At 37.5% G+C, this 72,089-nt stretch overlaps 6 protein-coding genes across 6 annotated transcripts in view; 1 reads left to right on the forward strand and 5 right to left on the reverse strand.

Annotated features, from left to right (window-relative positions):
* The window catches only part of si:ch211-199g17.2 (uncharacterized), a 14,444-nt gene extending 7,503 nt beyond the window's left edge, over window positions 1-6,941 (reverse strand). Inside the window, exons 1-7 of the mRNA XM_067412255.1 lie at window positions 6,912-6,941; window positions 6,255-6,298; window positions 6,094-6,165; window positions 5,865-5,998; window positions 2,529-2,642; window positions 2,391-2,448; window positions 47-127 (exon numbers count right to left, since the gene is read on the reverse strand). Coding sequence (XP_067268356.1) covers window positions 47-127; window positions 2,391-2,448; window positions 2,529-2,642; window positions 5,865-5,998; window positions 6,094-6,165; window positions 6,255-6,279 — 484 coding nt within the window. The 5' untranslated portion in view covers window positions 6,280-6,298; window positions 6,912-6,941. The remainder of the gene's footprint in view (window positions 1-46; window positions 128-2,390; window positions 2,449-2,528; window positions 2,643-5,864; window positions 5,999-6,093; window positions 6,166-6,254; window positions 6,299-6,911) is intronic.
* Window positions 6,942-15,223: 8,282 nt separating this feature from the next.
* Window positions 15,224-20,992, reverse strand: cd164l2 (CD164 sialomucin-like 2). The gene is made up of 6 exons (XM_067361345.1): window positions 20,905-20,992; window positions 20,134-20,241; window positions 16,238-16,315; window positions 16,110-16,139; window positions 15,872-16,013; window positions 15,224-15,745 (listed from the first exon to the last, which is right to left on the reverse strand). Exons 1-6 carry the CDS (start codon window positions 20,990-20,992, stop codon window positions 15,730-15,732), a joined length of 462 nt encoding a protein of 153 aa, XP_067217446.1. The 3' UTR covers window positions 15,224-15,729.
* A 5,219-nt stretch (window positions 20,993-26,211) lies between these two features.
* On the forward strand, window positions 26,212-29,026 carry gpr3 (G protein-coupled receptor 3). The gene is made up of 2 exons (XM_067412266.1): window positions 26,212-26,390; window positions 27,685-29,026. Exon 2 carries the CDS (start codon window positions 27,687-27,689, stop codon window positions 28,665-28,667), a length of 981 nt encoding a protein of 326 aa, XP_067268367.1. The 5' UTR covers window positions 26,212-26,390; window positions 27,685-27,686; the 3' UTR covers window positions 28,668-29,026.
* Window positions 29,027-34,143: 5,117 nt separating this feature from the next.
* wasf2 (WASP family member 2) lies at window positions 34,144-44,160 on the reverse strand. Its single transcript, XM_067411996.1, has 9 exons — window positions 43,989-44,160; window positions 42,008-42,164; window positions 41,794-41,928; window positions 39,941-40,094; window positions 39,325-39,442; window positions 39,100-39,224; window positions 37,365-37,532; window positions 36,819-37,273; window positions 34,144-34,664 (listed from the first exon to the last, which is right to left on the reverse strand). The coding sequence occupies exons 2-9, from the start codon at window positions 42,138-42,140 to the stop codon at window positions 34,507-34,509; spliced, it is 1,446 nt and encodes a 481-aa protein (XP_067268097.1). The 5' UTR covers window positions 42,141-42,164; window positions 43,989-44,160; the 3' UTR covers window positions 34,144-34,506.
* Window positions 44,161-44,458: 298 nt separating this feature from the next.
* On the reverse strand, window positions 44,459-51,952 carry LOC137037503 (probable methyltransferase-like protein 24). The gene is made up of 5 exons (XM_067411530.1): window positions 51,390-51,952; window positions 50,767-50,865; window positions 48,959-49,080; window positions 46,446-46,668; window positions 44,459-45,098 (listed from the first exon to the last, which is right to left on the reverse strand). Exons 1-5 carry the CDS (start codon window positions 51,675-51,677, stop codon window positions 44,784-44,786), a joined length of 1,047 nt encoding a protein of 348 aa, XP_067267631.1. The 5' UTR covers window positions 51,678-51,952; the 3' UTR covers window positions 44,459-44,783.
* A 3,329-nt stretch (window positions 51,953-55,281) lies between these two features.
* The window catches only part of ahdc1 (AT hook, DNA binding motif, containing 1), a 33,233-nt gene continuing 16,425 nt past the window's right edge, over window positions 55,282-72,089 (reverse strand). Inside the window, exons 4-6 of the mRNA XM_067411529.1 lie at window positions 61,406-61,440; window positions 56,854-61,306; window positions 55,282-56,718 (exon numbers count right to left, since the gene is read on the reverse strand). Of these exons, the coding sequence (XP_067267630.1) occupies window positions 56,882-61,105 (4,224 nt within the window). The 5' untranslated portion in view covers window positions 61,106-61,306; window positions 61,406-61,440 and the 3' untranslated portion in view covers window positions 55,282-56,718; window positions 56,854-56,881. The remainder of the gene's footprint in view (window positions 56,719-56,853; window positions 61,307-61,405; window positions 61,441-72,089) is intronic.

Genomic DNA, 72,089 nt, shown 5'->3' on the forward strand with positions numbered 1-72,089 from the left:
TCCTACAATATATCGGGACATATTAAACGTATTGCAGTCTGCATACCTTCAGATGGGCTGTTATGAACAAGCAAATGAAGCGCATTAGAGTTTCGCTGATTCTTAATCTTCTTCATCTGAGCAAAAGCTAAGACATTTGAGGAAAGAGGGTGTGATGAGGGTTAATATAGTTAGACTTGTCACAAATATCTGTTTAGAGTCCACTAAGCAGTTCTATTTTCTTAAACTTATTTAAAGTGACATAAAAATGTGAAAATGGTTCTGATGTGAACTACTGTAAACTGCAATGCTGAACCAAACTGGATTCAGTGATTTCTGTCTGTATCATTCTCAGTTGTTAGTCACTCTGTATAGAAGCGTCTGATAAATGAATAAATGTAAACTTCATTAAAAGGGTCATGACATGGATTTTTTTTTCAACTTAGCAAGAAAGTGTAACACCTCTTGCAGTTCAAAACGCTTACACTACATTCTACGCCTTTCCGTATACAACTTACGGAAGTTGAATACGAAAGGTGGTCTGGCGGAAGCTTGTCATTTTACTTTATAACGTGCTAAATATGAATATTTTTCTTACACAAACACAGCGCTTCGCTTCAGAAGGCCTTTATTAACCTTCTGAAGTGAATTATATAATATTATATATATATATATATAAATCCTCATGTTTGGCTTGTCAGTAAATGGCTACTGTTATGATTGGCTAACGTCACTGCATAGGAAACAGTATCAACGCCTACTCACTATTGCACACGAGTAAGTGTTTCGAAAACGTAATTTACGGACAAAGCATTATGAAATCGTTTACTTGTGGTGTGTGATACAGCTGCTGTCAGATTCAATACAGTCGCTGCTTTATCTGTTAACAAAAGTTTCTTTGCGAACTCTCCATTTCACTGTGCCTCATTTACAAAACAATCTGCAGTCAAATGCTCCGAACAAACATATAATCCTCCGACACGATCCATGACGCTATTAAAAAACCATCCACTTGTTCCTGACACTGGTATCTTTCTGAAGTCTCTACAGAAATGAGCAAATTAACTGTTTAATGTTCCTTTACACTTCCATTTACTTTCCATTTGTCATGTTGTCGACAGACTCAAGCGCATGGAGTATGTCAGAACATTAACGGCAATGGTATACTGTATCATGTGTAGACAGCGTCAGTGATCATAATGGGTTTTATTTGCTTTTGACGTGGCGGGACATTCGCATTAAAGTGTCAGCCATTAAGCGACTGAATGCCAGTTGGCGGGGCATATGATGCAAGGATGTATAACTATTTGTTGATAGGTGTGTTCGACATCGGCTGCAGCTGGATGTAACCGATCGGCGAGATTAGCCGCGTGCAGGCGGGGAGGAGCTGAAAACACTTTCTGCTTCCCGTAGTGACGCTTGCGCTGCGTTTGCATCGGTTTGCATACTTTATCACAGCTGAAGTGAAATAAATGCAATATTTGACTAATACACTGATGTTTCAGAGACCTTTTCATTTAAAACTTTATGTACTGCTTACAGCGTGTTTTTACAAGAATAAAGTTCAACATAAGCATATGTTATTTAAATAATGTAGTGGGATCTACGTTTTTCATCCGTTTTATTTTGATAAACATGACACAATACAACATCACGACTACATGAAAAGAGCTTTAACTGTCATAAAAACATAGATTTTTGAGTATTAGTGGAGCTGAAGGCGTGACAATAAACAAGAAACACACGTGATCGTTGTCATGCGGTGAATCCGGCCAATCATGAAACAGCTATGTCGTCATCAGCGCTCGTGCAGCTCCTCTTGAGAAACTGCGCTGGCTAACTCAGGCAGCTGATCTCGAATCGCTCTCGCGGTACTTTAAAGCCATATGTCACAGTCACATGACGTCAGCGCTGTCTCAAGTCGGACAACATTTCTTACCGGCATGCACTGCTTCAAGTCAGCCGCCTATCGGTCTTTGCGGCGCTGCATCAAGTCGAACAAGCCTAATGTCTTGCTCTGGAGGCAATCATAAGCAAAAGTATTTGCCTGTGTGACATCACAAATTCCACATTATCCAAACGAGCCATCTTTGGAGCCTGATTAAATGCTTTGTTTATAATGAAACTTGCGGGATGATTTAATAATAAAAAAATCGCTTATTGTCATGACCCCTTTAAACTGCTGTATCAACACACTTCAAACAACATAATCCAACATAAACAGATAAATATTACACAGTAAAAGGTGATCGCTCCTATTTTACTTTAAGGGCTTTGTTTGAAAATATAATATAGCTATTATATACAGTTATATGTACTATATTATATATAGTTTTTTTTTTTAAATTGCAGGTATTTCCCACAAGTTTTGAAAGAAGGAGAGTTGACGCAATAAGACATAAAAGACAGACCATCAGGGACAGGCAATGATGTCATCTTGTTGTAGATGATTTCCTCCACACACAGAACCTTATGAGAGAAAATGGAAGGTTAGTGGGGAAGGTATATGTAACTATATAACAATTTTAATACTCTAGTTTTTTTTGTACCTGTACATCACCTGTTCCCTCCCTCTTTTCAACTATTTTTGCGATATCCATGAGAGGCCGAGCCAGAAGAGTCAGGTCTGTATAAGATCTCCACCCACAAGCATGATGAGATTTCTGTTAAGGAAAGTTCCCAAAAAATACTTACATAATAAAACTGATGAAAGTAGAATCAGCAGACAGACGGATAAAACGTGAATCAATAAATACTTGAAGCAAATACAAAAATCAAGCAGGCCTATCGTGATTATTGATTAATAATCTAATCGTGACTATTTGATCTAAATCGCAAATATTTTAAATAACTGCAATAATTGTGCAGTTTAAATTTCAATCACATTTTGCCAAAGAATATATTAAACAAAACAAAACAAAACAAAACAAAACAAAAACACTGTTGTAAAGAGTCAAATGTCTTCCTTCATACGAAAAGAATGTTTGTGGGTTTGATCAAACTATATTATATTAATTTTCACAGCATTAATGTAAATCATATGAGCCTATTTTATTATAAATTTTATTACGTACAATTCCAAAAAAATATCATTTTAGGCTTACACTTTAAGTAGCATGAACAAGACAGAATGAAATCGCAATTATTTTTATGACAATTAATCATGATCGTGACAGGCCTAAAATCAAGTAAATATCAAAAAAAGTATCTATCTTAAGTCAATAAACACAAAGACATCTGAGGCAAGCAGCACAAGAGAAGAAAAGAAGCAGTTTTAAAGCTACAAGATATAATATTGATAAAATGAATGATAATATGCCGTAAGTGATGGAGAATCTAGATGTTCTAACAACAATAAAAAAAAACTTAAAAACAAAAGTTAGATTTGCTTAAAGGTGTTACAGCTTCTGTTGTAGAAAGTCTTCTCTTTCAAAAGACATCTCAGTCCGGGAAGTTTCCAGATGCCAAAACTCAAGACTTTATTGGTCAAGATAACAAAGCCGAGATGCCTGCAGAACAGCTAAACAATCCCAATCGCAGCTTCTGTTTTAAGCAGTTCATAACCAATTGCCTCATTCACAGGTGTTTGCCTCCTTTTCTTTTTTGGCTCATCCCGACAATTATTTCATTATCTTCTTGCTTTCTTTTTAACGGTGGCGCAAGTACAATTGCTTTCTTTTTTTGGATATATTTTTATATCTCTTTACAAGATTACACTTCAAAAGTTTTCAATATTGATAGAAAATACAATTTAAAGAAGAATATATGCAGATGTTCTCGTACAAAGGATTCTCGTTCAATGATTCACCAAATGATGAGTTTCTTGATTCTGCTCATTACGCTCCCAATCCATACAACAAAAAATACTGTATTTCTAATAAAAATATGCTAAACTTCTGCATGTACTATGCAAGCACGAGAGAATTGTGTATATACAGTTTTAAAGAGCGTCATAAAAGAGAGTAAATTAATTAAGAGTGCATTGAGGAAAATCTAAACAAAAGCATGCACATATGAAAATTAAACAATAAAACATAATAATTGTAAATATACTTAATAAACATTCTAAACTATGGAGCCCCAAAAGGGACATAAAAAATAAGCTGGGAGAAAAAATTATTTGGCAATGCTTTAGTTATCTCACAAATGTTTTGCGTTCCTCCGAGAAACGTTTTGTTCGCTCGCGAAGAGCACAAAACAACGCAAACAACTTATTATTTTTCCTCCCATTTCATATTTTTTTTACACCACCATGTCCCTTAGGGGCTCCGTACTAAACAAATCAAAGCATACCTAATAATGAAACTTAATTTAAGAAAAGTAAAAACATGAAAGAAAAGTAAATCATACATTTTCATATTTTGTTATATATAAAATATAGAGGAAAAATGAAAGAAACTACAGAGCCCCTAAGGGGACATGGTTGTGGGAAAAAAAAATGCGATGGGAGGAAAAATAATAAGTTGATGCTTTTGTGTTCTCTCACAAAAACTTTTGCATTCCCCAAAGAAACTTTGCAAAACTTTTATGTTCTTTGAGAGTGAACGCAAAAGAATTGGCATATAATTTTTCTTCAAGATTCAAAAATATGTGCAGGAAAATTTAGACAGGTGCTCGATCAGGTAAAGCACTTTACTAAAAATAAACAAGAACTGCCACACTGCTCCCAATTATCAATTTATTAAAATGAACAACGTTTCTACCAGAAGGTCTACGTCAAGCAAACAACAAGCACAGAAAGATACAATTTAGTATGATCAGTATAATCAGTATGATCCATCACACCTGACCTAATTTTTCAACTAATTACCCAATAATCCAATAAATGAGAAAAAAAAAATCATTTATACAAAAGTAAACTACAAAATTGTGACAAATGTATATAGAAAAATATCAATTAACAGAAAAGTAACCAATGGGTTATACAAAATAATCATATATACAGTAAAGTATCAGTTAAAGGGTTAGTTCACCCAAAAATGAAAATAATGTAATTACTCACCCTCATGTCGTTCTACACCTGTAAGACCTTTGTTCATCTTCTAAACACAAATTAAGATATTGTTGATGAAATTCAATGGCCTCTATAAGGTCCATAAAGCTACTAAAAGTGTTCAGTGGTTCTATCTTAATATTATAAAGCGATAAGAATACTTTTTGTGCACCAAAAAAACAAAATAACGACTTTAACAATATCTATATGGGCCGATTTTAAAACACTGCTTCATGAAGCTACTGAGCTTTATGAAACTTTTGTTTCAAATTAGTGATTCGGATCTCCTATCAAACTGCTGAAATCACGTGATTCACAAAAAGTATTCTTGTCACTTTATAATATTAAGATAGAACCACTGTACTCACATGAACTGTTTCAAATATATTTTTAGTACATTAATGGACCTTTGAATGGCTTTGCTCTCAATAGAGGCCTCGTTGAACCATCGGATTTCATCAACAATATCTATATTTGTGTTTAGAACATGAACGAAGGTCTTACGGGTGTAGAATGACATGAGGGAGAGTAATAAATGTTAACAATAATAAATAATAATAAATGTTACAATTAACAAAATAAATTACAAAAATTAACCAATATATGCAAAACATAAATCACAAAAAAGGTTTCAAATCAAACTCCAATTTCAGACCTATTTAATGTGTATATATAAAATGCTTACCTTTCTAGTAAGATTTTACTAGAGAAAGGTACTGACAAAGACTTTTGGGTCGAAACGTTGTTCATTTTAATAAATTGATCTTTGGAAGCAGCAGTGCCAATTCTTGTTTATTTTTATATAATTTTTCCTCCCATCTCATATTTTTTTCTTCATCATGTCCCTTTAGGGTCTCCGTAAGAATCCATAATCACAAGACCAATAACTTACAATGTAATTGTATCTGTGAATGCTCCCCATGATGTGGTTTCTGATGTCAGGCTTGGTTATTCTCAAAAAGCAGACATCACAAAAATACAGCGCAGGCCGACTGTATGTCAACACCTCAGTGATGGAGTTCAGACCTGAAACAGGTTCAAATGAACACATATAAAGCAGATTTTAGATGTTTTCGTAACACCATACACTAAATCATTTTAGATGTTGGAATCTCCCTCACCAATGATGGGCTGTGCTCTGTTCTGATTGTGCAGATATGAACATATGGAGTTATACAGTTGACTGTGGCACCCTGAAACACAATTCACAACAATTTATTACCCAGAGCATAATATAATATATCAGGAGAGTGAGTGTGCTAGAAAAAGTGACAGAACAAACCTGCCGAGCTGCTGGAAGACAACATAACTGAGCTGTCGAGAAAACTACAAACAAAAAAACAACTTTAAGAAATAACAAAACAGAGTAAACTTCCAAGCTATCCACAGGTACTTTCAGAATAGCATACTAACATCCTAGTCACACTATGTGTTAAGTTTGTATACTGTGTCGAGTGTCTTGAAATATGTTTATCTTTGATCATATATGCTGTTTAATATACTGTTTTAACTGTAGTATGCAGTACTAGCATTCTATTGCGAACAGAATCCATGACAAGTTTACTCACAACTTTTCCAAGTATACTAAGATCAACCGTCGTTTAAAAAATCACAAATTTAAACACGATAATACAATTTGTTGGCGAATATGTCGGTTAATTTCAACATATCGTTGGTTGTTTTTACTCTAATCATAACTTTTAAAGTTTTAGTTGATTAATAATAGAGTAAAAAACCCAACAATTTTCATCGTTAGTAAAATAGATGCATCACGTAACGTACTTTAAAAGTGTGCCCGCGTCTGCCAATGTAAGTTTGATCGAACAGTTAACGTATAAAACGTGCGATTAGTGTGTCGATTACAAAACTCTGAACCCTGCAAACAAAAACAGTTAAGAAGTGATTTATCAAAGAGTTAAATGATAGTCTGCTCGCCTACCTGTACTTACTCTTCTGTGAGGTAAATGCGTGCGCGTGTACTGCGTGGTTTGGAGGTGTGCGTAGAGTCATGAATATTCATGAGCACGTCATCGCAGGTTCATGTTCGCAAATCTTGTGATGAAACTAAGAATGAAACAAAACTTTTTTAGACTACTAAAAATAGCGGGGAATTAAAATGTGAAGCAAGCACAATTTGCATATGTTGTTTTGTTTTTTTAATAATCAATGCACATGCACTTTGTATATGGGCCATTCTACAGAATTGGTGCAAAGTGCTGTGCCACAAACAAAAAACACTTTTAAAAACAATTTAAGTATTCAAATTTTATATTTTGACTAAGATTCTTCTAACAGCTTCTAAGAACCCTAAATTTCCCCCTTAATTTCAACTTGTGAAAATGATATTGAAATATTTTTTGCATATTTAAAAAAAAAAAAAAAATTATACATATATATATATATATATATATATATATATATATATATATATATATATATATATATATATATATATATATATATATATATATATATATATATATATATATTTTTTTTTTTTTTTTTTTTTTTTAAATCATGAATCTTTATGTTAAAAAATGTGTCCTGCATTTTCACATCACTACCGAAACAGTGTATGTTTTAGTCATTGTCTGAGACTGATTTTAACCACACTAATACATTTTTTGTTTATGAAATACTCCTGTGTCCCTCCCTCTCATAGCCTCTCTTTCACAGTAGATAGATCCATCATTTTGAGTTAAATGTGTTCAAAAGTCTGAAAACCTGTGTGTAACTTTAAGGAACGTCACTACCAAACACCTTTTTCTAGAATTAAGCAAACTTTTTGGGGTGTTATTTCATTAAATTTAGTTTATATGCGTGTACAACTGTTCAGAAGTGTGCTAGCTAACCATGTGCTGATTAGCATCTTTGAGCTACTCAGAAATATCGAAGATTGTCACTACCGAAACAATCATGACCGAAGCGCGGTGAAGTTTCGGTAGTGACATCATTGTTTTTTGTGTGTTAGTTGATAAAATTTTGTTTGTTTTCTGTGTACAACTATTCAGAACCATGTGCTCATTAGCATCTTTGAGCTAAGCTCAAAAATATCTAAAATTGTCACTACCGAAACAGTCACAACCGAAACATCATCATTGTTTTGGTAGTGACAAAAGGGAAATAAACAAAATTTTAGTACAGTTATACACATCATTAGTATTTTAATATGCTTTAGTAGTGTTTTAATATGTGAGTTAAAATTCTGCTAACAACACATTACTGTCACAGATGGAAATTAGCTAATAGCTAAATCTGGTGCAGAGCATCTTCTCTCTTCTTGAGATTAATATTTTTCTGTGCATTGTCCTTGATAAATAAATAAACAAATAAATAAATACAAATAAATAAACTACCGAAAATGTGCAGTCATGACCGAAACATGCATGTTTTGTCAAAAATAAAGTATATTGAATTATCAACTAAGATGTTATTATAGTGTTTGATTCAATGTTTATTCAAACTAATGAATCCTTCACTTTGAAATCAGAATGATAAACTGATATATGCCTTTTACAAAGAAAATTGGATCCAAAATACAACAAATATCATAAATTACACCTGAAATGTTGTTAAAATTGTAATTGTTATTGATTTACCTGTGAAAACTTTTTAAATAAAATAGCAAAAAATATATTTACAAGGTAGATGCACAAAATCTTAATAAGCCTTCTTATTAAATTAGTTATTATTGTGTTTCAGTAGTGACAAATTTGGGGAGAGGAAAAATATTCCAAAACTTTCTGAAAATACAATATGAGAATTAACTGCACAATTACTAGAAATATGTACCTTGGATATTATGCAATTAGCATACATACACATATACATTTTTTTAAGACGTTTCCAACTCTGACTTTAAACCAATTCTGTAGAATGGCCCATATAATTATATATGCAAGGTAGAATATCAGTTTTATTTCTAATTCTTATGCATTGTATATAGATTTCAGATTTTATAAGAATAAATATTTTACTTGTAACATGATCTCCTGCCCCTTTAAGGCTGAGAAGTGATAAACTATCCCAAATTTCTGGGTTGTCTCTCTGAAGGCCGGCGTGAACTTCTCAGCCTTGGCAGAGCAGATTAAAGAAATGAATTACTGCTACTGTAATAACCACTGTTTGGCTTAAGTACAAGAATCTCATAAATTAGCATTTCTTTCGTCTGTCTCGAAGGCCCGTATACCACTTCCCTCTTTTTCTATTCTTAACACAGATGTTTCACCAGGCGGAAATGGAAAACAGGTCGCTGAGACACAGATGTGGAAACAAACAGATGATGCAACTCACTTGTTGTGGAGGGGGTGAGCTAGCAAGTTATGTTTATATAGTGAATCACAATCAGCTTAACAAGTGCATTTCATTTATTCATGCCATGTGTAATCTGAGAGGTGACCTGAGGGTGAATCAAGGAAGGGAGGAATGGGAGGGAAAAAAATCAATTTTTGTAGCTACTCTCTCAAGTTTATCAGCTTGATTCATTGCTTCATGCTACATTAATGAGGAGAATGTTTCTGAAGTCTGTGAAGGTTGTTCTCTGTCTTATCTCTATATTTTGATTCACTCCTTTCCAGCTGGTGGAGGTCTGTCCTGATGACAGCCAACCCTGAACGGGAAAGATACTATGTTTGTTCTTGTTTTGGCCTATGAGAGGAGAAACAGAGACTGATTGCAAGATATTTTATATGTGACAAACAACTGAGCACTTTAACTGCAGACCAGATATGAGCATGATTTTGAGGATGGTGATGTTGGTGAACACTGAAACTGCTTTTACTCCATCTCATGTGTGGTGTAAGTCATGAATTTGATTGGATGCTTTTGATTTGGGTGGTAACTTTTATTGAGTGATTGGCCTCACATGAACTTTGTGGTGAATCATCAGGAAGTGGTGTGGTCTACAAAGAATGCAGTATAACTTGTTGACTTCAAAGGAAATTTGGCTGAAGTTATCAAGCATGTTTTCCTCCATCCTCTCCCATTTCACCAAAACCAGAATTTACAGAACAAGTTTAGCATATTAATGGCTAAACACTTTCCATAAGTCAAAAGTAAAGCCTCATCACGCCACAGATTATTGTCCAAAAATGCCTTAATTAATGTGTAAAACAGCACCTTTAAAGAAATTGCCTGATAGTTTGTGTTTTTATTCTCTGATTATATATTTTTGGTGTTACTAGTTTAATATATGGCCTCCTGTTTCTTTAAGAACAGACACAGATGCCCTGTGTGTCCTTGAATGTTATCTGAGTGAGATAATAAACAGAGTAACTCCTCCCTTTTGTAAGTCGCTTTGGGTAAGAGTGTCTTCTCAGTGCCTGGTGTATCTTTATTTAATTTAATTTATTTTTTATTTATTTATTTTTATAATCTTTCTCATTATATTCATTGTATATCACATATTCGCTTCTCCATACATAGCACACTGATATGGTTATGTTGTATGTACATATGTATCGTATATCAAGAGTTTTTATGAATATTTATCCTGTTTACTTGAGAATACAGTCTGGTTCACCAACCTAGAAATTATGTTTTATTAAAGGGATAGTTCACCCAAAAGTGAAAATTCTGTCAATTACTCACTTTCAGGTTGTTCCAAACCTGTATGAATTTCTTTCTTCTGCTGAACACACACAGATATTTTGAAGAATTGTGGTAATCAAACAGTTGACGGGCCCTATTGACTTTGCATAATATTTTCCCCCCTCATTCAAGGTTGCACAGCCTTTAAAATGTTTGTTTTTTTCATGCATTTTATAAGACTTCTTACATTCTGCAGATCTTTTGCTTGTACTATTTTATGCTTATTTTTTCCATACTTATCACACATATTATCAGACATATAACCACTACTTTAATTACAAACCCCAGTCCAAAAAAGATGGGACACTGTACAAATTATGAATAAAAAAGGAATACAATAATTTACAAATCTCATAAACTTATATTTTATTCACAAAAGAATATAGATAACATATCAAATGTTGAAAGTGAGACATTTTGAAATGTCATGCCAAATATTAGCTCATTTTGGATTTCATGAGAGCTACACATTCCAAAAAAGTTGGGACAGGTAGCAATAAGAGGCCGGAAAAGTTAAATGTACATATAAAGAACAGCTGAAGGACCAATTTGCAACTTATTAGGTCATTTGGCAACATGAGTGGGTATAAAAAGAGCCTCTCAGAGTGGCAGTGTCTCTCAGAAGTCAAGATGGGCAGAAGATCACCAATTCCCCCAATGCTGCGGCGAAAAATAGTGGAGCAATACCAGAAAGGAGTTTCTCAGAGAAAAATTGCAAAGAGTTTGAAGTTATCATCATCTACAGTGCATAATATCGTCTGAAGATTCAGAGAATCTGGAACAATCTCTGTGCGTAAGGGTCAAAGCCGGAAAACCATACTGGATGCCCGTGATCTTCGGGCCCTTAGACGGCACTGCATCACATACAGGAATGCTACTGTAATGGAAATCACAACATGGGCTCAGGAATACTTCCAGAAAACATTGTCGGTGAACACAATCCACCGTGCCATTCGCCGTTGCCGGCTAAAACTCTATATGTCAAAAAAGAAGCCATATCTAAACATGATCCAGAAGCGCAGGCGTTTTCTCTGGGCCAAGACTCATTTAAAATGGACCGTGGCAAAGTGGAAAACTGTTCTATGGTCAGATGAATCAAAATTTGAAGTTCTTTTTGGAAAACTGGGACGTCATGTCATCCGGACTAAAGAGGACAAGGACAACCCAAGTTGTTATCAGCGCTCAGTTCAGAAGCCTGCATCTCTGATGGTATGGGGTTGCATGAGTGCGTGTGGCATGGGCAGCTTACACATCTGGAAAGGCACCATCAATGCTGAAAGGTATATCCAAGTTCTAGAACAACATATGCTCCCATCCAGACGTCATCACTTTCAGGGAAGACCTTGCATTTTCCAACATGACAATGCCAGACCACATACTGCATCAATTACAACATCGTGGCTGCGTAGAAGGAGGATCCGGGTACTGAAATGGCCAGCCTGCAGTCCAGATCTTTCATCCATAGAAAACATTTGGCGCATCATAAAGAGGAAGATGCGACAAAGAAGACCTAAGACAGTTGAGCAACTAGAAGCCTGTATTAGACAAGAATGGGACAACATTCCTATTCCTAAACTTGAGCAACTCGTCTCCTCAGTCATCAGACGTTTGCAGACTGTTATAAAAAGAAGAGAGGATGCCACACAGTGGTAAACATGGCCTTGTCCCAACTTTTTTGAGATGTGTTGATGCCATGAAATTTAAAATCAACTTATTTTTCCCTTAAAATTATAAATTTTCTCAGTTTAAACATTTGATATGTCATCTATGTTGTATTCTGAATAAAATATTGAAATTTGAAACTTCCACATCATTGCATTCAGTTTTTATTCACAATTTGTACAGTGTCCCAACTTTTTTGGAATCGGGTTTGTAACTAACTATTACATTTATGCATTCAGCAGACGCTTCTATCCAAAGCAACTTATTTTAAACATTGTTGGATTTTGGCATGATTCACAGAGTTGATGTAGAATCATTGCAAAGGACATCAGTCAGAAAGAATGTGTTTGCCAATTAATAGCAGTAGTACAGAGCAGATGTCTGCATCCCCCTCGTCTCTCGTCTAGACACACACCAGTTCTCACACCTCCACCCCCTCACTGAGCGAGCAAAAACAAGACACATCGGCATATCTGAAAGATAAATGATGCAGTGAGAGATGAAAAATTGTTTTTTTCTTAATAAAGAATAAATTAATAACAAATGGAGAATAACTTTGAGCATGTAAGTAAATAATAATCAAACTTTAATAATTGAGTACAATGTTGAAATGAAATAAAATTTAGGTCTAAAAATTCAGAGTCTGAGGTCTGAGTATAATCTTTGTGAAGAGAACAGGAGAGAGAAAGAAGACAGCAGAAGTGAATAACGGAACAAGAGCAACGTACATCCTCCCAAACTTGTGTTTATGTCAGACAAGAAAAGGTCAAATAGTCTTATCCATGATGTCATACACTGGTGTAACAGCTAGGTCGGTGTGACCGGTCAAATGCTGCAGCTGCAAAGACAGACAAAAATAGATGTGAGACGACGTGTGGTTTTGACGCCTTCAGAACAAAGACAGCAAAGCGAGCGCTTTCAAATATCATATCTTGCATCTTATCACGGTTTCTGAAAAATATCTTAAACTACCGATTCTAAAAAACATCAGTCGCTGGAATGCGTCCAAAATTTAACAAAAACACCAAGATATATCTCTTAACATATGTGAACATGTGAGTATAAATGAGTAACTAAATACTTGAATATGATGGCTGATAAATGAATATATGATTATATAAACTAATAAAAAGGAAAAATCATAGATGAATAATATGGATACATTTACTGTTTGGATAAACCGATAAGAGACAGTAAAAGAGAAGCTAATACAAATTGGGTTGAAAATGAACAAAGAAGCTGTATTCTTGTTAACCCCCCTTTTCTTACCAAAAGGGCCATTTTGAATTTCTAAAGCCACTGAAGTGCTGATAATGATCTAGACCGAGACATCGGGGGTTTACTGCTGTCACACCTTTAGTATGGTAATGGGCAGCTGTGATCTGCTGATTAGCCAGTTTGAATGTCTCACAGTCTCAGATTTGTTTTTAGTCACATGGTCAAGAAAAGGATAAGAGAAGATTGTAACTGATTTTTTTTCTTGGGCTCTGCTTTTAGATTTCTACCTGAGCTCCCTGGACAATGGGTTAATATCCCTGACTCGTCAAGTCCTCAATGGCATCTTACTTTCTTTCTATTTCTCTCCTACTTTACCTCTAAGGCTGGAAATGAAATGAACTGTTCACCTACCTCTATTTTCAAGTATAACCATGAGTGTTGGGGGTAATGCATTACGTAATCAGATTTCTTTTTCAAGTACCTAGTAAAGTAACACATTACTTTTTCAATTTACAACAAAATATCCAAGTTACATTTTCAAATAAGTAATGCAAATTACTTTTTAACATTTATTGACTGACAGCTCTCCTGTCCCCATGCTGAGAGAAATAAAGGTCAGAGGTGTTGTGTGCGCTGTATAAATATGATGGTTATTGTAGTTCTAGGCTAAATGTTAACATGCATTTACTCATCTAACTTGCACGAAAACATTCAGTATTCCACAAAATGAATAAAAACAGTCACGTTTTTAATGCAGAATGGCAAAAAGGTTTGTTTGAGCTGCTGTTTAACAGGCGTAAATATGCATTTCCTTCAGCCTGAGGCTTATTCGTTTAACTTTCGGTGTGAAAGGGCCTTAACATTTGGCAAAATAAAAAATAATTAAAAAATAAACAAGCAAGCCCAGCCCAGGTGAGAAAAAGTAAAGCAAAAGTAATATAACGCATTACTTTTCATAAAAAGTTACTAATTAACGCAATCAGTTAGGGAGTAACACAATATTGTAATGTAAATGTAAAAGTAACTTTCCCCAACACTGTGGGTCATTACTTTTATTAAACCCTTATGATCACAAATTATGTGCAAACCAGTTATTTTATTTTTGTTTATATTCTGAAGTAGCTTTTATTAGTTTTTGTGTTAGTAATTTCGTTATGTGCTTGTGTCATATTTTTATTAAATATTGCTATTTCATTTTATTTTTTCAGTTTCTGTTTCAGTTTGTTTTATTTCCGGTTAATAACTTATTTTAGTTTATTTATAGGCAACATTTCTTAAGTATTTCAACTAATATTTATATTTTATTTCAGCTTAATTTCAATGAACAGAAATGTTTTAGTTTTAGTTAACGATAATAACCCTGGTGCAAACTAGTCTTGATGCAATATTAATTGCAATAGCAATGCTTTCTCCCACATATTTTGGACTGAATGTGTGTATATGGTGAGTGTGTGAAATCTGAAAACTGCTGTGATTTCTGGAAATTCACTATAATATACAGATATAACACATTATACTTTAAGAATATTTCAGGCATTACAGAAAGAAAAAAAACTAACATTTTATTAGTATACTATGCTTGAGGGGGTTGTAAAATCGAGGTAGGCTGGTGAAATTTATGGTGAAAGTGTATTAAAGAGAAAATAGCTGATACTGTCAAAAGCACAACATATGTTCTTACTGTAAGTGTTTTATTAATAATGCATCCTGGCTCATTATTATCCTTAATGATATTGAATTCTACTGACACCTACAGGATTAATGCTATATAACACCCCAGGGTCTAATTACTTTATTGCTTCATTATTCATAAAGGAATAACAAACTCAGTGCTACATGAGTCCAGGTGACTACCTACAAAACATAACATTTAATAAAAAGAAAATACAAGGGCATGCAATTAATCAAAATATGAAACAGAATAGTTCTTTCAGAGCAATATAACAAACCAGAGAGATTTAAATCAACTTAAACAGATAGGAACACACACCACCAGAGACCATCACATTCAAATGTGAATAATCCTCTAATATATTTCTCATATCACTTCTATATTGTTTTCTTTTCACATATCTCTCTTATACACACACAAATATAGTTTTTGTCATTCAAGAACTGGTGACAATTTAACCAAAGCAGTTTAAAGGCAAATAATAACATTTTAGGACCCTCAAAAAGAGAAAACAGTGTCTATAGACTTCTCGCCCATGCAACATCTATTCCTTTGAATATCCGCTTCTCTTTATGTTTTGTTTTGTAATTTTCTCTCCCATTCACGACCTCTTTTCTCACTGAGGTTGATCACTGTAGGAGAAGGGAGAAAAAACAGTTACTGATCTACAGAATGAATCATTCTGCATGTACATGCCCATGTTGAAGGACAAAATTAATCAAGAAAAAGCTCATATTTGGTTAATGAATATTGCTCACATAGTTTCATAGGTGCTGTCTTTTGTTTTGAGGAAGCGCATGGCAAAAAAAGCCCCAGCTTGCAACACCAACACCAGGATGATTCCCCCAATGAAGCTGGACAGGTCAAATGATGCTTGAGAGAACTCGGGGCTCGTGTTATCTGTGTGTGAGAGAGTGTTATGGCAGAGAATGAAAAAGAGAATCCAGTAAACATCAGAGACGTGAGGATTTATACAGTGAAAATGAAACGCCTCACCTTTGCCACCACCATCAGCAGATCCGCCATCTGCTATAATATACAAAACATACAACATTTCAAACACACTCCTTATATAAAGCTTCCATTTGCAAATGTTTGATGTTGATTAACAGTTTTTTGCTCACTTTGGCACATGCCGGTCACATTGTAGACAGAGCAGTCTCCAGAGTCTTCAATGTCAGACATGCATCTCGTGTCATTTCCTGAAAATTAAATACATAATACCAAAACTGCTTTAAGGCAAGCTTTCAAGGTCAGAAATAGAAGTACACAGAGAAGGATGCCAGAGGATGTTTTTTTTTTTTTTTTTTTTTTTTAATGGATGTCAATGGAGGAGAGTCTGAATAAACATTTACAGCATTTCTCATTCATTTTTATGGTACCTGCAAACAGTGGTTGACTGTCGCACAACTTCAGTGATGCAAGGCGATTAGTTATTAAGGCAAACGTGATTCAAGTTGGTCGGTATGTGGACCCTTGTATCTCTTAATAATAAGGCTATTTGTGATAATAGCCGCTTTTCCACTGTTCATTTTCCTCTGGGGCCAGCAGCTCCGCAGTGCTACCCTAAAACACACCCTTAAAGGGATAGTTCACCCAGAAATTAAAATTCTGTCATTATTTACTCACCCTTAAGTTTTTCCAAACCTGTATGAAGTTCTTTCTTCTGCTGGGGCCAGTTGCACCAGCTGTGCGCAAGTTACAACGTAGACTAGTTTTCACGTAAATGGGCACTAAGTTACAACTTACGCACTACTAAATATTTTTGTGTTGCACCATTAAACTTAGTTGAAGCGTAACTCTACGTACACACTAAATATTTACGGAAGCCTCCTATCAGGAGTAACGGTTGGAATAAAATAGCAGACTGACTGAACTGCATCAATAAGCTCTTGTTTTACCTGACAGACTTCATTCTTTACACATATATGATGCTGCTGACATTTACACTCTCTTAAATTTTAAGAGAGAGAACATCATGTGAAAAGATTACTTTGTTAGACACTCTTCTTCAACACGAACCCGTTAAACAGCGCACCGCTGTGTGCATCAGTCTTATCACTCCGTGTTGTGCATGTCAAATAAAATCAGTCATAATCAATAAATGTAATTTCTTATGTTTTTGTTGTTGTTTCAGTATTTATTTATTGATCCTTATTAATTTCGTTTCAAATACAGTTTCTGAATGTTATTTACATATAAAAACATTTATGATTAAGTAGTAGGCTATTATATTTAATGGAAACTTATTTTTACTGTTAGCTACGTGAGGCAAAATAAGTCAGAATGAAGGATAAACTGAAATTCACGGAATTTCAACAACTTCTGCTCCTGTATTTGAAGGATAACTGAAGGTAAACGTCATATTATGCGACTACGCATTACTTTACGGAGACCTTACGAGCTACTAGCTACGTTCTGCCTTAAGAACAAATGGTGCAACCGAATAAAGTACAGAGTTAGTTACAAACTAGCTAGTAGTTACTAAGCCACTAGTGAGGACTTTACGTTCCAATTTAAGAAAGAACTTACGAACGGCTGGTGCAACCCTACCCTGAACCCAAAAGAAGATATCGTGAAGAATATGTGTAACAAAACAGTTGATGGACCCCATCGACTTCCATAGTATGGAAAAAAATGTGGCCCTTCAATTGTTTGGTGACTGACATTATTCATAATATCTTCTTTTGTGTTTATCATAATAAAGAAATTCATACAGGATTGGAAAAACTTAAAGGATTAGTTCAATTTCAAATTAAACATTTCCTGATAATTTACTCACCCCCATGTCATCCAAGATGTTCATGTCTTTCTTTCTTCAGTTGAAAAGAAATTAAGGTTTTTGATGAAAACATTCCATGATTTTTCTCCATATAGTGGACTTCAATGGAGCCCAAATGGTAGAAGGTCAAAATTGCAGTTTCAGTGCAGCTTCAAAGCATTCTACACAATCCCAGACCAGAAATAAGGGTCTTATTTAGAGAAACCATCACTCATTTTCTAATAATAATAATAATAATAATAATATACGTTTTAACAATAAATGCTCATCTTGAACTAGCTCTCTAGACACTGCTAAGTGTATTACTGCCCTCCACAGGTCAAAGTTTGAACTAATTGTTATATACTTGCACTAGCGTGTTGTATATGACAATTTAGTTCAAACTTTGACCTGTGGAGGGCAGTAATACACTTAGCAGTGTCTACACTGCTGGAATTCAAATAGAGAAGAAGAAGAGAGATAGTATATTTTAGCTAGTATATATATATTTTTTTTAGAAAATGAGCAATGGTTTCTCTAGATAAGACCCTTATCTTTCTGGGATCGCTGTAAACTGTAATTTTGACCTTCAACCGTTTGGGCTCCATTGAAGTCAACTATATGGAGAATAATCCTGGGATTTTTTCATCAAAAACCTTAATTTCTTTTCAACTGAAGAAAGAAAGACATGAACATCTTGCATGACATGAGGGTGAATAAATTATCAGGAAATTTTAATTTGAAAGTGAACTAATCCTTTAAGGGTGAGTAAATAATGACAGAATTTTCATTTTTGGTGAACTATCCCTTTAACATGCCCCACCATTTCACCATCATGGGCGTTGCTGACTGAAAGTTAGATCGCAAAATGAACATGTTCACCATCAGTTGTATAATTTGTGTGCCTATTTGCCTTTTTAAACGACGCTCAAGAACGCTTGATTCTGATTGGTCATCTTGCGGTATGGTATCTTTTGATATTTCTTTTCAGGCGCTTAAAGTACACATGCGCGATTATCCGTGAAAAAGTCTGCTTGGACACAAGAATCGAATTAAAAAAATGCATTTAAAAAACCCAGTGGACTGAAATAGCATCAGGCGGAAGGGAGCCATCCTTATTTTTAAAGTAAGAATAGGCGCTGCCATTTTAAACTTGAATGTGCGAGGCTTCCGGTGTCAAACGCTTCAGTTACTTTAGCTGTAAAAAAACGTCCGTTATGTTGATTGATATTGCAAACTCATATTTGTTATAATTTTATTTTAATATATTAGCGTATCATAACACATTGCACTTGGTTATTCATCTAGCTTACATCTGCGTTACCTCACGTTACCGCGGTACCTAACGTTACTTGAGAGTAACGTTATGTGATTTCTGAGACATTGTACATTTTGCAAAATAGCACACAGGTAAGATTATATAATAATTCAACTCGAATTAATATGTCTACATATTTTTATTTGCAGAGTAGTTGTGTAAAAAGCATATGTCATTCAGTCACGATACCTCATCTCCGCATCCTAAACAACCTGACAATTTTTTTTATAATGACTGTTATCAAAATCATACTGTATTATCAATTACATATTTGCATGTACTTATTTAACCATATTTTGGGGGCAAATTTGTACCAAGGAGTCAGCTAAATCTCACAAAACTTCCTTTTATGCATATACTCATTAGTAAAAATGGTTTGGACTTACAGTAAATAAAGCTGTTTTGGAAAAATTAAGAATGTTTTCCATTAGTGTTAGGATGTATGTGGCTTAAGGTTAGTTTATAGTACATAGCTGTATATAAAAACACTAGAAGTCATTGGAATATCCCCATTTGAGTAGTCAAGTTGTGTTTGTGTAAAGATGGGCATATACAGCATGTAAACCTAGTTGTATTTTAGATATATGTCTAAATGAGAGAGACAGAGACTGTGTTACAGACTTGGTTGCCTTGGCAACAGAGCATGAATAGACTAAAAAATGCTGCTTCTTGTTGAACATCTCTTTCTCTCTTTATGTCTCCCTCACACTTATTTCCAGGAGGGTGGATAATGGTGTTGAATTATTTACTGAGACTGATGTCTGTGTGGACGGCAGCTGTAACGGCCTGCGTTTGAATAATTCACCGGGTTGTTCCTGAGATAGCTCTCCTTGGCTAGGATCGCATGTCCGTCAGTGGGATCCTCTGTATTTGTGTGCATAAACAACAGACATTGCACAGGAGAATACATTTAAACTCATATGCTACATGTGTTCTTTTACCGTCATTACAGCTTTGCCAGACGCATCTTGTCAGGTTCAGGGCCGGGTCTCCGCTGATACAGCCATCACATGAGTCAAACTGAGAACAGTCCCCAATGGCTGAATCATCTGTCAATCCATCAAGAGATAAAAGATGTAAGCTTACATGCTCACATAACACTTCATTTATTAGAAGTTATAAATGTTAACGATTAAATTAATCACATTCACTCTCAAAAATAAAGGTTTTATTGGCATCTAATGTTCCATGAAGAACTTTTAACATCTATGGAACACAAAAAGGTTCTTTAGATTAGTAAAATGTTGTTCACAATGGTTCTTTTTAAAAACTGATCACTGAAAAGTTGTTTGGGGAACCGAAAATGGTTCTTCTATGGCATTACAAACCTTTATTTGTAATAATGTTGTAAAAAAAAAAAATTATACAAAATAATCTTGATAATTTTAAGCAAAACACACAAATGCAACTAAACAAAACATACTTTTTTCTAAAAGCCTAGAGTCTAAATTTGCATTTCTTAAAAGTCTGTAATCTCAAAACTACACTGATAAAATTTAACAGAGATTAAAGTGATGTTTTAAAGTTATAGTATTTTAAATGATTAATCCTTGTTTATGAGCTAAAATCACAAACATAATGATTAAAATAAAAAAGTTGCAATTGGATATCATGGCTGAGAGACATCAGAGCAATGATCAAAAGAAGGTTTGATTTGCAGAATGTTTCAGGGAAAACTATTTTTAAAGATTTTTCTGCAATCACACACAAACTTGTAAACTTACCTGATTCTTGTGAATTGGTTATAATAACCTGCGTTAGAAGTAGAATCCCACAGAGTGCGGCCAACACACACCTCATCCTCAAAAAATCGACAGTAATTCCACCTATAATAAACACAAACTGTGTGCACAATGCACAAACTGACTTAAATGATCAATAAAGTGACTTTTTAGTTAATGTATATGAGTGAAGCACTATTTAGCTCTGAATCAGTCTAACTTTCCTAGTCAGACTTACTCAGCTGAACACTGACCTCAGTAAACTAGCTAAAAGCTGATTCACTATAGTTGTCACCTGATGAATTGAGAAACAAACAAATAACTTTCCCTCACCTCAGAAAGAGTAAAACTAAAACCTTAAAGAATAGGAGTCATAAACACACACGTGCCTGTCAAGCTAACATCCAATCCTAAATGTCTGTGTCCTCCAGACAAAAAGTCGTTGTGAACTGTGAGGAGCATGTGTGTGTGTGTGAGACTGGAAGGTGCGTAATGTGAGACAGGTAACATGGCAACCAAATGGCAAAAGACCATGTCTTGATATCCACACCACTGAAGACATTCTGCCTTTTCACAAGCAGACTGCAGAAATTTGTCACACCTCACCCCAACAGATGCAGGTCCATACTGGTTCTTTTGACCTTCTTTCTGTTAGTCTATCTCTCTGGTGGTCCAGAAAAGGTTTTAGGATACAATTGTTGTGTAAGGTAAAAGGCTGTGGATGCCTATATTTATATATTTAATATAACACACAAACACAGACAGAAAAGCTCAAATAACAGCCGACAGGAACATCACAATATTTATCACAATATTTCAAAATATATCTACAAAAATGGCCAAAATATATGGCCAATAGACATTTTCAATAAGATTTAGTTACTTAAATGTATTTTTTTGGCCATTTTTGAGTGTATTTCATTCTAATTATATGTGTATATATCGGCTGATAAAGCAATTATTTTCGATATCGGCCAATTGTTTGATGATCAGGGCCGATTAAATCCTGTCAATCAAAAGGGAGTGGAAAAATGTGTCAAACTGCAACACATACTGTGTATGAAGAAGTCTCATGGGTTAAATTCAGGGCAAGTTAGCAGACAACAACCGTTAAAAAAAATAGCGACCCCTCTATTTTGACCCTATGAATCACTCGGAGTTCAAGCCAGGGTTGCCAGGTCTGCTGTTTTTCTCTACACCAAACATTATTTGTATCGTGCCTCCCATCATATAATCACAAGGAGCTCTGTGTTTTGTTACTTTTCATAAGAAACAGACCCTCAGTTTTCAAATTCTTTAAATTTCATCACGAAATTCAAACAATAAATGGAATTTTGGCGCTCTTAAATGTGACGTGACAGATCGCTGTAGCGTACGAGATCTGGTGGCAGCGAGTTTTTACTTCCACATTAATATGAGTTACAGCATGAAAAAACATGCATGAACATCAAAAGGTATGTTGAAAGATACCGACGTATCATGTCATGTAATCGCTCAATCAGTGTTTTAACCTTGAAAAGACGTCAATAAAACGGCTATCACAACCTTGCATTTTCCTCAGGAATGTTGGCCAGTGTTCACACTTTGTTAGTCAGCTCTATAAACACTGTTAATTATGAATGTATGTTTGAATAAATTTGTAATGAAGACGTGTTTATGAAAATTAGGCTATTTTGTGTGCAGCTGAGTTGAATAGACCTACAAATATTTCCGTTCTTATTAGTGTAATTATTATTATCGGAAAATAAATAGCTGAGTATAATAGCTCTAATATTATAGTAATGTACCAAATGCGAGGTTCCCTGTATATTTTACAGTTGGGAGAGATTTTTTTTCCTTAAGAAAATCAAACTATCTGTATCAGCAGATATTATTCTGAATAATCGGCATTGACTCAATGCATATCTATATTTTTTGCCTATTGAAGTACATTTTGGCATTTGAAGGTTCGAAAGAATGGCATGCTTTTTTGCAAAAATACATTTGGTGTACATTTTAAATATATTTTATCCAGAATGGAAGGACAATGTCAGAGCAAGCAAGACTGAGACTTTGGCATAGTTATGTAACAAGTTTCCCTTTCTCTATCCCTCGAATCCTCTGCATCCTCGCCATCCTCCAGGATGCTCATTTTTAATTGTACTGAAAAGTCACAACATCATGAACTGAGCAGAGGAGGTGATGATATAATGAATGTGTATGTGTAGGTGCAGGAGTGCATGCTTACGTAGGAGGAATAGTCACCACTATCATTGCCACATCATTTTACACATCTGGGATCTTTGCTAATCAGGTCAGCATTTGTTTTTACAATAAATTCAGTGCCTACCCGCCGTTCAATTAAAACCCACTGTGAATCTCCCTAACCCCCACCATCAAACTCTTTTGTAATGTCTCACGCAATACAGACAGATCAATAGGTAGTGCCAAGCTGTGTGAATAGAGAGAGAGTAGGCGTCCTCCTCTAGGGAGGACTAGGTGCAGAGAGATAAAGCCGCGCATGCGCTCTGCAGACATTAGGTAACTGGGAGAAATTCCGCAGTACACCCCCCACCACACGCACGCACAGACTTCCCGCCGAAAAGGAGTCGAAGGGGATACAACGATAGAATGTTAAATAGTGTCTGTGCTCTTATTTATAAAAGTCATTTGAAAATGACTCTCTCATTGACATAATCTCAGAGAATCAAAAGCAATGAGCTTCTGCTGTATATTTGCTTGGTGGAGACACATGCATGAGGCCATTGATGTTTTATTGTTTGTAACAATAGAGGTTGTTACAAATCAGATTTGTACAGATTGTCATGGATTGATAAAAGAAACACTCAGCTGGAAATCCTGGAAAACTGTTAGCTGTGTTTAGGAACATGCAACATGGTGCAGCTGTTACTTTAACAAGGTTGTTGAAATTGATACAACTCCTAAGTTTAGTCTTGTTGGTGTAAATTAATGTATTTAAGTTGATTCAGTGATTTCAAATATTATCTCATTTTTTTAGGCTGTTCATTTCGATGAATTTGTTACTATAATTTTATTTATTTTTTCAGCGTAACTATAGTTTCTAGCAGGTCTAACCTAGTAATTAGCTGGTGTAAACTTGTAGACTCAAGCCCTGAGTATAGGGTCAGCGTTCAGTGCGCATGACGCGAATTTCATCATCAGAAGAGTATGCGCGCACTTGTAACCGCAGGTCACACATGCACATCTTATGTTTTTGCAGTAATTAGTTTATCCACAAGGTGGCAACCGTGCCCTGGGGGGGCGTCGATTCACAAGATAGTCAAAGAAAAACTGCAAAAACAAAACAGACTGGAACACATGCAAGCTATATTGACAATGTAGGCCTACATAGATGAGAGATTGTGTGAAGAGGTTAGAAAGTACCCTAAAAAAGTACTAGCATGAAAGAATACAAAGATGTTTACATGGGTTTTAACTAGTAGCGAGAGATCGCTCAAAACTGCGCATGCGTCGAATGCCTGTGTACGCGTACGAATCACATGAAGTATACTTTCCAAGGCTGTGCGTTCGACTAGCGCACGCGTAAAAAAACTAAGTATACCCAGGGCCAACAAACCAGCTATAACATATACTCCCGGTTTCACAGATGAGGCTTAAAGAAACACTTTTTTTGAAAATAGGCTCATTTTCCAACTCCCCTAGAGTTAAACTGTTGAGTTTTACCATTTTCGAATCCATTCAGCTGATCTCCAGGTCTGGCGGTACCACTTTTAGCATAGCTTAGCATAGTTCATTGAATCTGATTAGACCGTTAGCATCTCGCTCAAAAATGACCAAAGAGTTTTGATATTTTTCCTGTTTAAAACTTTACTCTTCTTTAGTAGTATTGTTTACTAAGGCCGACGGAAAATGAAAAGTTGGCAAGTAAGTAAGGTCTTAGTACACGATGTAACTACAGAAGAATCAAGTTTTAAATAGGAAAAATATCGAAACTCTTTGGTCATTTTTGAGCGAGATGCTAACGGTCTAATCAGATTCAATGAACTATGCTAAGCTATGCTAAAAGTGGTACCGCCAGACCCGGAGATCAGCTGAATGGATTCAAAAATGGTAAAACTCAACTGTTTAACTGGGAGAGTTGGAAAATGAGCCTATTTTCAAAAAAGTGGAGTGTTCCTTTAAGCCTAGTCCCAGACTAAAATGCATGTTTGAGGGCTTTTTACATGAAAGCAACTTGTTTTGTCTCAAAATGTACACCAGTAATGTTTACTTCTAAGGCATGTTTATAAAAGCAACTTGAACTAAGGCCTAACCCTGGCTCAATCTGAGCCCTGTCTGTGAACAAGGCCATATTCATTCCACAACAGCTTAAGGTAGCCAACCAACTTAAAAATAACAACATCTAATTTCCATCTTAGACCAGTTAGAAACCAGCTATAATGTTCCACAACACAGCTACCACTGTTTGACAAATTGTTCAGTAAGGGGTTCAACCCTTATAAGATTCCTCCAGCTGGTGACCACCGGAAGCGCAAGCCCTTTTATGGAGAACAGGAGAGTTCCCCGTATTGTAGCGCGCGCCCACCTACTTCATTGAAATGCAGAGCCACGCGGGCACTGCGACGCCCACGCGCCGAATCTGCCGGGAAGAGCCATAATCTGCATCATCTGCAGGGAAATTATGTCATAGCTATAACCTTCAGCCATCCGAATAGTAACGTTTAAATAAATTGCAAATTAGATAGGTGTGCGTGCGCGCGCGCATTCCTCTTTTGCACCATGATCCATTTAGTTTAGTCACTTACAAGGTCATAGATGAACACATGGGAGTTAGTGTTAGTGATTTTGTCAAGTAATAACTGTGCCACGTACCCAAATAGTGCGGCACAACTGACGTCATCATCAACGAAGCAAGCCAGTTTTTTCAGCACCATGGACAGCAGTGACTCACTCTCGCTCGTGCGCACACAGACGCGCGCGCGCGCATGCAAAACACACGCTTGATTAGTATTGTGTGTGTTGTGTTGTGCTGTGTTAGTAACATTTATCAGAGATTTTTCCAGTAAAGGCCCTGACTGTGTCTTTTGCTCTTTAACAAGGCCAATTGATTACACTTTGTCCTCTCTCCCGCCGTCGCAGTGGGCGGGGTGAAAGAATGCGGTATTTTTATGAATGAAATTACGACAGAGGCTGGTGTTCCTGCGAGTCCCCTGATTGGTCGACCGGGGCAGAATCGCCCCTCATCATCGTAACTGACGTCATAGGGGAATCGGTGAGGGTATAGCTCGCAGCCCACCGGAGCTGAGTGTTATACAGAAGCGCTCGAAAGACTGAACACAGCGGAGCTACTAAGGAACCTCGCTTTGCAAGATATCTTTTGCACAAGATCTGGATTTGCACGCGTCTCTGCGGACCCCGTTATTCAGTGGAGCTCAGATTTCTGCGCGCGCTCTAAAGGACCTCCAGCTGGATGGTGGCGTGAAGAACAGTCCGCTTTGCAATCTTCTAACGCTTCCGTGAGTCTTTATGCATCTTTATCTGCTTCAAGTTGACTAGAAGCCTGGTTGTGTTATCAGAAATGCGCAGGGAGAATATTTAAGGCATTACGAGATGGCATTGGTTCTTCTCGTATATCTTACATAACCGTGAATGTGAGTCTGCCTGAACTTCAAAACGGTGATTCCCATGCAGGTGCACGTGTCAGGGGATATATGGAAATATTTCATTTGCTTAAACCTACAAACCCTACTGAAATGATGTAGTAAGTGTCAGTTTGTTTGGATTGTTATTAATGATAATGTAATGTGCATAAAACTATAGGCTGTACACTTTCATGTGAGTTAAAAGAAAAATATATAGTATAGTATAGTATGAGAGATTTACTTATGGGGCTGCATGGTTATAAGACAAAGAGGCTGGAAACATTGCTTTAAAATAGATTGATGATGTTAATAAGTGGTAAATTGGGCACATATTGGCCTCAGTTCAAAATAGCCTTTCCATGAAACTATGACTAAAGAACATAAATATAAATAAATAACACACACATATATATATATATATATATATATATATATATATATATATATATATATATATATATATATTTATATGCAAGTAGTGTGCCCAATATACAGATGTGAATATTAAATATTAATATTTTATTATATTAATATAAGAATTGACAAATCATTTAATATAATATAGTTGGCATCAAAGATATTTAGAATTTTAGGGGGGGGGGGGGTAAAATGTTTGTCAAATTTAACAATAATAATAAATGTTTTTGAACAGCAAATCATCATATTAGAATGATTTCTGAAGGATCATGTGACACTGAAAACTGGAGTAATGATGCTGAAAATTCAGCTTTGATCACAGGAATAAATTACAGTTTAAAATATATTCAAATAAAAAGCATTTATTTTAAATTGTAATAATATTTCACAATATTACTGATTTTACTGTATTTTTAATCAAATAATTGCAGCCTTGGTGAGCATAAAAATCTAGTTTGTAGTAATAGTGTATTTATATTAGATTATATTACGTATACATGTTTTTAATGCAGAATGTGTATTATAATTAAATATTATTTTTACAAATTAAAACGTGTTTTCAATTTGGTTTTGCCCTTGCTAGCATCTCCAGCCATACTTGTAGTGTAGTGTCAGCTTCAATAAGACTGCTGATCATCTTACTCTGCATGTCATCATGAGGTCAGACGTTAGCGTGGAGTGCAGAAGCTGTAGTGCTGACAGTCACCCTGCTGTGGATTGCGTGACTAAGCCTTCTTTCCCTCCCTCACAGAAATGGCCCTGAACAACTCTGAAGTGGGCTTAGAAGTCATCTTGGCGATGGACCAACTGCTGGAGCTCACCTCGTCCAATGTGACCCCTAAACCCCTGGAGTCCACATTGTTGACCCCATGGGACATCGCCCTGTGCGTATCAGGAATCTTGATCTGCTGTGAGAATGCGATCGTGGTGGCCACCATCTTCTCCTCGTCGTCTCTGAGGGCACCTATGTTCCTGCTAATCGGCAGCCTGGCCTGGGCGGACTTCCTGGCAGGGGTGGGGCTCCTTTTGCACTTCCTGTCTCGGCGATGCGTGTACTCGGAAGCGCTAGAGCTGGGTAGTGTGGGTCTGTTGGTGAGCGCGCTCTGCGCGTCCGTGTTCTCTCTATTGGGCATCACCCTGGACCGCTTCCTCTCGCTGCATCGCGCGCTGACCTACGGGTCCCACCGCACCCACGCGCAAACGCTCTGCGCTCTGGCCTTCGGCTGGACTATTGCGGGTCTTCAGGGCGCACTGCCTGCCTTGGGCTGGAACTGCTTGCACGACGTAGAATCCTGCAGCGTGCTTCGCCCTTTGACCCGAGTGCACCTCGCGACCCTGTGCGGCGGCTTTCTGCTGACCTTGGCTTTGATGCTGCAGCTGAACGCCCGCATCTGCAGCGTCGTACTTCGGCACTCGCACCAAATCGCCCTCCAGAGGCACACGCTTCCTTCCGCTCGCACGCACACGCGGCGTCGGGTTCACACCCTCGCCCTCATCCTCGCCACATTCGCCAGCTGCTGGATGCCCTTCGCCTTGTATGGTCTTCTGGCCGACGGATCGTCGCCGGCTCTGTATACTTACGCCACTTTGGTTCCGGTCACAGGAAACTCTCTGCTGAACCCTCTGATCTATGCCTACAGAAACACACACATACAGAGAGTGCTGCGACAGGCCTGCTGCTGTTGTCTACCAAACACCCCCAGTAAAAACACACACACTCCCAGTGATGTCTGACATCATGTGCTGAACACTTCACAAGATTCTATGGTGCCATTAAAGATTGTGTTTCACATTTTATGTCTGTTCCTGTTTGGGAACGTCACTGTGCCAGTTGCCAAATCTCCTGTCTGAAAAGTTACCATGACCACTGTCAGTGACCTGATCTACTCTGCATTGTTTTATTTAACTCAAAAAAGGGTTTATGTAGCAGTATGTATCCTTTTTTTTACGTTATATATTGAGAAAACTGCCACTGTATCCTTTTAGCTAGTTGCCAACTAAAGGGGTCCAAGCAGAAGCTGTTCTGTTCGCTTTAATGTCTCAGATTTGTGCCTCATTTTATGTCCTCTGAAGTTCAGAGTTACTGATGGAATCGAAATCATTTGCACTTTATGACAATGACTTGACTTTTAAGCTGAAACTTGTTTGAATTTCGTTCGTTTTTACCAATCAATCAAATGATTTGCCATTTGTTATTCTGGCTGATGTTTTTTATACTTCATAAATGTCATGTTTGCACTTACAATGTATTAATGTTGCACAAAATGTCCAAATGTATGAGTGAATGTTTTATTGTTGAAATGAGATGTTTTATGGAAAATGTTTATAAATAATAAATTGTAACGTTTGTACATTTTCTGTTGTATTTATTGCAAATATTATTATATCAAAAGTGTGAAATATCGAAATATTAATCCAAAGAATCAGGATTACTATAGCTGACTAAAATCATAAAAAAAAGTTTGCTACCTGAAATAAAATATTAAATAAATGTATTTTATTTCATCGCGTTAAAACATTTCTCATTTAATTTAGTTTAACTTGATGAAATAAAACAAACAAAATTTCTAAATCTTTAAAGGTGCCCTAGAATGAAAAATTGAATTTATCTTGGCATAGTTGAATAACAAGAGTTCAGTACATGGAAATGACATACAGTGAGTCTCAAACTCCATTGTTTCCTCCTTCTTATATAAATCTCATTTGTTTAAAAGTCCTCCAAAGAACAGGCGAATCTCAACATAACACTGACTGTTACGTAACAGTCGGGATCATTAATATGTACGCCCCAATATTTGCATATGCCAGCCCATGTTCAAGGCATTAGACAAGCCAGTATTAAAGCAGAACTAAGTAACTTTTTTTTACCTTCATAAATAGTTGTCTTACGATGGTTAATTGACTTATAGTGGTGTGTTTGAGGCGTGCACTAACCTCCTCTGGCACGTCTACGCCAAAAAACAGCACTTGCAAGTTGAGCTTCGCCGACCCGACACAATCTCACCTCATATTCACGTTCATGCAAGAGTGACAAAATGCTTTACAGTAATTCAAAAACAATGTATATATTATGACTTTATAAGATAATTTTGAAAATTACCCACCTCCATCGAGATTTCTTGTACTGTATTTGCAAAACTACTGCGCTGGTGAGCTTTGTAGTCGTTGTAGTCCAGAGCTGCGCTTGGAGAATTTACGACAGTGTGATTCACTGAAGGAACCTGTAGGGGGATCTTTGCAAATCTTACTGAGTTCCGCTTTAACGTCTGGATCTGTGCACAGCTGAATCATCAGACTAGGTAAGCAAGCAAGAACAATAGTGAAAAATGGCAGATGGAGCGATAATGACTGACATGATCCATGATATCATGATATTTTTAGTGATATTTGTAAATTGTCTTTCTAAATGTTTCGTTAGCATGTTGCTAATGTACTGTTAAATGTGGTTAAAGTTACCAACGTTTCTTACTGTATTCACAGAGACAAGAGCCGTCGCTATTTTCATTTTTAAACACTTGCAGTCTGTATAATTCATAAACACAACTTCATTCTTTATAAATCTCTCCAACAGTGTGTAATGTTAGCTTTAGCCCGTTAGCCATGGAGCACAGCCTCAACATCCAAATAAACACTATATTCACATGATCCGATGCATGCATGCAGCATGCGTGACGAACATTTTGTAAAGATCCATTTTGAGGGTTATATTAGCTGTGTGAACTTTGTTTATGCTATGTATTATAGAGTCGCGAGCTTGGGGGCGGGGAGCGTGAGCATTTAAAGGGGAAGCAGCCTGAATTGGTGCATATTTAATGATGCCCCATAATAGGCAGTTACAAAAAAAAAAAAAAAAAAAATTGGGTATTTTGAGCTGAAACTTCACAGACACATTCAGGGGACACCTTAGACTTATATTACATCTTGTGAAAAAGCATTCTAGGACACCTTTAATATTACACATTACACAGGCACAATGTGTACATTTTATGAGTATCTACTGACAGAAATGCAATATAATATACATAACTATGTTTTCAGTGGTGCATAAAGACCCTACAATGAACTGTTGTATTTATTACATTAGAACGTAATAAATACGTTGTATTTATTACATCAGGTCCCCTTACATGTGAAGTTGCCATTTTGCGCAGGCATGTTTCTACAGTAGCCCTAAATGGACAAACTGCTCTACAGAGCATGTTAAAAACTATATTATCCCAGTGATACTAAAAGCTAAGAATATCTAGAATCACCTAGGGCCTCATTTATAAAATGTCGTGTAGAAACTGTCCTAAATTTGATCTTACGATCTTTTCTCCGATGTGCCTATGTGTGATTCATAGAATGAACGTACACACAGAAAACGAGTGTACGCCTCTCTTTCAGATGTGAAATCTGTAAATTGCAAATTATCATGAACATGCGCGCACTGGGCGATATATCCCATTTGGAACACACCGTTTGTTAAAACTTGATAGTTATAGTCCTTGGTGTTGTGAGTGTGTGTTATTTAATTTAATGTGTGTTATTTAATTTAATTTAACTAGTAAATAGGCTAATTATAGGTAAATACAATAAATACTCATTTATAAATTATTTAAACATAACATCCCAACTTCAAATCTTTGTAGATGATCTGGGGCCTCATTTATAAAATGTTCAAATTAATAAATTCTCTGAATCACACGTAGGCACATTTGAGAAATGATCGTAAGATCAAATGTAGGACGGTTTCTACACAAAATTTTATAAAGGAGGCCCATAAAAACAAAGTCATATTATAGGCTGGACTGTTGTATTCTTCATTTTCTATGAAGTACCAAAATATTCCTATAGCTTGTTTAAAAGACCTATGGAAAACAGGCGAATCTCAACTTAACACCGACTGTTACGTAACAGTCAGGATCATTAATATTTACGCCCCCGATATTTGCATATGCCAGCTCATGTTCAAGGCATTAGACAAGGGCAGAACATCTGGATCTGTGCACAGCTGAATAATCATCATAGGTAAGCAAGCAAGAACAATAGCGAAAAATGGCAGATGGAGCAATAATAACTGACATGATCCATGATATCATGATATTTTTAGTGATATTTGTGAATTGTCTTTCTAAATGTTTCGTTAGCATGTTGCTAATGTACTGTTAAATGTGGTTAAAGTTACCATTGTTTCTTACTGTATTTACGGAGACAAGAGCTGTCGCTATTTTCATTTTTAAACACTTGCAGTCTGTATAATTCATAAACACAACTTCATTCTTATAAATCTCTCCAACAGTGTAGAATTAACCCGTTAGCCACGGAGCACAGCCTCAAACTCATTCAGAATCAAATGTAAACATCCAAATAAATACTATACTCACAGGAATTGATGTATGCATGATGAACACTTTGTAAAGATCCATTTTGAGGGTTATATTAGCTGTGTGAACTTTGTGTTTGCTGTTTAATAAGGCAGTTGAGAGCTCACGGGGGCGGGGGAGCGGGAGATTTAAAGGGGCTGCACGCTTAAAGGTACAATATGTAAAATTTTTGCAGTAAAATATCCAAAAACCACTAGGCTAGTGTTATATATTATGTCCAGCTGATTACAAACAATATCTCTAATGTTTTCAACTACTTGTAAATCATGAGAAAATTCCCATTCTAAACGGTGACACGGGGCAGTGCAGTCGCCTGTCAATGACGCAGTTACCTTTGTTACCGCCTTTACTGACGTAGAAGCCACATGGCAACAGTGCCGTGGACAAATGCGGAAGTAGAGTCTAGCGTCCAGCAAACCACTAGCTTGCTTCAAGCAGTTCCTTATTTACTTCTTGCACGTTTTATGGTGGATTGTGTTACTTATTTGTGGACTATAATTACTGTTTACCATCTGCCGCTGGTTCTGTCGACAAGCCAGCTCCCGTAAACTCATGACCGGAAAAGCGGAAGCGGCGCCGGCGACTGTGTCATAATAAAAGTCACGCTGCTCGTGAGGCGTGTGTTGATCAATCGCTCCAGCTCCTCGTTCAGCTCCCACAACACTCGGTCCTGCTCTGCTTCATACTACAGTAACGTTAATAATCACATCCACGAACATGAGTTCTTCCAGACTCCAATCCCTATTCTTTTGCACCGTCCGTTGAGATGGAGACCACATGTCCCAAGTTTCCGCTCTAAAACTTGGCGTCATCAAACTACGCCTTTGTTTTGAATAGGCCTCTAGCGGAAACAAATATCACAAATTGTACCTTTAATCGGTACATATGTAATAATGGCTCAAAATAGGCAGTTAAAAAAATTCATAAAAAAAAATATATGGGGTATTTTGAGCTGAAACTTCAGACACATTCAGGGGACACCTTAGACTTATATTACATCTTTTAAAAAGGGGTTCTAGGGCACTTTTAATTATGTGGCGTTTACAAGGCGGATATCTGAAACCATTCAGCAGTGCATAATTTCAAAATCATGTGACTTCTGGAAGAGAGGCGTACGCACGTTTTTTTTTTATGTGTACGTTCGTTCTCTGAATCACACGTAGGCACATTTGAGAAATGATCGTAAGATCAAATGTAGGACGGTTTCTACACAACATTTTATAAAGGAGGCCCATTAAAACAAAGTCATATTATAGGCTGGACTGTTGCATTCTTCATTTTCTATGAAGTACCAAAATATTCATAAAGCTAAAGAGCACCAGTGTGGATTCAATGTTTGAAGCAGCAGCAGGACACAAGCTCAAACATGTCAAAAGCAGTTCAGCTATGCACACAGCACACTTATGAAATGACTAACAGCAGGAGGACACAAATTTATATATTTAAGATTTTTATTTCAGATGCTGATAGAAAATTCTCGTAATTATTACCCACATACATCAAATAAAACTTTTCTTTGATTTCAAAAAAAATCTTGCATAATTTCTAAAACTTTGGCATTAAAACAACAGGCATTATGAAGCAGGCACTTGGGCTGAACAAAGAAAAAAAAACTACAACAGTCAGACCTGAGGGCCGCGAAACCGTACGGACACAGCCGGATGCCATTTAAACAGATAACGACTTTTGGTCATGGAGCGTGTGGATATGTTACACAATTGAATAAAAGGTTATTTCATCCAACAAGGCGCAAGAACTATCATAGACACACATCTTGTTATTTTAAATATCTGCATTATAACATGTGTCTTGTCTTGGTTGTAAGGAAGGCTTTAGTTGATTAGGTTATACAGAGTATTGTTAAATCGTGGGATTGTAACAAAAACGATACTGATGCATAAAGAGGAAAAAATATGGAAGCACATACACAAAAGTACACACATACACAGTCTCGGTTTACCTTTGGCCACATTATACAGAGGCACAGCCACTCTGAAACAGGAGAAGGCTTATCAACTAAATAATTCACTCTCTCATTTAGATTAGACTCTGGACACACACAGACACACAAACACACACTATTTGGCCCGCTTCCCCTTATTTGCTTTTGGCCTCACTGCAGGTAAACGGGTAATATGAGAAGTGTGAGGTCTAAAAGGAATGATCTTAATGTCATAGCACAGGTGATGAAGAGCAGGACGATAGCATTAGTCAGACCAGTCATCATCACCAAACTCAGATGAATCATCCTCGGAGTCGCTGCACTCCACGGCAATGCGGCGGGACAGGATGGCTGCGACATCATTGCCCATGTGATCCCTCTTCTCCTGCTCTCGCTGCTCCTCCACCTTACGCAGGTTAAATCCTACACACACAATTACAGCAAGCTCAGTTAGATTTTAAGAAACATTACAATATGTTAAACCACAATATGTGAGATCGGATCACCTGAAACAGATGTATTCCAGATGGTCAGAGGTTTACATGCACTCAGTTATAATCAAGCTGCAACTTGTTTTGTGTAGTTTAAATACAGTCTTCACCTCTGTCCAAGTATACATGGCACAATATTTGAAGGATTAAACACACAACATGCGTCACCTCTGTTTTTAGGAGTGTGCACACAATGCCAAGGACAATTAGTCAGATTAATGTGTAAACATGCCATGCTACAACTGCATTATCTATATCCGTTAGTCAGACTTTGCAAAAAACGGAGTGATACAATATCAGCAAATTCGCATGACAGCTTGAACATAAGCAAAATCTGCACAGAGAACTTTTCCACCCTCACACGAAACTCAGGATCGAGTGGATTCCTATTGGAATGACTGGATTTCACTGCAAAATTTAAAGTGTTTTTGCAGGTTCTATGAAGGTTAAAAGCTTTTTAAAAGACCTTTTTAAGAAGACCAACAAAAGGACATTTATTAAATAAACTGAAGTGGAAATTATACATCAATAGGTTTTCTAAATATAATTGTCTAAGGTGAAACACAATGAGTTGTATTAGCAACACTTCAGAGTTTGAAAATACGATTTCTAACATATATCCTTTACGCACGTCCTGATATTGCGGAGTTAGATGCGTTTCTGGGTCAACATATTTTGTTTATCCTGGAACAACATTCTAGTCTGAAAATTTTGTCTTAACCCTATTCCAACCCCTACCCATAAGTTATCCCAAAAATCAGAGGGAAATGACAGATGAATAACACTGATGTAAAAGCACCTAAACTTGACATAATCTGTAAACTTGTCCCTCAAATCTGATTGGTTGATTTGAATGTTGTTCCAGGATCAACAAAAATGTTGACCAAGGAACATGTTGAACTCAGCAATATCAGGTTATGCATCCGTTACTTTTTAATTCATTTTAACAAAAATTAGCTTGAATCGCTTTGCTCTCAACCACTAGAACATGGAAAACTTTTACTGTAACTTCTGATCTCACTTCTGATCGTCTTTTTTCCCCCCAGTACAAAAATCTAAATAATCTTAAATCAAGATACATTTACTTGACATGAAAAATGACACAAAATATGAAGAAATTTACCAAACTGAAGTGAGTCTGTGATTAAAACAAGAACAAATATCTGCCAATAGGCACAGAAAAAATTAAAGGATCAGTTCACTTCAGAATTAAAATTTCCTGATAATTTACTCACCCACATGTCATCTGAGATGTTTACATCTTTCTTTCTTCTTTATTAAGGTTAAGGAAAACATTCCAGGATTTTTCTCCATATAGTGGACTTCACGGGTTCAATGGGTTGAAGGTCCAAATGTCAGTTTCAGTGCAGATTCAAAGAGCTCTACATGATCCCAGATGAGGAATAAGAGTCTTATCTAGTGAACGATCAGCTATTTTCTAAAAAAAAATCTAATTTTCAATCTCATTTCAAATCTTAATCTCATTTTGTGCGACATTGTTGTGTTACCTTTTTTTGTCAAGGCCGTTTGACTTAGTCTTTGCACGTTCGCTTTGTAGACACTGGATCTGTACGTTCTCCTACGTCACATGTGACCTTTCTAATGTGATTACGCAATGCGCGGAGCGTCACAGAGCAATGCAAGATGAGCATTTGTGGTTAAAAAGTATATACATATTTATTTATTTATTTTTTAGAAAATGACCGATCACTTCATTCCTCGTCTGGGATCATGTAGCGCTCTTTGAAGCTGCACTGAAACTGGCATTTGGACCTTCAACCCATTGAACCCCAGTTAGGTCCACTATATGGAGAAAAATCCTGGAATGTTTCCCTTAAAAACCTTAATTATTTTTCGACTGAAGAAAGAAAGACATGAACATCTTGGATGACATGGGGGTGAGTAAATTATCAGGAAATTTTAATTCAGAAGTGAACTAATCCTTTAAGACCTTTTAAGATCTGCAGAAACCCTGATTTAGCTGAGTAACGGTAAATGTGACGCACCTTGAAGTGTGTACATGACATTTAAATGATTGTTTCATCTGACTAAATTAAGAGTATGTAAATGTATCTAGTTATGTTACCTTGACGGATGGCTGAAAGAAGGTCACTGCGAGCGTCACCCTGGGCTGGAGCAGGCTGGGCTTTGGGTGCGGCGGGAGCATGACCTCCTGCTGAGGGAGGCGGGGCTGGAGCAGAGGGTGGAGGAGGACCTGGAGGAGGTGGTGGAGGGGGAGGAGGAGGTGGTCCACCTGACATGGGTGGTGGAGGAGGAGCTGGAACACCGGATTCCATGGGTGGTGGAGGTGGGACAGATGCAAAATTGTTGGAGAATGGAGGAGGAGAGGGGGGTGAATCAAAACCTAGCGGTGGTGGAGGTGGCATCATGCCACCGGGAGGTGGAGGTGGTGGCGGCGCCAGAGGAGGAGCCACAGTTGGACGGCCTGGAGAAGAAGGCATCGTTGGTGGAGCTGGAGGAGGATGACTGGGGCTTAAAAGACTGTTACGCTTTGGAGGCGCACCACCAGATTCATTAGACCTGGAAGAGAACAAGCGTTCGTCAGCTCAGAAATGAACCTGCATCTAATACTCAACAACAGGGAGATCGTAGGCTATTTTAAGACACTCACGGTATGTCTGGAGGTGGTGGTGGTGGGAAGTCCTCTTGCATTGGAGGCGGGAGAGGAGAGCCGGGATCATAGCTGTAGGAGTTAGTGCTTTGGTCCAAATACCCATCAGAGTGATTAAAGCCATCATCACCAGAGCCAATACTGCCGTTCAACATTTCTGAGGAGTTACTGTTAGAGATGCATACATTATAATATTAAACGTACATAGACATCAATAGTAACCTCTAAAGGCCCCAATATACTTCAAACGTAATTGAAGATTGAACTGATGTGACGTCATTTCATTTTGTGCTCTTTTTGGAAGTTTGAAACGGCTTGCCAAAGCGAACTTTTTAGGTAGTTCGCTTCAGCTGCAAAACACCCTCATGCCACCATTGGTCCGTGATGGTAACATAATAGAAGGTGTGTGCTGAGGCTCCGCCTTCATTTGCGTGGAAGATTTCTCTGACTCATTTGATCTGTAGAGTTCGTTGAGGTAAGATCTCCGCGGCTGAAAACATGAACACACAGGATAGCCGCTTTATAGTACAAAATTAAGTTGTGCTTCTGATGAGGCACTGACACTGTTTTTTGTGTTTGATACCGTAAAAAGCTGCTTGCTTTTAAGCAATCTATAGACCAATTTGGTGTTTGCAAACAGCGATGACGTTTTTTTATGGGCGGAGCCTACCTGGTTGCAGAAAATGACAGTTGAGCAGTAGCAGTCTATGGAAGCCACGAAATAAAAGAATTAAAAAAAGTTAATTTCGAGTTTATATCTCACATTTCTTACAAATAAAAACAGAATTGTGAGATATACTCGTTATCCTGTCTTTTCTGAATTGCAATTTATCCTGCAATTCTGACTTTTTTCCCTCAGAATTGTGAAATAAACTCACAATTGCGAGTTATAATGGCCGAACTGGGGAGTCATAAACACGCAAATACAAGAAAAAAAGTCAGAATTGTGAAATAAAAATTTTATAGACTATGTTTAAAAGTTATCTATGTAAAATGTTATAGGTTTAAATATTATTTCATGCTGTAACTGCTATGTATGTATGTCCTCTGAACTGCATATGTGAATATTAAAGCGGGAATTTGATGTAAACAGTAAGTCTACATGTAGACTTACTGTTTACATCAAATTCCTGCTTTAATAGTAGACTAATCCTTGCAGGTGTCATCAGTCCAGTCTGTGAAACGTCTCTGTTTAGCTTCAAAGGACGTTTTCAATGATGGTTTTCTTTAAAAATGAAGACTATATTTTTTGCATTCCGATTCCAACATCCAGAGGCACAACAAAACGTTTTTCTCTTATTCTGTGGATTTTGCACATTTTCCTCCAATTGCTACCGCTATTTTTCTGCAACCACTATGCGCGCGCAGCTGCAAGTGACGTTATTGTGACGTCTGCTCCAAAGAGGTCTATAGATTAAACATATATTCTATATGCTATATAAATAAACGTGATGTGACTGGAGTTCCAATTTGCAGAGCTTGTGCTAACATACCAATGTTATGATCAGACGCTTTTCTTATGCTTTCTATAAACAAAATGCTTGCTGTTTTTTCATTTTTGTTGTGTTTTGAGCACGTATTTACATATTCATCTAATCTTTGCTCTCAGCAGTGTGGGCGGTGTCAGATGTTCGATTACAGTATATCGCAGCTCACGCATTTCGAACTTCGTTTTACCCCTATACAAAGAACTTCGCTTGAAGTATATCGGGGCCTTAACAGTTGTTTTAATTACCCCATGCCATCGTTTTTGGGGACAACAAACTCCTCCCCCATTTTCCGGCGTTCCCATTCTTCTTTACGGGTTTTGATTTTGCGAGGGTTCAAGTTCCTTCGATTAGGATTGTCGTCTTTCTTCTTCTGCTCTCAAAAAAAACACAGAAATACAATAACACAAACACGTTAAAGAAGCTTGTGCATTCTGACAGGTATTTTAAGGTGGTGTACTTGCATCTCTCACCTTGTGCCTGCGTTTCTCTTTTATAATGTCCTTGGTATCTTGAAGCATTTTCTCTTTCCAAAGGTCAAAGAAATAAGACGGATCAGTGTAGAACTTCAGAGCCTCCTTACCATCCTCCCTGGAAAACAGAAAACACTTTAAATCATGTCAAACACTTAAAACACTCAAAATAAAGCTCAATGTGCTCTGATTGGTCGGATGGATCAGTGTGTCGTGATTGGTCAACCACTTTGGGTGTGTTTGGGAAATGTCAACACAATACTAACTAACTCAACCAGGCTCCGCCCCTTTATTCTGCATATGCCTTGGGCGAAAATCATTTAAATGAGGAATATAGTGACGTGTTCGTTCCTGAAAGAAACTGAAGGCTACAATGGAGGCGTTTCAGGGAGTTCAGAAACAGTGACACTGATATAGAGAATAACTCCTGTTGGAGGGACTTTGAGCATGAAAAAGGTCTGCAAAGTTACAAACAGCAACATTACACACTAAAGAAAGTTGAACATGTAAATAAGCAAAATAGGTCCTCTTTAAAGTTAATTTAAATGAAAAAACGACATCAGTTTGCCTTTATTCGGTCGGTAAACGGTGGTCAGATGCGTGTTAATGTGTATACCTGTAACAGCTCAGGTTGTTGAGGGGGGGTGGCTCGTTGCAGGTCAGATAGGTCTCATGGATAGGCTGTGGTAAGGACAACCTAATGAAGAGCTGCTGATCCTGGATGAAATTGGAGTGGAAGGCTTTGCGGCTGGTGATTGCCTGAAGAGAAACTGGAACGAGAAAGCAAAAATAGGAGAAAGGGAAAGATAATGACATTTAGAATAAATTCATCACTGTTCAAAGACCACAAATTAAAGGCCTGTTCACACCAAAAACAATAACTATAAAAGGTAACTATAACTATATTAGAGTCCACACCAGACGACAATACTGTTCAGAGTATTCTTAGTGCAAATTTGTCATCTGCTACTCTAAATGCTCAAGATCTTTAAAGTCTGGTGGATTCTGATTGGCTGTCAACGTTTTAATCATTCATCAGCTGAAAAAATTTGTTCTGAAAGTGATTCAAATGATATTGTGCTGTTATCATTACATTTGTGGTGAGGACTCTGCTATTATTCTACATCTTTATCATTATCGTTGTAGTTATCATCCTTTTAGTGTGAACGGTTCACACTGCACATAGATCCGATCTTTTTGACAACAGTCATTTTGCATGTGATAATATCAAATTGTTTTGCTTTAGTAATGACTATAATGCATAGTGAGTGGATGGGGAAAGACAGGATGAAAAACCACTAAACCACTAATTTTGCCTCTGCTCTTGACATGATGCTTGAGTGCATCAGACAACGTCAGAGGCATTCATGTACTATTAATACAGTACATCAATGCAGTGAATGCCACATATGTACAAAAATGAGTGTATTCAGATACAGTTATAGATACTACTGCACTTTGTGTATTGCATGACAGTGAAACTTTAAAAAAGCACTTGAAATATGATCTGACAGTTCATACTGAAAAGCATTTCACACCACAGACTTTTAAATCAGATTTAGTTTGGATTGGGTTTGTAAAAATCAAATTTCACACTTTTTTGCAAGAGTAAAACAACTAAACAGAGTTGGATATGCATAAATAATGAGAAAAAATAATTCATTAATAAAAATAAAATAACACAAAAGAGCTAAACAAAAAGTTAGATATGTAAAAAAAGTAAATGCAAAGAAAAATAAATAAAATAATAATACAAAACAACTAAACAAAAGAGTTGAATACACACACAAAGAAACTGAACAGAAAAATAAATATATAACATAATATTACAAAAGAAAAACAAAAGTTGAATATGGGGGAAAAAATTTATATACTACAAAACAACTAATTGAACACATACATACATGCATAATGCATGCACTGAAATTAAAATTTTGGCCAAAACCAATAATCGATAATTCTTTATATTTGAAAGCTGATAACCAATATATTGGCAGATAAATATAAATCCACACAATCAAAACAAAAGTCTCACCATTAAAATCTATGTCCCAAGCACACAATGATTATTGTTCTCATTATAACATTATGTAGCCTATATGACAGACTTGCACTGTACATGTTGCACTTAACTGTATTTTCCCTTTTGAAGTGATTTCAATTACATTTCAAGCAGTTCAAAACCATCATGGTGAACAGCATCTGAAGTGTCTCAGCTGAAGGAAATAATCTGTTATTTATCGGCTTTAATATTTTCTTATCAGGCCGATAACGATAACATTAAAAATGAACATATATCGGCCGATATATCTTGTGCACCATAAGCAGCTGGAATCAAACCTAATGCAAAATTAACAATTCTGTTTTCTGCAACAAACCAATGTGGTCCAAAAAGAATTTTATTTTATATGACTCATAAGCCCCATAAATTAATGAAATGCCTGGATAATAACCCAGTCTGTATCTTACCTTCCTCTTCTTTAGGGTCCAGCTGGGTGACTTTGACCTGCAGCTTGTCCACTCTCTCTCCCAGCGTGTTGACCCGTTCGGCAAACGAGCTGGCTTGAATAAACAGTTCGCCGAACACATCCTCTGCATACTTGCCTATGATTAAACAACACGTTAAAAGCAGAAACACACAACTGATTTTCTTCTGTAAACACTCCATTACACAAACACTTACTAAGTGATCCGAGCTGGCGAATGATGTTGGCAAGTGTGATGTTGGTCACACACTCCAGTTCACTCTTGATCGTATTTGGCAGTGTCTGGCGACAGAGGTGCCTAGGTTCGATGTTTCGCGTCACCAAAGGCATTATGGGAGCTTATCAGTCACCTTCCTCTTTTAGACAAAAAAAATAAAAAATTCACATACACAATGCATTATGGATACTGTTGTTAGCTGGGCTGGTAGGATCTATAACACACTGCTGCTCTTTTTATAGTCAGATTGCACATATCACACACACTCACACACACAGCCGTATATGTGCTCAAAGCAGAACCAAAACTGCTGCTGTGTTTCTTTTGCCAAGACGCAACTTATAGCCTAATTTCTGCAGTTGAACACAAGCAAGCAACTACCCTTTAACTTTTCTTGTTTTCGGGGTCTGAAAGTAAATACTACACCAACAGTACATACTATACTATACAATATACAGTACTACACTAATACATACTTTTAGTAAATACTACACCATTACACAAAAAAAAATGTTCAGTTACTTTAATAAAGTTGTTCTATATAAAAAGTATATTTAAAAAAAGAGTTTCCGTTGTGGTTTTTACAGGTCACACACACTCACACACACATACATACACATATTTATATTTATATATATTTATATTATATATTATATATATATATATATATATATATATATATATATATATATATATATATATATATATATATCACTGCCCTCCAAAAGTTTGGAAACGCCCTAGAAAAGTGGGGTTTTGGACAATATTGGCATGAATTCTTTTTAATTTGTGATAATTTTGCACTGATAAGGGACAACACAAACTACAAAAACATTTTATTACATAAACAGTTTATACATAGAAAAAACGAAAATTTTAAATTCCTTTGACATGTATATATTGCCATTATTATGTAATCAAAATGAAAATTATTATTGCTGGTCTTCAATGATAATGTCTAGTTAATGTAATGTATTTGCACCAAAAAATTATAAGGATTTATGTTGATATCATCCAAAATCATACTTTGCCAGGGGTGTTTCCAAACTTTTGGAGGGCAGTATTATATATATATATATATATATATATATATATATATATATATATATATATATTTATATATATATATATATATATATATATATATAAATATATATAAATAATTACACACAGTAGTGGCCAAAAGTGATATGGTTTTTAATGACCCTACAAGTTTGATTAACCAAATTATGAGGAAATTATTTTATATATGAGGATAGAACAAAACAATACACTTGATCAAGGTGTTTAAAAAAATTATTAACAAAATGCATAGAAAAACAATAAGCACACGGACTTCTTTATAATAAGTTATTCATATTTTGTTGGTTCTCTCTTGTTAAAGCAGGTGTTCATAATTTTTTTGCACCACAGCCTGGCCAAAAATTATGCATACACAATTTGTCAGGTTTCATTGATAAATAAATAATAATAAAAAACAAATAAAACAATTGACTCCAAGCATAACTACGCAATAAGCTTACAAATAAATGAAGATGTATTTTTTTTTAAAGTCCAGGTTTGACATCACTTTTAAGAATGTTAAATATTGGATTCATTTTACACATTTAAATCATATAATTCTGGAAAGAGTCAGGAATTAGTGGCTGAGCACGAAGGAAGACTTCCTACATTGGGAGGGAGTGGAGCCTCACAACATACCAGCCTAACTATGTTTATGGAAATAAAGATAAGATCAAATCAAAGCTGTTCCCGGCAAACTGATGTCTAGTTCAGAAGTAGACGCTATGGTGATATCAGAATGACACAGGGTTATTTGTCACGAGTGTTTAAAAAAGTTTCAAAAACTAGCAGCGGAGGCCTAAACTCTCTGTGAAGAGCAGGAAGTGATTAGCGTTAGCTACAAACTGTCAACTCGCCAACAGCGACTCTTTCACATATAAAGTACTTCACAGTCTTACCTGGATATTTGTAAAAAATTGGCCGTAAATGCCGACGTCTTCTGGCTTCTCAACTACCTCAGCAGTACCATTCCCTGAGTTTAATGCCGTCCATAATTTTCTGAGCCGACAAAATGTCTACAAGTACTGTAACAAGAGCTGTATGGCAGCGACAGTTCGGTCCGCATTTTGGTAACTTTTCATTGGACGGCGCGTGTTAATCCAAAGATTCGATTGGCTGTTGAGTCTGTCAATCACAGAAAAGGGGCGGATATGGAAACTGGAATCTTTGAAGCGCAACTCCACCCTAAAGGCTTGAAAACATCTGTTTTGAGAGAGGAAGGCTAATTCCTGAACGTCGGGCCAGTCCGAACAAATCCGAAACATGGCGAAATTCAGAGAACACCAAGTGGGACTATGATTTTTGTGTGTGTGTGAATCAGATGATTTCATTGCTCACTGAAGAACATATAACAACTTTTGTTGTGTATATTTTATTTCATATTAAACAATGCATTTGTAAAAATATTGCACGTAGCCCTATTGTATGAAAATTACTTTAAAGTGAATGTTATATGACAATTAAAAAATTAATTGTGCGCACAATGCAGTACCGTTCACAACCACTAGACGGCATTTCTTAGCATGTACACAGAAACAAATCCTATGCAACTTTACCTCTTTAAAATGTGATGTATATTTGTATGCATTTTACATGTCAACTTCATTAAACAACCCTGCTTTTGTTTAAAGTTCTCTTAGACACATCTATCATAACCTTTTTCAGTTTTGTGTCCATAGAGTTTTTGCAGTTGGTTATCTGGCCTGCTCTCTTGTCCTTATCCAGCTGAGTGTGTATGAGCTGTGTGAGTTGGCCAGTTTGTGTCTCAGCACTATGTGTCCCGGTCCATGTGCGGAATGCACGAGTTGGAGTCCTGAGATGCGGACGGCTTTCAGTACACTGTACCAAAAACGCACCACCTCCTCTTCATTTCCACCCACCTCAAACCCCGCCCACTGCAGATGAATGGTCAGAATGAGCTGATTGATCCTTTTGAGAGTTCCATCCTTAATCCAGCTTTCTAAAATGCGCCATTCGGCGCTCTCCAAATCCATACGCAGGACATCCACCTACACAAACAGACACTAAATGAATGTGACATTTTGAGATCAAGCAAAAAAAAAAAAAAAGAGATCACTCTTCAAAAATTTTGCATTGGTATAAAATCTGACCAAAGATTAAATAGAATACACAAACATCGATCAGACATAACATTACGAGCACTGACAGGTGCAGTGAATAACGGCACTATATTAGGCAGCAAGTGAACATTTTGTCTTCAAAGTTGATGTGTTAGAAGGAAAAATGGGCTTTGAGTGAGTTTGACAAGGGCCAAATTGTGATGGTTAGACGACTGGGTCAGAGCATCTCCAAAACTGGGTGTTCCCGGTCTGCAGTGGTCAGAATCTATCAAAAGTGGTCCAATGAAGGAACAGTGGCGACAGGGTCATGGGTGGCCAAGCCTCATTGATGGCTGGCCCGTGTGGTCCGATCCAACAGACGAGCTACTGTAGCTCAAACTGCTCAAGAAGTTAATGCTGGTTCTGATAGAAAGGTGTCAGAATAGAACAGTGCATCACAGTTTGTTGCGTATGGAGCTGCATAGACCAGTCAGGGTGCCCATGTTGACCCCTGTCCACTGCTGAAAGAGACAACAGTGAGCATCAGAACTGGACCACGAGCAATGGAAGAAGGTGGTCTGGTCTGATGAATCAGGTTTTCTTTTACATCACATGGATAGTCGGGTGCGTGTGCATCACTTACCTGGGGAACACATGGCACCAGCTGCACTATGGGAAGAAGGCAAGCAGGCAGTGTGATGCTTTGGGCAATGATCTGCTGGGAATCCTTGGGTCCTGCCATCCATGTGGATGTTACTTTGACACGCACCACCTTCCTAAGCATTGTTGCAGACAATGTAGAGCCTTTCATAGAAATGGTATTCCCTGGTGTCTGTGGCCTCTTTCAGCAGGATAAAGCTCCTGACACAAAGCAAAAATGCTTCAGGAATGGTTTGAGGAGCACAACAACGAGGTGTTGAACTGGCCTCCAAATTCCCCAGATCTCAATCCAATCGAGCATCTGTGGGATGTGCTAAACAAGTCTGATCCATGGAGGCTCCAACTCACAACTTACAGGATCTGCTGCTAACATCTTGGTATCAGATACCACAGCACACCTTCAGGGGTCTAGAGGAGTCCATGCCTCGACGGCTCAGTAAAAGGGGGACCAACACAATTTTAGGAAGGTGGTCATAATGTTATGCCTGATCGGTGTACTGTATATATCTTATTATAAGTCACTTTTGCCCTTCTGTGAATATAGACTTAAGTACATAAAGGCAGAACTTCAGTGAGTGTGAAATTATTTGTGTAGGAGAATCAGAAATCTGAATGAGTGTATTTGGGTGTAAGTACCATGGTGTGGCCCAGGGACTCCATAATGTCAAGCAGCCTGTGCTGTATATTACCCACAAGGCCTGCTTGTGAGTGACTGCGTGGGTTTCTCCAGTCTAACCAAGCCCGATGATTCTTAATATATGCAGGATCTCGACCCCCTCGACCGCTGGGGTCAAAGCGATGAATCTCACACCCCGCGTACAACATTGTGTCTAGAAATGCAGCATCCTTCCCATCCAGACTATGAAGATAAAGACAAAAGATTCCGTTCATTTTGGAACAGCCTGAAACATCCCAATGAACAGTCCAACCAATTACTGTTTCCCTGCATCAGTCATGACATGTCGAGGAAAAGAGCTACAGAATCTGGGGCAAGCTTCAGTTTTGTTGTTGTTGGTTTTTTTTTTTTTTTTGGGAGATTAGATACAACAAATCCCACCCTTCCAGCTTAACAAAGAAACAAGGAACCCTTAATGGCTGACATGCTTTGAAATGAACAAGTCTAGTCTTAAATGTGCTGGCTTTTTTAAAGAAGTCCAAACAAAAGACACTGAGCTACCTTAAACATACCTCAAGAACAAGCACAAAAAATATTAACACTGTCAGATATTGTTTTAAAATCTGCATGAAATGTTAATGATTTTACTGATCTTCCATACCTGATAATTTTCAATAAAAATCTCATACATGTAACTCAATTTACGGTTGAAACAGACCTATCTCTGGTTTCTCTAATCATTTATTCTGCTTGAACCCCTTAGCCTTGGTTCCCGAAGTATTTTTCCTATACATTTTTTTCCATAGGGATTTTTAAAAATGTCTTTGTTTGAGAGTTATTAGTTATAAAACAAACCAACCAGCTACGAGGTGAATCACAACATTACAAACCTTGATTTGAAGCAAAAAAATACTTGAAAATCAAATGAAAAGGCAAGACTGTTTACTTAACAACTTTAAAGGGTTAGTTCACCCAAAAATGAAAATTCTGTCATTTATTACTCACCCTCATGACGTTCCACACCCGTAAGACCTTTATTAATCTTCGGAACACAAATTAAGATATTTTAGTTCAAATCCGATGGCTCCGTGAGGCCTTCATAGGGAGTAATGTCACTTCCTCTGTCAAGATCCATAAAGGTAACGTTACTAAAAACACATCTAAATCAGTTCATGTGCGAACAGTCGTTTAATATCAATATTATAAAACGACGAGAATATTTTTGGTGCGCCAAAAAAAAATAAAAAAATAACGACTTATTTAGTGATGGCCGATTTCAAAACAATGCTTCATGAAGATTCGGAGCGTGTGTATCGAATCTGTAGTTCGGAGCGCCAAAGTCACGTGATTTCAGCCGTTTGGCGGGTTTGAACCGCGATCCGATTCATGATTCGATACACTGATTCATAACGCTTCGATGCTTCCTGAAGCAGTGTTTTGAAATCGGCCATCACTAAATAAGTCGTTTTTTTGGCGCACCAAAAATATTCTCGTCGCTTTGTAATATTAATATTAAACGACTGTACGCACATAAACTGATTTAGATGTGTTTTTAGTACCTTTATGGATCTTGACAGACGAAGTGACATTACTCCCTATGAAGACCTCACAGAGCCATCGGATTTGAACTAAAATATCTTAATTTGTGTTCCGAAGATTAATAAAGGTCTTACGGGTGTGGAACGACATGAGGGTGAGTAATAAATTACAGAATTTTCATTTTTGGGTGAACTAACCCTTTAATGAGGGAAAAAAAACTATAAACCATTGAAGCATTGAGAATGACATAATCAACATTAAAAATGTGGATAACTATTAATTTAATGATGTAGATTATGCATATGGAAACAATATTTTACATTTCAAAATATGCCAAACTTTTACATTGCAAAAGTGTGCCAAACTTTTTTTTGCGCACAAAAAGTATTCTTATCGCTTTATAATATTAAGATAGAACCACTGAACTCACATGAACTTTTCAAATGTGTTTTTAGAACCTTTTTGGACCTTTGGACCAATAGAGGACTCACTGAGTCATCGGATTTCATCAAAAATATCTTAATTTGAGAGTGAGTATAAATGACATTATTTTCATTTTTGGGTGAACTAACCCTTTAAAAGCGATTATTTAAAATAATCAGTTGAAATAATGCAGACCGATGTCTTCAATAAAAGCACAGATTAACAAACTCGTAGCTCATAGTAGGTTAAAGCTTTATAAGTTAGCATTAGAAATCAATTTGCCTATGGAAAATAAATGGGATTTTTACTTCCAGTAAGTTTGCATTTAGATCTCCCGCTATCTAGTCAGAAACTGATGGATGGAAGTTGCAACCCACCCTACATTTTTTTCTTTTTATTAGAATATACATTTTATTTGGATGCACAGCACAATATGTTGCCAGTTTCATTTTAAAAAGAGATAACTTGCATTTTTGGGGAAAGCTTCAATTAAATAAGCATTTTTGGGGGGTGGCGTCCCCCTCGGTAGGAATCAGAACTTAATCTGCCTTAATTTTATATACATGTCTACCTGAATGAGTAGGCCACACAGCCTCTTTTGCCCTTCCAGTGGTCGATGCATAAAACATCAGAGTGATCCGGAAAGTGTTTAGATTGATTCCCATCTGAATCCTGAACCACAGAGCAGTTCACCTGCAGAGTTTGAAAGCAAAACTCCAGATATCTCGCTTTGGAAGTCCATTTTTATACAAACACGATTACAAAAAAGTTGGGACACTGTACAAATTGTGAATAAAAACCGAATGCAATGATGTGGAAGTTTCAAATTTCAATATTTTATTCAGAATACAACATAGATGACATATCAAATGTTTAAATTTAGAAAATGTATAATTTTAAGGGAAAAATAAGTTGATTTTAAATTTCATGGCATCAACACATCTCAAAAAAGTTGGGACAAGGCCATGTTTCCCACTGTGTGGCATCCCCTCTTCTTTTTATAACAGTCTGCAAACGTCTGGGGACTGAGGAGACGAGTTCCTCAAGTTTAGGAATAGGAATGTTGTCCCATTCTTGTCTAATACAGGCTTCTAGTTGCTCAACTGTCTTGGATCTTCTTTGTCGCATCTTCCTCTTTATGATGCGCCAAATGTTTTCTTTGGGTGAAAGATCTGGACTGCAGGCTGGCCATTTCAGTACCCGGATCCTTCTTCTACGCAGCCATGATGTTGTAATTGATGCAGTATGTGGTCTGGCATAACCCTAACCCTAACCCTGAAAGTGATGACGTCTGGATGGGAGCAGATGTTGTTCTAGAACTTGGATATACCTTTCAGCATTGATGGTGCCTTTCCAGATGTGTAAGCTGCCCATGCCACACACACTCATGCAACCCCATACCATCAGAGATGCAGGCTTCTGAACTGAGCGCTGATAACAACTTGGGTTGTCCTTGTCCTCTTTAGTCCGGATGACATGGCGTCCCAGTTTTCCAAAAAGAACTTCAAATTTTGATTCATCTGACCACAGAACATTTTCCACTTTGCCACAGTCCATTTTAAATGAGCCTTGGCCCAGAGAAAACGCCTGCGCTTCTGGATCATGTTTAGATATGGCTTCTTTTTTGACATATAGAGTTTTAGCCGGCAACGGCGAATGGCACGGTGGATTGTGTTCACCGACAATGTTTTCTGGAAGTATTTCTGAGCCCATGTTGTAATTCATTACAGTAGCATTCCTGTATGTGATGCAGTGCCGTCTAAGGGCCCGAAGATCACAGGCATCCAGTATGGTTTTCCGGCTTTGACCCTTACGCACAGAGATTGTTCCAGATTCTCTGAATCTTCAGATGATATTATGCACTGTAGATGATGATAACTTCAAACTCTTTGCAATTTTTCTCTGAGAAACTCCTTTCTAATATTGCTCCACTATTTTTCGCCGCAGCATTGGGGGAATTGGTGATCCTCTGCCCATCTTGACTTCTGAGACACTGCCACTCTGAGAGGCTCTTTTTATACCCAATCATGTTGCCAAATGACCTAATAAGTTGCAAATTGGTCCTTCAGCTGTTCTTTATATGTACATTTAACTTTTACCTGTCCCAACTTTTTTGGAATGTGTAGCTCTCATGAAATCCAAAATGAGCCAATATTTGGCATGGCATTTCAAAATGTCTCACTTTCAACATTTGATATGTTATCTATATTCTATTGTGAATAAAATATAAGTTTATGAGATTTGTAAATTATTGCATTCCTTTTTTATTCACAATTTGTACAGTGTCCCAACTTTTTTGGAATCGGGTTTATAATATGCACCTTCATATTATGTAAGACAAGAATGATCGAGCCAGGAGGCATTAAAGTAAGTTAGTACCTCTGTTGTGGTGATGAACTGAGTAAGACGCAGCAGCTCTGCAAAAAACGAGGGTTGTTCTGATGCCCATGGCTGCAGTATCAGCTCTCTAGCTGCGGCCTGTAAACACAAACACAAACATCTTTCTCTCATCTTGGCCAAATTTCAAATGCACATACAAAAATGTGAAAACAGGGATGCAGTGGAGGAGGGTCAGGTCCAATAGCCACTATGCTTCAGGCAGGAGAAGTTTCAGCTTGTTCAGGGTCACAGAATGTGCCCTTTTGAAACCAGAGGTTGAACAAAAGAGAAAAGTTAGGCTGTTGGAAACTGAGCCTCTTCCAAAACATAAAACAACCCTGTTTAGTAACCATGGAGACAGTAGACTAGAGGAAGAGGGGATATGACTCACTGAGGAACTCACTGTTGTGGGGGCGGACAGTGAGACAAACAGAGAAAGGGAGAGTGAGAGACTATTTTTCAGGACATTTTTCCATGTTAAAGTGTCTAGGAGGGATCCCCGTGTATTTTGCCAAGTCACACATATGTTTTCCAAGCTGCAACAAATTTTAAAATTCAGCCTATTTACTAAGAGTCGCGTATCAGGAAGATCTGATAAAAACTGAAACATGAAAACAGATTACCTGAGGTCCTTTAAGCTCGTTTTCGTCTTCGTATCCTGTCAGTCTTGAATCCTCGTCAGTCCAGAGACTGCTTTCCAAATCATTTTTTCTAACCTCAGACGTCAGCAACTTGCCATCATTCTTCTCAATGCTTATGACAAGAAAAGCAGGATCGTCATCGCTCGTGCTGCTGTATGCGCGCGGCACCGTTAAACTAACCAGTAGTTGGACGAGCACTAGCACCGACAGACCTACAATAAATACACGGTGGGAAATGCCTCTTAGTCCGCTAAAGTTACTAGCTGCCATGCCTCTCCCCTCTCTCGAGCTTTGAGTGACCCGTGGGAGCGCAGACACCAGAAATGGAGAGTCGGCGCCACCGTGACTTTCTGGCTTGAGGGCTCGCGCTGGACACCATCAACAAATACCAGTGCGCGTGTGAGTCAAGTTTTCCAGCCAACGTTTCCCAAGAGAAAAGCAGGTTAATAGACATATTAAATAATGTTTTCATGAAAAAATAGGTTTGTGTGAATTGGAACAGGACAGATAATAGCAGTCACTGGAAGGAACCATTCAGACAGTCACGCGCGCACACCACCCCCGCGCGCGAACATATTTCACTACTATGTAGTAGTGTGGAAAAACAGCGCGTCAAATGAGTAGGATGTACAAATAGCCACACTTCATAATTCAGTAGGTGAGTAATACCATCATGACGTAGGCTCTGAAGTGTGCAGCCTGTAGCAATTAGAATTCAATTCGGATGCTGCTCATGATTATAAATCCTTCCTTTCACCTTTCAGTTAGGCTAACACTGTCAGGAATAGCTGCTATTTTTGTAAAATAGGCCCACTTGTGGTTTGCAACAACCACTTTAATAACAAAACGCCCATTTGCAGAAGAGATGGTGTTTCTATAGGGGAGAGTGGGGTAAGATGAGCCATTTTTACATATGTGGTCCTCAAGATAAGGGAAAATGAGGCAGAAGTACTATGAAAGTATGTTTACTATATTTTAAATGATCAGAATACATCTATGACAACGGGTTCTAAAAATATGTCTTATAAAAAAGTGTCCCTCTGGCTCAGTTTACCCCAGGTTAGGGGTAAGTTGAGCCGAGTCTGTATGGGTGTAAACTGATCATCTAGCTGAATCTGAATCAAACTCATGTGAAATTTTAAAGATAATGTACCTATTTTCAAAACTAATTTAATAATCAGATTTCCTTTTACAAATATTCTTTGTAAAAATATTTTACAATTTTTTTTTAAAGCTAAATTAAACAAAATAAAACCAACCAAATGAAGTTTAAATTTCAGTATGTTTAATTGTTTGTATTTCTGAAACAACATGTTGAACATCAAAGATGTAACCTTCCCATACACAGACTAAAACAGAGAGTTTGTTGAGTAAAATTAAATAAGAATGAATAAATGTCACTGAAACTAATAGACATTTTAGTCAAAAGGTTCTTGACATGGTAGTTTTTCTGCAATGTCGACCATGTTAGGCCATTTGAGAATACAGGTGGAAAGATATATATAATTAAACATCCTCTGGTTCATATCAGAGAAGGATTTGGTGTACTTGTACACTGTTGCTATCAAATAAACTCGAAAATAGAGATAAACTAAACCAGTTGCGTAATATCACATTGAAATGACACCAGTTTATACTTCAGATTTACCTTAAATTCATTGCCTTATGGTGGGGTTAAAATGTTAAAACGCTGGCTCAATTTACCCCACAGTATTTGGCTCACTTTGCCCCATAGCTGCCATTTTAGGAAAAGCTAGCTACCAATTCAGAATAATATTTAGCTAAATGACTTGCATGGTTTTATATGTTTCTAAATCGCCAATATGCATCATAAATTGTTTTAGACCTGGACAAATTTGCTTTGATGAAACAGCTATTACATCTATGTTAAAATTTTACTTTGACAGGCCAAAAACAGTTTTTAAAGTAAATAAGCGACTTACACTCCTCCCATGTGCTTTTCCTTTTCATAGTCTGGCAGAAATGATGGGTGGTTTTTGGATTTGGTTCTTGTTCCTTAACAAATAATTAATGTTTCTTAATTAACCATAACAAGTATAGGCCTATTTGCTAGTTGGTCTATTAAAGGGTTAATTCACCAAAAAATTTAAATTCTGTGATTAATTACTCACCCTCATGTCATTCCAAACTCGTAAGGCCTTCGTTCATCTTCGGAACACAAATTAAGATATTTTTGATGAAATCCGAGAGGTATATGACTCCTCCATAGACAGCAATTTAACCACCACTTTCAATGTCCAGAAAGGTACTAAAGACATTGATAAAAAAAAGTCTTAATTTCATGAATACTTTTTGTGCGCAAAAACAAAACAAAAATAAGGACTTTATTCAACAATATCTTCTCTTCTGTGTCATTCAGCGCTTCAAGTTCTACATCAGAACGCCAACTCAGTATTGGTCGACACTGATCAGCACGACGCATGCGTGTGATGCTGACACAGGAGCCGGCCAATATTAAGTCGATGTTCTGACATTGTAACAGTGTATACTGTGTGCTGCAATTGAGCATTTTTGTTGCATATATTTAAACATATGTGGCCCTGGACCACAAAACCAGTCATAAGGGTCAATTATTTTTAAATGTATTCATTATCCTAAAGCTGAATAAATAAGCTTTCCATTGATGTAAAGTTGATTTGTTATGATAGGACAATATTTGGCCGAAATACAACTATTTGAAAATCTGGAATCTGATGGTGCAAAAAAATATAAATATTGAGAAAATCGCCTTTAAAGTTGTCCAAATGAAGTCCTTAGCAATGCATATCCACTCACAAAGATACATTTTTGATATATTTATGGTACAAAATTGACAAAATATCTTCATGGAACATGATCTTTACTTAATATCCTAATGATTTTTGGCATAAGAAAAAAATCAATAATTGGACCCATACAATGTATCGTTGGCTATTGCTACAAATATACCTGTGCAACTTATGACTGGTTTTGTGGTCCAGGGTCACATATTATAAGCAATAACCAAGAAACAGGAGTACACTAATGCAGCCAGACAGTGGCAAGACAAATATCAAACTACTCAAATAGAGAACAAAGAGAATGGGGTAGTAAACAGATCAAGTCTCTTTCTTTCTTTTTATGTCTAACTTATGACTACATGCTCTTTTAGCATCCATAGGCCTAAAATATTTTATTAGATGATAAGCCATACATTTTTTTTTTTTTTTTTGATGCGCAATTGATCTTTTGAATATAACTAGCATAATTGTCCAATATTTTCACATTCTCAACACAGTGGGGCAGTGCAAGGATGAGAAATGAAAGTTTATGTTTCATACCACACACACACACACACACACACACACACACACACACACACACACACACACACACACACACACACACACACACACACACACATACAAACTGATCAATGAAAAATGTACACTATTCTCATGGCCTCCTTCACTCAGATTACTTCCTTTCCATAAATGTCATAATTCCCTTACAACCTTTTTATTCATTTCTCTGAAACCTCTGCTCGTGTCCTCATCTGAACTCATCTGAGCTCCTGTTAGAATGTCTGACGACAAAAGCACAATTGCCTCGTTCCAAATGCCTGAGTAGTGCTGCATGGCTGGAATGCAAAAGAGGCACCAAAACCACTCACACAAAAAGAATCATTTCGATACCATTTCAGAAATAAATGTTTTGGGATATAACATTATAATGAATGATCCAGTTTGATCGTGCTCATGCTGCACACATATACATACATTATATCAAGAGTAAATAATTTAAAGCATTTTTAAAAGGAATGCATTTTTTTTTATCACAAAAATGTAATTGGACAGTCATCTGAATGAGATTTGACACTTTTGTTAAACGTCTTAGTAAAGGTGATAATAACTGCAGGTTAATATCCATTGTATTTTTATTTTCCTGCTTGGCCAACAATGGACCTCATTTCATTTTCATCATATTTCCCCAACCACAGAGGAGAGGCAGGACGAAATTAAACAATGATCAGAACATAATGTGTATTTAAATATTTTCACCTCAGATACAGTATATGGAACAGACAGATACAATATTTCATCACAAAAAATCACTGTACGACACAGCGGACCACAAGAAATACGAACAGAGGGATGAAAGAAAAAGAGGAGGAGAATATGCATTGTCCACACCCTGAGCTTCAGGCCATCATATCCAGGGTGAAAAGTACCCTGGCCTCTAAACATCTTGACAAGGACAGCATCTTTCAGGGGCAGTGCATGGGTGTCTGTCCTCCTGTTATGATAAAAACACACAAATGAGAGTTGAATGTTGGGCACAAAGTGACCATGCTGCAGATCCAGAGCGGCGGTTGAAGGGATCAAATTTGGACACATTCCTGTGAGACCAGGCCAGGCCACTGATAAAAAAGATTACTTAAACTGTACTTGCACAAACCCAAGCTGAACAATTTAAAGCCACATAAAAGAACACATGGTATTTCCCTCATGTGTTCTTACAGCAGTTCCAAAACACTGTCATGACATTGCTGCTGTAACATATCTCTTTCAGCAGGACTCTGAGATTCAGTTGTTTTCATAGCAGTGAGCTCCTCAAGTGATCAAACCATTTGAGTAGCTTATGTACAAATGCTGTTTTTTTGTTTTGTTTTTTTAAAAAAATGTTGAACTTAAGAGTGAGAAGAGGGCAGAGTTTGTGCAGTCACTATTCATAGATGCTGAAGGAAGTGGACCTTTAGGATTAAGTAATCTCCCCAGTGACAAAATCAGAGGAGGCTTTGAGACTGAAACAGACAAAGAGGGAGCAAATTCAGGATGTAGACAAAAACCTTTTGTGTGGTCTCGTACATTGGTTGGGTTTTTGGGCATCAGTGAAATGTGAGTATGTGTGAATCACATTTGCACAGTTGCACTGTAAAAAGAAAGGGACAAGTTTGTTCCCTGCATTTCATCAAATTGGTTTCTTCGTGATACTAGCAGTGTCCATTCTTTGTTTAATAAGTCCCTAGCCCAAGCTGTGTAGCAATATTATTTTGCGAGACTGTCTTTTTGTGCGTGCATTTGCATTTGCAAGTCAGCGTATGAAAAGTATATGTTCATCACAATGTTTTGTGAGCACAGAGTATGTTTGTGTTCGTGCATGTGTTTCTGTGTCTGTCCATGTGTATGCATTTGGATCTTGATTGTCACTGCTGGAGAAGTCTTTATTTAGTCCATAGCTCTGAAACTCTTCAGTCTAACTCAGTAAGTCTCTTCCAAAGCTTATCCTTTAAAAAAGATTAAAAATATGAAAAGGGTACTGTCCATTTCATCTGTCAAGGGGAAAAAAAAAGAATAATCAAATGAGGGTTGGTCTCAATTCATAAACTTGTATCACAATATAGACTGTGGTAGCATTAAAGTATTTATGCTATCATCTTAACTATCTACCAGTATTTATGTCTTACCTCTTCAGCGATGCCATTAAAATTCCAACTACAGGCTGGTGACGGTGAAGCCTTCATCGCTGGGCTGGTCAAGAAGCTGGCAGAGTACCCCTCCCCGGGCTGTTTGGGGTGCATAACGGTGTCCAACGGGTGCATAGCTGTCCAAGTTACCATGGTAACCCATCTCATCGTGCTGAGGGGAAGAGTCCAGTGTCCCACTCACACAAGTTGACATGGAAGGACCTCTTTGTAAAGGGGAAGGGTAAGATGAATGGGATGGAACTCTCATCCCAGAGACCATCAGTGACATGTCCCGTTTGTGGGAGGGCAAAGAGACTGCTGGTGTTCGCTGTTCCTCATAATTTTGGGGACTGCCAGCGACACTTCCTCCTTGCCCATACCAGCAGGGAGAGCCACTGTAACTCGGGGAATCATACTGGGAGAACTGATCTTTAGGGACCCGATGTGGGCTCATGGCGGAACCACACTGCGGCAAGAGCCGAGGGGTTGGGGAGAGGGTTGGGCTAAAAGTCCTGGCAGCATGCCCATAAGTCTGTGAGGGAGGACCAGGTTTAGGATACTGCTTTAGGGCATCTGACTGATTTGATAAACTGGGGGACACAGAGGCAGAGTCTGGAGGATAGACATGAGCAAATCTCTCATCTGAGGAGGGAGTAGAAGTGTGGACAGAATATGGAGAGGGGTATTCACAGGACTCTGGGGCATGGCTAAGAGGTGATAGGCTACTACTATCTCCACTGTAGTAGTCCAATGTTTCTTGGTATAGACCCCCTGAGCACATCTGCCCTGAGCCTGACGGGGTGGAAGGCTTTTGAGATTTGGTTTTTGGTGGTGGGGGACGATCTCTTTGGCAAGGAGAGAATCCTCCCCTGCCTCTGGCTCCCCTGGGCTGTCTACCACCTGTAGCACTACGTTTTGGCCCTCCTTGCATAGGAGGACTGGCAGGTGAACCTGGGGGAACAGAGCATGCTTCCTTCTCATTGTGTGTCTCAGACTTTTTCCTTCGCCCACGACCTGGTTTTGCCCCCCCTTGGAATAGTACATTCTGACTCCAGTTGTAAGAAGGGCCTGCTGAATTCTCATTCCAGTCAAGCATTAGCTTCTCCAGGCTTGAAAGGCTAGACTGACCCTCAGGCATGGGAACATCCCTTGGGCGAAATGCTCCCCCCACAACACTCATCCCTCCTCCACCAGTGTGAGAAGAGTCTGAGGAGGATTCAGAGAGTGTGTCAAGGCAGGGGCGCTGTTTGGCTTTTTGGGGTGTGTAGTTTGAGATGTCCAGAATGTCTTTGGATTCTGATCCAGTTCCAGCTACCCCATAATCAGAGTAACCATGAAACTGATGAGTGCCATATGCATCACTACCCCAGTTATTTCCCCCTTGCCTGTATCCCCACTGAGCTGTAGAGGTGTATTGTCTGCAACCCTCAGGCGGAGAAGAGGTTAAGGAATATGGGCTGGACTTTGACACTGACATATAACTTCCACCTGGTGAGGTTGCGCCAGAGTCCCCTCGCTGTATGGTTGAATGGGGTGGGCCTGGATATCCACTATAACTGCGCTTGGCAGAACCCTGGTAGTTGGAATAACTCATCTGACACTGCGCAGAGGGAACAGAGGGAGTTTTTGTACCATATGTAAAGCTACAGTCACTTGGCCTTTGCTGTTGCTGTTGCTGCTGCTGTTGAGGGAGGGGGTAAATACTTCCACCTTGAGGAACCCCAGCACTATAACTAGGTGGATACTGAGGAAAACCTCCAGATGGATGTGGAGAGCTGGGTGAACGGGAAAGCAAGAGTGCAGGGGATTTAGGGAAGGATGGAGTTGGAGAGGTCTGTGAGACACTGTATGAATACGAGGGTTTAGTTGCCGAACTGCCTTGAGTTTGGGGTGAGGATAATGGCGCCCCTTCCCCAAGACAGGCTGCTCCTTTAGGACTTCTTTTAGGAAAGGCAGGAGACCAACGATGGGCTGCACCAGGGCTGCCACCCTCAAATCCTGGGGTGACCTTCCGGCCTTCCTGCCGTCCAGCAGGGCTGGACATGGAAATATCTAGCAGGTCAGAGGAGTCATCAGAATCAAGCAGAGAGCGAAAATATCCTGCAAACATTCCCTGAGACTCTTCTCCACTGCACACCCCTCTCATACCGGGGCTGTGGTACATCCCCCCCTTACTAGCCTCACTGCTTTGAAAACTTCCTCGAGGGGAACAAGGACTCTGATAACTACTTGCTTTCTCAGGATTATCTCTGTCACCTTTCCCTATCCAACTGCTGTTCTCATTTTGCCAGTCTTGCTCTTGGGCACCTGTACAATTTTTTAAAGCCCCATTCTTTCGTGACCGGCGTTTTCTAACCTTCTCACCTTGCACAGCGTCACCTAAAGCTGCCCTATTTATTCCCCCAGCAACACCCTTGCCTCTTTTTCGAGGAGTTCCTGGTTCAGATGCGGGGACCTTGCGCTTTTTGCCAATTGTTTCAAAGAAGTCACTGAATGACCTCTTAAAAGAATCAGAGGATCCAGCTGCTCCCCCTCCTCTACTCCCCATACAGCCTGCACGGCCACCTCTTCTGCGGAATCCTGTGAGACGGTGCAAGAGAGTGGAAAGGGACGGATTTTCTGGTGGTATGTGGAAAGTCTCAGGCTCTGTTGGGGTCCAGCAGCGTGGAGGGGAGCAGCGGCCTGTGCTGGGAGGTTGCCTATTTAAGAAGGCCAGTTTGGAAAGGACATCTGCATATTCTACTTTAACATCATTGGTATCATTAACATATGAGGGCTGTGGAGACGGTAGCTTTACTGTTCGCCGCCTCCGAATTTTTTTTGGCTCTGCTGCACTGGCTGCTCCTACTCTGGTCTCATGCATGTCAGGCTGTCCTGGTAATGCCTGTTTAGGGGGGCGCCCCCTGCGTCGCTTCAAGATTACAGGAAGCTCTCCCGGTGGAAACATTACCATCACACTCTTTCCATTGTTTTTCATTCGGAGAAGTGCGGTTGGCTCTCTGGCAACATTAGTTCCTGGCTCACCTCCTACACCCCCCTCAGGTCCCTCTCCTGTTGGGACCCCTTCTCCATGGAGTCCAGCACACGCTGGCTCCAGGGATGAGATCTTGTAGCTTTTCTGTCGTCGGCTCATGTGAACAGGTATTCTGGCTACTTTTACCACAATCTTTCTCACACCTAAATAACGTCCCTGTCGCTTCCCTCTAACTGAATGGTGAGTAATAATGCCCTCTCCTTCTGACGTTCTTGTGCTATGATTTGGTGTAACATCTGCTGATATAGCCGGCGATGGTAAAACCTCAAATGATGAGGCAGCAGCACACACCTCTGGGGGATGCTCCTCCATCGGCCTTATTTCCTCTGTTCTCCAGACTCTATTCTCCTCTTCTTCTTCATCCTGTTGGTCCAGTTCCCTTTTGAACATACTGTCCTCAGCAGCTCTACGTAAACGGGATGATTTTCGAAGATGGCAGGGGAAACGTGGTCGGCCAGAGCTCCGTAGAGTATACTTCCTTTCAGCCTCCACAGAGGTCATGACAGTTGATTGGCCTGTTATACGAATGTGGTCTGGGTCAGTGGTGCGATCCATTTCTGGTTTACATGTTGAATTGTGTTCTGTCTCCTCTTTAGGTAAAGATGAAGGATTGTACTGAGGAGGTGACAGAGTCTTTGGGGGAGGGCTGGTATGTAACAAAGGGGCTGACTGAACATGTACATTATGTGTTTCAGTCTTAGAAGGTAAAGATAGGTCTTCTGGAATAAGGGAGGGGTCCGGCTCTATAAGTGAAGAGCCGGTGTCTGTGGGTGTGTGCTTGTGTGTTAGCGTGTTTGTGTCCATCCACATATGTGTATCCATTGGAATGTGTGTATGCGGCTGCAGGTGTGTGCTTGACTGTGTGAGTGAATGTGAGTGTTGGGGTGTGTGCATCTGTGGTTGTGTGTTTTGCTGAATGTGAATTTGTTCTTGTGTGTGTACTTGCTCCACGTATTCTGTCTGTCGACGTCTCCTTGCCCTACGTCGAAGTTGCTCTTCATGGTTCCGCAGACCATTAGCTAAAGAGGGAGGTGAATAAAAGCTGTAATGTAGTGAGCTGGCTGGAGTGGAATCAGTGGGTCCTACAGATGTGCCCCCCTGCTCTTCATCCCCCTCCCATAGAGAGGGGCCCTCATCATCACTGCAGTCTTTGTCAGCCAGTGCCTCACAAGTCAAGCGAACACCTCCAGAGCGCAGGCGACCTGACAGACGGCTCATTACCCCCAAAATTGCAGATCAGGATCTTCGTATTTATGTATATGTGTCAGTGATGGTTCCGTGTTAGGTTTAACTGGGTCCAGTTCAGTAGGTAGGATGTTTGATTTCTTTCTTCTCACTGTTATAATTGGACAGAATGAATTGGACCATCAGGCTTCACACAGTCTTAGGGTTCCCAGTTTTCAGGAGTGCAGTTATTTCCTAGGCAAAAGGGGACAAAACACACAAAAAGACTTACTGTTGAGGATTATTGTACAACATAGTTGAAAATGCTATTGAAATAACTGCAGTTGTTCTTACCATGTCTGCTGCTGTGGCCATGCTTTGTGTTATCCCTGTGGGCGAAAGGACACTTGTCACTATGGCAATACAGTTAGAGAACAGTTGTAACCATGGCAATTGAATATGAGTGGAACGGTAACCATGGTTACATAGTTTTCCTTTCCAATGCAATAGATTTCAGGCCTCACTATGGCAATACGACATATGTCTCAGTGGATAGGCAACTGCTTTACATTTGGCAATTTAAAGCATATTAAATAAACTTTTAGTTATCTCTCGCAATAATTACTCAAATTGTTTCAGTGAAAAGTCTGATTTAGGAAATTTAGGAATTAAGAAGAATAAGAGAATTAGTAACATCATCTAAAAAAGCATGTCGAAAAGCAGCCATTGCATTGAATAGCAAAAACACGGTACTGTATGTTAGAATCTTAACTTGTTTCTTACGATGGTAGCTATTCAAAAATGTATTGCTTTACACGATTATTGTGCTAACATCATTTTAAAAAGACATGTGCTTCCACATATATTGATATAAAGTAACATTAAATGTGTCAAAAATGAGGTTTCAAAAATGTCTACATTGTAACTTTGATCAACAATTTGGGCCAGTAAACAAATATGGAATACAGTTAAATGTAAAAGGCAATATCTAAATAAAATGCTATATTATTCATCTCTCACTAACAAAAACGATAAACACATAAAAATAAACACACTAGTGAGCTACACACTAAATATGACCTCTGAAAAAAGGCTAGAATCAATAAACAATGCAGAGAAGTTGGGACATGGCAGCAGGGGGCAGCAAAGGGACGAGAGGCAGGGGATGTAGAGAGTTGAGGAGAGATGGATGGATGAAAGAATATGTGAATGGACTGAGGAAAAAGTAGGATCAAAAAAAAAAAGGATCAACGCATTTTTCACATTACATTCTGAAATATGAGGGGGAAATGACAAATGCATGCAAGAATATTTCAAACAAAAAAGGAAAGTTGTCATTTTTGTCACAGTTGTCTTATGTGAAACACAAAATGAGATTTTTGGCATAATAAAAGTGGATGCTGTATATACTGCCATGCATTAAAAAAAAATTCACACAAGTATACATAGCACTTGTGTGTTATATTCCAAGTCTTCTAAAGCTATATAATATCTTTGTTGGCAAATACATTATAACAAAAGTTTCATTTTAGGTGAACAATTCCTTTAAGAATAGCAATTTATTTGCGATACAAATTAGTGTTGTAAGTCCAGGGGCTGGACACTCTCTCTCTCTCTCACACACACACACACGCACACACACACACACACACACATTACAGTTCTATCCATCTCTCAGTCTGTTCCACATGGTTTTTATTACTAACTGGCAACGATAAGGAAAGTGCAGAAAGAGAGCGAGCGAGCGAACCAGAAACATGTGCTACAGTACATGGTGCCGAACAAGCTGCCACACTTGCATTCTTGAAGACACTGATACAGACAAATATACATAAAACGTGCATAATAACTCATATTTTTGATAAAAATTAACAAATAGTCTCTAAAGTCATTACGAGTACTGCTGAAACTTTACTTTTGATGCATAATTATTTCTTCCACCTAGAAAACAAAACAGCGTTCCCCCCACTTAATATTCTGTGACACAAACAAAATTGCTGCAATCCAGTATTCAGAGCCACGGATAAGCTTCCCACACTACTGTATTGCCAGTTTGGCCTGATCTTCTTGTGCTTTAATTCTCCCAGATTTCAACACTGCCTGCTCACTGTTTTCATCTTTCCTCACAGGTTTTCTGGTTGCTTCAGAACAATTATTTTTTGTGTGTGCTTGAAGGCCCATGACCTTCACTCAGTACCAAGTTTCTGACACTTCTTTCAAAAGTGCTCTCCAGTCTTTGCTTGACATCTTGAAACCATGCACATGTTTAACAGTATCCAGTGCCAAGGGCAACAAAACAATTCAAAACATCAATGAACCTCTCTTGTGTTTGACTCTTCTCCTCTTTGAAAGCTTCATTTTGTTGTCAGTAAACATAGCAGTGACGGGCTGTACCAAAATGCTCTGATTTGGTCATCAGCAGGAATTCTGTTAAGGCATGTTCAGGTGTGTTTTGGCTGCAGCTATACTGCACTTATGTCTCTTATTTGCTATAGATGGTGCAAGCTTGTGTTTGAAGGTCAGCTTGAATCTCTGTGCCAGTTGAAGATTTTTTTTTTTTCTTCTACCATTTGAAGTATTTTTTTCTAATGGCTACATCCTGTGATGTTGACTACAGCTCCATAGGTCTTAATCTTCTTGACATCATTCTGAACAGTGAAAACGAACATCAAGGTCTTTGAAGATTGTCGTGCTTGGCATCTATTGGCTATCGAACTTTCTTTCCATTTTACATGCTCATTGTACACCACACAGGAACTCACAGCGGGACTCATACTGGTTGAATTAGCATTTTATACTGTGTTTTATTTTGTATTGCATTCCTGCCATGTGTCACAAATGAGTTCACTTAAACAAAAAAATCATAAATTAACTGATTTGATCAAATAACTTCAATGAACAAAGTAATTACTATGAACATTAATATACGCTACAGTTTAATTAATTATAATTAATCAGCTTTTTATGTTTTGATTTGTTCCCTTGCCAAGATTTCAGCAATTTGCTAGAAGATTATTTGGGTATATTATTTGGATAAATCATTTGCATATGCAAGGTGCCATTTCATAAAATAACACTGGACAATCTAGAAGTTCATTCATAATTTAAATTTCTGTCATCATTTAATCACACTCTAAAAAATGCTGGGTTAAAAACAACCCAAGTTGGGTTAAATATGGACAAACCCAGCGACTCGGTTGTTTTGACCCAGCAGTTGGGTTAAATGTTTGTGCAACAGTCTGGGTATTTTTTTTTTCAACTCAATTATTGATTAAAAATTACTATATGTCTGACTTAAAATGAACCCAAAATAAGTTGGAAATTAAAAATCAGACACATAATTACTAGAGGCAACAGAAATAATCAAAAGGTGAGCATTTATTAATAATCACATACATAAAATGCATCATTTACTCACTCTCTAAAAAATGCTGGGTTAAAAACAACCCAAGTTGGCTGAAAATGGACAAACCCAGTGATTAGGTTGTTTTAACCCCGCAGTTGGGTTAAATGTTTGCCCAACCTGCTGGGTAGTTTTATTTAACTCAACTATTGTTTAAAAATGACTGTATTGCTTGCTTAAAATGAACCCAAAATATGTTGGAAATGAACATATATTAATAAGTTTAATGAATAATAATTAAACAAATTTATTAAATTGCTTATTAATAAATGTTCACCTTTTGATTATTATTGTTGCCTCTAGTAATTATGTGTCGGATGTTTAAATTCCAACATAATAAATGATCATTTTAAGTCAGCCATATAGTCATTTTTAAACAATAGTTGGGTTAAAAGCACGTTGGATAAACATTTAACCCAACCACTGTGTTAAAACAACCCAATAGCTGGGTTTGTACATTTTCAACCTAACTTGGATTATTTTTAACCCAGTATTTTTTAGAGTGAACAATTTAATAAAAGTTATTTTTATTATTATTATTTAATTATTATTTATTTAACTTATTAATAAATGTTAATTTATGTTAATTTACAACCTATTTGGGGTTCATTTTAGGCAAGCAATATAGTAATTTTTATACAGTAGTTGAGTTAAATAAAACTACCCAGCAGGTTGGGTCAAAACAACCCAATCACTGGGTTTGTTCATATTTAACCAACTTTTTAGCATTTTTTAGAGTGACACTCATGTCAGTCCAAACCTGCATGACTTTCTTTCACTGACTTTCAATGTACAGACTTTAAATGTTCACACACACATTTTTCAAAATATTTTCTTGTGTTTCGCAGAGGAAAGAAAATCGTACAGATCTGGAGTGACTTGAAGGTAAGTAAATTTTTGAAAAATGGAAATTTTGACATCACTCACCCGTTCCAATCACATAAGTCTTGTGTTCGTGCTCGAAACACAAATGAAGATATTTTGAATGAAATCTGAGAGATTTCTGTCCTTTCATTGAAAGTCTATTCACCCAAAACTAATGGTTCAAAACGTTCATAAAGAGATTGTAAAATAAACCCATATGAATCGAGCGCTTTAATTTGTGAAAAAAGCCTAAATTAAATCTGTTCATCATATAAAGCGATCATGTCTCTTCAGAAGACTTGGATTAAATGCTCAATTCATATAGATTTATTTTACAATCTCTTTATGAACCTTTTAAATGGAGGAACATAATAAGAATATTCATTCAAAATATCTTCATTTGTGTTTTGAAGATGAACAAAAATCAGTGTTTGGAACATGAGAGTGAGTAAATGATGACAGAATCTTCACTTATTTGGTGAACTATCCCTTTAATTTGTAATTCCAGCAAGAGTCAAGTCAATACAGCAAAGAAGCAGAGAGGAAAATCAGACACAGTCACATTAACAAGCATGTGTTTTTTTGTCTTAAATCTCAGGCAGTCCTGTATAATATCTGCATCCTGAGTCAGACGATGTTGTCCGAGGGTCAACAGGTAAGTGCACACAAACAAATATAGCTTTTAGATCTACTTCACCCTTAAATTGCATCTCTCTAATTCTCCCACACTTTAAATTTGCTTTCGGTCTCCTCCTCCCTCTCTCCTTCTCTTTCTCTAATTAATACCACTCATTAATTAAGCATCAGTCTCACAGAAGACAGGAACAAGCACAACTGCAGAACAGCACTTTAATTACAGTCACGCACACACACACCGAATCGCTCACACAGAGTCCCTCAGATATTCACACACATTCCTTCTCCTAAGCGTTTGAGAGAGAGAGAGAGAGAGAGAGAGAGATTGAATGTCTGGAGCTTCTCCTACTCTTCTCTCACAGTTCTGGCACCATCACATATTTGCCTGCCAGGACAGACTAGTGAGCTGGATTAAGTCAGCGATGAGTGTGTGTGAAGAGAGAGAGTGAGGTTAGCAGTGGTCTGCTTTGTGTACTAATTAAATGTGGCTTTCACTCTTTCCAACGTAGTGCCGTGTGGTAGATTACTGAGACGATATCAAATAGCCAAATTGCAATAAAAGCAATTAAAAAAAAAGAAAAAAAAAAAAAATTTCTGCTTTAAATTTCATTTTATTTTAATGTGCAACTTCCTTTTTTACTAGCAATTTCTAAATTGTGTCTACACCATTTTTTCACTGAAAAAAATAATGGTGTAGAAACTCAGAAATTGCCCATTAAATTCCACAAACAGTTAAAGTAAAGAAACAGCAAACACATTTAAAGGATTAGTTCACTTTCAAAAGAAAATTCCCCATTATTTACTCACCCTCAAGCCATCCTAGGTGACTTTCTTCTTTCTGATGAACACAATCAGAAATGTATTAATAAATCCTGACGTATCCGAGCTTTATAATGGCGGTGAGCGGGATCAACGAGTATGTCTCTATCCACATCCATCCATCATAAATGTAGTCCACACGGCTCCAGGGGGTTAATAAAGGCCTTCTGAAGCGAAGCAATGCATTTGTGTAAAAAATACCCATATTTTATAAGTTATGAAGTAAAATATCTAGCTTCCGCTGGACCGCCTCAAAGACTATAGAATAACACAAGACGTGTCACTCGTATTGTTTTGAATGGGAAAAAAGTGTAATGCGCAATATGGCGGAATAAGTCCCGCCTTCTAAAGCCAAGATCCAATCGCCGACTGGTAAAGTCATTGCGTCACTTCAGCGGCCGTTAGAATCACCGGTTTCTATAGAAACAGTCAGACGCGCGCCTCCGAAGAGACGCGCATTTAGGTCTGCGCATGCGCATTAGCTTGATCCAGCCTGAAAAAAATATAGTTTTTTTGTCATGATTCGAGCGTTTAGAAACTAAATTTATGAGTCGGTTGTTGTTAGATTTCATTAGTGATTTCAAATATCAAATTTAATCGTAAGGCTGACGAACAGTTTTGGAGAATCTGATGTTTCCCCATTCAAAGAGATAGGAGCTGCATGATGCCCAGGATGGCGTTTCAAAGATGGCCGCCGAGTGAAATGACTTGTCTTAAAGGGACTTTGACCGCCTTCCATATTCTAATTACAAAAAAAACAAAAAAAACAAAAAACTGGTATCACGCCAGTTAAGCTTTTTCTATAAGTTGAGTATGGAAGGCGAAAGGACGAATACGGAAGATGGTCTGCTGGAAGCTAGATATTTTACTTCATAACTAGTTAAATATGGATATTTTTTTACAAAAAATGCATGGCTTTGATTCAGAAGGCCTTTATTAACCCCCCCAAACCCGTGTGGAGTACTTTTATGAAGGATGGATGTGGAAGGAAGCACTTTCTTGAGCTTCATACTCGTTGATCCTCGCCCACTGCCATTATAAAGGTTGGATGCATCAGGATATTTATTAATATATCTCTGATAACTCTCATATACATCTAGGATGGCTTGAGGGTGAATAAAGTTTAGGGTAATTTTCATCTGAAAGTGAACTAATCCTTTAAATTAAACATGAAAAAGCAGAAAAAAAAAACAACTTAAAAATATGATTTGAAGATTTGAATACATCTCATTAGATATCTGGCAATATCCAATACGGTACGGATATGTTGTTATTTTTTTTCTTAAAATAATAACAACAGTCTTAAAAATGTGTAAACTTGAGACTTTTAATAAACATTATTTATCAAAGGTCTCAAGTTTACACATTTAAAAATAATAACACATCAGTACCATATTGGATATTGTATTTATCAGTTATCGCTATAAGTCAATATTTAATATTTAATTGTTCATGCTAATTTCCATTATTGTGCTTTGCCACATCATATAACGCTCACTTAAAGTCAATATTTTAAAACGATAATAATTTAATAACACTGTTAAATGTAATCATTACCAAATCTCAAAATGAATATCCTTTCATAAATTTCATAAATTCAGTTTTATGATAAATGTGACGATTATGATGATAATAGTTGATTACATTGAATTTAATTGAAACATTATCTGCTAGAATTTTTATATCAATGTATAATATGCATAATCTTTTTAAATCATCAGTTAACAATGAACTTAAAGGAGAGGAAAGCAACTGTAAATCTTTATTCACTGATGCTTTTGGACAGTGTAACTTCAGAAAGATGAGTGGTTTACACACAATTTGATCTCAGATTTGTTTTTGCTTTTTGCACTAGCTATTAATTATATTCTCTTCATCTTCCAGTGTTGTTTGGTGTGCCTCCCTTTCCTTCTCTGAGAAAATCCATCCCTTTAAACCCTCTTTGCAGTTTTACCTTTTTTGTGTTTGAATCAACTTCTCTTACTGCAGCTCTCTCTTTGCCTCCCTCCACTATTGCGCTTTCGATTCTCCACACACGTTTTGTCTCTTTCTCCATTGCTTCAATCCTTTTAACTGCTGCAATGCTCCCCGGGGGATCCAAACAGCTGGTAACGTTTAGCCAATCACAAAGCTGCCTTTAGATTCACTGTCCAATGGCAGACATGAAAGTCTACATTGATGCCCACCTGTCCACAAACCAGCCATGCAGTAAAACAAATACCACAGCACAAAATAAGATTATCTGTTGACTCATCCTGCAACAAGATCTGAATGCTCAGAATGGTCTTTATTTTAGATCTCACGATTTTTTTATGAAACCAATCACACAGAAAGCCAAATAAAGGGGAAATAACTCACAAGCAACAATGCAAAATCATATAAATAAGCAAAGGTACATCTTAAACATCTTTTTTCTCATCTGAACTGTATGAAATGGACAAAAGCTGAATGATGCAGGGATTGGAACTACTTCACACTCTTAGAAGGAAAGGTTCTATATGGAACCTTAAAGAGTTCCATCAGGCGCATCATATTTAGAGGTTCACATAATGGAATCATTTTATTACATTTTTTTTAATTTCGATACAATTTTATGAATTAAACAGCTTGTAAACATACTTTATCACTAGAAAAAAATTAATAAACTATTAAACGAAAGTATTATGCACTAATTTAAAGGGGTCATGAACTGCATTGTTTTATTGTTTTAAAATGTTTTCTGGGGTGCACTTATAATGTTAATACACTTTTTACATAAAAAAATGATCAAAATTTAGAAATAAAAGGCATTTTTCCTACCCTGATTTTAGCACTCTTATTTAAATGCTCTGTTTAACGGGGCGTGTCTGCTGTGAGACTTCAGTGTAAACGCCCACTGCTGTGATTGGATGACATCTTTGCATAAGAAATAGCTAAGTATTAATCTCTCGAAAACTTTTAACACATTTTTACTATTACAGCTCTCAAGGTTCACTAATTGTGAAAGGTGCTGCATTATATTTAGATCGTGGCATGAAAGGTTGTGGTGATGAACATTGTAGCTGTTGTTGAGATCATGAAAGCAGTGATCTCATCATTGAAACTCAATTTCTGCACACTAACGAATGCTTTCATCATAACTAACAGTGTAAACGTGATGCAACTTAGAGATTTTTTTAATAAAACGGGAGTTTTGGCATGAGTCCAGAACTCAGTCACTGATAAACTCATGCTGTTTGATTGATTGTAAAGGGAGCGTTCTTTGATCACTTTCTATATATAATTTAATCACTGTTTGAATAACAGTTTAACGTGAAGTTGAGCGTTTAGTCACTGGTTTGATTTACTGACACACAGACAAAGATCATGTGACTGTACATGAATCATTAATATCAGATCAGGCATTAGAATGAACACAGTTACTGACATGTTGTTGCATTACTGTCGAGTCTATATTGTAAAAGTCTGTTTGCGCCGAAATGCGATTGATTTACCAAAGAATCCACAGTGAAATGTACTTAATACAAATAAATAAAAATAACAATATTTCTAGCATTAGGATCCTTTGAAAGGTAATGTTATTTTTAGTCCTGTATCGCTCTTCTCTAATCCTCGTCATCTGATGAACATGCCAGTGGGCGGGGCTAACGTTTCAACGATGAAGTAGGTGTTGATTTCTTCTGTGGAGGCGGAGTTTCACCTATATAGGCAGATTCCAGGATCAGTCGTTCGTTGGGTCTGGTGTCAATAACAGCTGTTATTGGACTAACAAGGAAGTTTTCAGTTCTGAAACTTACAGGATATTCTTATAGTACGCTGACCTCTTACATATCAAAATCTCAGAAAAGTAGATTTTTCTCCTTATATACAACCTTTTTGGCATAAAGGGCTCTTTAAAATTGAGTCAAGAACCCTATAGTTCCAAATAGAACCCCATTGAATCTTTTTTCTAAGAGACGGACTCATGCCCAAACACACCCATGCACACATGCGTTGTCTGGTCTGTATCTCACAACTTTTTTTGAGTGAGATGTGCAAGTATGTTTGCACAAGTGTTTGTGCTGGGATGTGTGTCTGTTTACACAAGTGCAAAGGAGTGCTTATATGTGTGTGTGTGTGTTTACACAAGTGTGTGTCTGTGTGTCAGTGGGTGTGTTAGGGAAAAGCACTCACTGAGTTCAAATGAGAGTGCAGTTGTTGCTAAGATACAGGCAGCAGCCCCGACAGTGTGTGAGAGCGAGTGACAGAGAGAGAGAGAGAAACAGAGAAAGTTAGAACAAGACAGAGTGAGAGAGAACGTAGGAGAAAGCTTAGAGTGGAGGGAGAGAGAGAGAGAGAAGGAATGGAAAGAGGGGAAAGAGAGATAGAGAGAGAGTTAGAGTGAGAGAGAGGTAGAAGTGGGTCATGAGATCCACAGAGACACTCCAGTGACACTCTGCAGAAACACAGCTGTCACACACACACACATTCACACACAATAGCTCTGTTGCAAAACCTAGTCAGCTGCTTCGCTGCCTATATAGTGAGCCTCCTAACTGGAACCTCACAAGGCAAGGGTTTACAAACTTTTTAGTGCCTCAGAGCCCACAACATGATGTAGACAACATATAAAGACAGCTAAATATTTTCCTGTATATATATAGAGCTATTTACAGTGTGTGAGAAATATAAAAATAATTATATTATAAAGACAATGTGATTAACCACATTAAGAAAAGAAAATATAGGCGTGAATGGCATGCATAAAGTGTTATAAAAATTGTGTTAGACATATTTAAATCATTTCTGAAGTTTACACACTTTGCCTAAAAATACATTTTGTATATTTTTCTCTCTCGCTTATCTCGCTTCTCTCTCTCATTTGAAAACAGAAAATCCCTGTCGTAAGTGATTGATGGAAAGCTCAACTAGGTATGGAAGCTTTTTTCCACCACGGAATTAAAAGAGATAATTCTGACTTTTTTCTCACAATGGACTATATGCTCAGAGCGTTCTTTAGAACTTCTGCAATAATATAAGCCAGCTTGAAATCTTCCGGTGAGATGTCATTTGCTGGTGTGTCGAGCCTCAGTAGTGTGATACTTAGTTTATAATCAGAATATAGTCACTTAAATAGCATTTATGTAGTTATTCAAACGTAAGACGGCATAAAAAAAATAAATAAATAAATACGTACCTCATTCCTCCTCGGCTAATTTCAATTCGCCCATGAGTTTTCACACTTTTATTTAAAAAAAAAAAAAAAAAAAAAGCTTCAAAAATTAAATATTTATTGTGCACTTTAGTTAGATTAATTGAATAAAATGTGCTGAAATCATTGATCTTGCGCTGCTCTGA

Source organism: Chanodichthys erythropterus, chromosome 15 (genome assembly GCF_024489055.1).
Source record: "Chanodichthys erythropterus isolate Z2021 chromosome 15, ASM2448905v1, whole genome shotgun sequence".
In the NCBI taxonomy this organism is placed as follows: Eukaryota; Metazoa; Chordata; class Actinopteri; order Cypriniformes; family Xenocyprididae; genus Chanodichthys; species Chanodichthys erythropterus.

Excerpts from the sequence above, each read along its gene's own strand:
- cd164l2 (XM_067361345.1), bottom strand. The coding sequence starts at position 20,992 with ATGAGGTGTGTGTTGGCCGCACTCTGTGGGATTCTACTTCTAACGCAG. Across the intron at positions 20,242-20,904 it reads AGAATCAGGTAAGTTTACAA|ATGATTCAGCCATTGGGGAC; the intron begins GTTTGTGTGTGA and ends ATGGATTGACAG. Across the intron at positions 16,014-16,109 it reads TGCTGATGGTGGTGGCAAAG|ATAACACGAGCCCCGAGTTC; the intron begins GTGAGGCGTTTC and ends TCTCACACACAG.
- gpr3 (XM_067412266.1), top strand. The coding sequence starts at position 27,687 with ATGGCCCTGAACAACTCTGAAGTGGGCTTAGAAGTCATCTTGGCGATG.
- wasf2 (XM_067411996.1), bottom strand. The coding sequence starts at position 42,140 with ATGCCTTTGGTGACGCGAAACATCGAACCTAGGCACCTCTGTCGCCAG. Across the intron at positions 41,929-42,007 it reads TCGCCAGCTCGGATCACTTA|GCAAGTATGCAGAGGATGTG; the intron begins GTAAGTGTTTGT and ends GTTTAATCATAG. Across the intron at positions 37,274-37,364 it reads CCACCACCTCCAGACATACC|GTCTAATGAATCTGGTGGTG; the intron begins GTGAGTGTCTTA and ends GTTCTCTTCCAG.
- LOC137037503 (XM_067411530.1), bottom strand. The coding sequence starts at position 51,677 with ATGGCAGCTAGTAACTTTAGCGGACTAAGAGGCATTTCCCACCGTGTA. Across the intron at positions 49,081-50,766 it reads AGTTCATCACCACAACAGAG|GTGAACTGCTCTGTGGTTCA; the intron begins GTACTAACTTAC and ends CAAACTCTGCAG. Across the intron at positions 45,099-46,445 it reads AGTCCCTGGGCCACACCATG|GTGGATGTCCTGCGTATGGA; the intron begins GTACTTACACCC and ends CTGTTTGTGTAG.